The sequence below is a fragment of the Sphaeramia orbicularis genome, chromosome 8 (assembly GCF_902148855.1).
Source record: "Sphaeramia orbicularis chromosome 8, fSphaOr1.1, whole genome shotgun sequence".
NCBI lineage: Eukaryota > Metazoa > Chordata > Actinopteri > Kurtiformes > Apogonidae > Sphaeramia > Sphaeramia orbicularis.
In genome coordinates this window covers 33,027,437-33,095,970 of record NC_043964.1, presented here as the reverse complement: position 1 = coordinate 33,095,970, position 68,534 = coordinate 33,027,437, and the positions used below count along the sequence as shown (strand labels likewise).

The following is a 68,534-nucleotide window of genomic DNA, read 5'->3' as shown; positions in this document are numbered from 1 at the left end:
GTTTAACAAGACTTGTTTGTTAATTGGATAAAATCTTGTGTAATTATGGGAGGTTTCACAAAAAATGTTGAATAAATATTTTTGTGAATGTATAACATGTATAAGCACTGATAAACTGTCCAAATACAGTTTTAATCAGTGGATTGTACAACTTAGTCTCATTGAAAATTATTTATTTATATATTTATAGGGAATTGGATTGTTTTAATACATGTAAATATTTTTTATTAAACATTAAAAAGTAAAAAAATATGCAAAATTCATGTAAAGTTAGAGCAAAAACTGTATTTTAATTATGGAAAATTACTGTATTTTTATGAGATGGTTATTTTCCATTATTTTTTTGGGACCCCTGCTGCCGGAATATTACTGTTTTTTTTTTTGTTTTTTTTACAGTGTGTACACCAAACTTGTTTTTAGGCTGATGTTTTGTTTTAATTATGTTTGATGTTATTATTTTATGCTTTTTATTGTCAGGAAGGTGGCCTTGGGTGACTTGAAAGGTGCCACCAATTAAAATTTATTATTATTATTATTATTATTGTTATTATTATAAAGGTGATCAAGACAATATAGCAATTGCCATGTACACTAGAAATAACAAATAAATTCAATATGTACTGCTCAAAAAGGAGTGGGAGGAAGAACACTCATTAAATCCCACCCACATCTCTCATTTATACAACATAACACGTTACTTTTGCTTCCTTAATGATAAAGTTACATCTGCTTAGAGTCCTAAAAATGTAAATAAATAGTAAATAAATAAGGAAAGCTGATGTATATTCTACACATATTAACTCTCTAAATCACAGGTGTCAAACATGCGGCCCGGGGGCTAAATCTGACCCGCCAAAGGTTCTATTCCGGCCCGTGCGATGAAAGAGCAAAAATTAACCTGAACAGTCAAGGCTGTCAAAAATCATTTTAATTCAGGTTCCACATACAGACCAATGTGATCTACAGTAAAAATAACAACACAATAACCCATAAATAATAACAACAAATTTTCTTTGTGAAAAATTATGTGGAAAAAATTGAAGTGAAAAAAATAACATTACACTGTGGAAATATTAACATTTACAAAACTATTCTTTCACAATAAAATGCAAATAAATACATAAATAAAAACAAAGATGAACAACCTGAAATGTGGAGTTTTAACAATATTCTGCCTGTTACTAAATGTTTTGTGCATTTATGGATCCACTGTGATCTGTAGTTGTGTTAATAATAATAGAGATGGAATATTGTAGAAATTGTTCAAATTTTAGTTCCAAACTCCAAAATTTTAACAATATTCTGCCTGTTACCAAATGTTTATGTAACACTGTGTGTAAATGTACATGTATAAATAATAAGTCGAGGCATAATATTGTTAAAATTGCACTAATTTTTCAAAAGGAAAAGGTTTTTTCTCATTATTCACATCTTTTTTTGCAAAATGTAAATATTTTCATAATTGAATTGTTTTTTTTTTTTTTTTGTACTAAAACAAAAAGAAAAACTTGGATTTGTCATTTATAGGTTTTTAAGTCATTATTTTACTGGTGTGGCCTGCTTGAGATCAAATTGGGCGAAATATGGCCCCTGAACCAAAATGAGTATGACACCCCTGATCTAAATGATAGTCTGCATAACTTATCATATAATACAGGGTGGGGAAGCAAAATTTACAATGAACATTTAGTTGTTTTTTCTCAGCAGGCACTACGTCAATTGTTTTGAAATCAAACATATATTGATGTCATAATCATACCTAACACTATTATCCATACCTTTTCAGAAACTTTTGCCCATATGAGTAATCAGGAAAGCAAACGTCAAAGAGTGTGTGATTTGCTGAATGCACTCGTCACACCAAAGGAGATTTCAAAAATAGTTGGAGTGTCCATAAAGACTGTTTATAATGGAAAGAAGAGAATGACTATGAGCAAAACTATTACGAGAAAGTCTGGAAGTGGAGGAAGCAACAAAAAACGTACCAAAGCTTTTATTAAAGCTCTCAAATCCAAAATCCTAAAGGATCCAACCAAATCCATGAGAAAAATGGCAATTGAACTTGAGGTAGACACAAGACCGTTAGAAATGCAGTAAAATATGATTTGAAGTTAAAATCTTACACAAGAACACCAAAACACTTGTTGACAACAGCAACAAATCCAACTTTAGCAATTTTTGGAACTCATGTTTATGGCCGCCTTCTAGCCCAGATCTAAACCCTCTGGATTATGTTATTTGGGGCGTTTTAGAACATGCTACCAATAGAACATCACACAGCAATGTCGACTTTCTTAAAGATACTATTAAAGAAGAATGGGAGAAGTTGTCACCCGAATATTTGAGGAACACTTGCGCAAGTTTCAGGAAGCGTGTGAAGGCAGTTATTGAGAAAGAAGGAGGACACATAGAATAAAAACATTTTCTATTATGTCAATTTTCTTGTGGCAAATAAATTCTCATGACTTTCAATAAACTAATTGGTCATACACTGGCTTTCAATCCCTGTCTCAAAATATGTAAATTTGCTTCCCCACCCTGTATATTTCAACAATAATCACATACCAACAATGGTGATGGAAGTGACACATACAACATGGTAAACAACAACCAGCACATCCCAACATAAGTAAGGTAAGATAGAGCCATCAGTCTGTGTGTGGAGTCTCTACTATCACTGCATTACCTGTTATGTAAATCATATTTGAGTGGAATATTAGGAGCATAACTCAATGAAGAAGAAAGGAATAGTAGCAGCAGCAGCAGCAGCACAAATGGCAGATGCCTTAAGGGAAAATTCTATTTGCTATCAGAACATGAGTGACAGCTGACATAAGCTGTGACTGTGTGTTGGAGGTTCCATCATTAATCAGACTGCACGGCAACAGCGCTGATGAATTGCCTTCTCTACTGCATAATCTACATGTGCTTTCCCTCTCGACCTTCAGTTGAGATTGACTGTGTGCGAGGGGGTAAAAAGTAGAAAGGAGAAGACAATCTATCTCCATTATCCTTCTTCACCCTGGTTATTTAGCATCGCATCAGGATGACTCCCTCCATCTCTCCCCTTGTTTCCTGCTCTGCCACGTTTTTCATTTCCCCTGTCTTTCCAGCTCCCTGTGTTCCTGTTGTTTCTTCCTTCTGTTTTGCCACTAGCGGCAACTCTCACCCTAGGGAAATACTGCTCTCTTAATGACACATACAGATTGTGCGTTGCAGAGAATGGGATCTTAATGTTGCCTGAGTGAGCTCCTATTCTCAGGCTTCTTTCCACATTCCTGTTGTGCGAGTTTGAGTGCAGTAATAGACACAATACGTCTCAAGCAATACTGTATCTGCACATTTCTATACCTACTGTCTCACTAGGATGTAGTCTGGACTTGTTAAAAAAAAAAAAAAAGAAAGAAAAAAGTAGGTTCACACTGCCTCCTGCTGGTCCAACAGAAAAAAAGAAATACCAAGTTTCAAAGTTCTACTAAATTCTCAAATATGATTAATATGGCAACCAAATTCAATTCATCATTCCCTTCTGTACCATAAATCTAGCTCATTATCACACAATTCTTTCTCCCCCAAATGAGAACTGTGCTTGGCTTAAACCAGAGCCTTCCTCCATGGGTCATTGTTCCATATTTCAGCTCCTGTCCCAGAAGTTAACAGACCATCTACAGCCCACCTGGTTCTTTGGTGTTCTGGGAAAGCGTGAGAGGAAAACGGCGGGAGGCTCTGATGACGACAACTCGGAGTGAGACTGAGCAGCAGAGGTCACAGCTGGGATGGTTCACCTGCATATCAGAGCACGGTTGTGTGTAATTGGTGGATAATTTGCTTGTGGGGTACACAAATACCCAAAGGTAATTATTTCTCAAACACATATTTAACTGTAGCCAGACAAAGTAAAACCGCTATTTCCCTGCTGACAGAAATGTGTCAAAGGACAAAAAGCAGACATTGTTTTTGTGGAGATAAAAAGCGTTCATGAAGGCACTGAACAACCAGTAATGAGGATGATTTTTCTCATTTTATTATTTAGCAACGGGCTTTTTTTTTGTTTAAGCCATCTCTAATCTAATTTACAGTAGGAATTTCTTATCGACTTAAAAACTAAATTAAATCCCACTATTTGTTTTATTAAAATAATGCTCTTTTTAATTATTATTCTAAAACTGAGTGGGATTGACTCCCTTATTAAATGTGTCCAATTGGATTATTTTCAGTGAGATACATACATTACAGCTTTAGACACATCTTTAACCCTGTAACCTTTTTTGGCTCGTGACCCCATTTTAACATCATAAATTTCTGGTGACCCCAGACATTCAAAACAAAGACATTTTTCTCTTGGAGATGTCTTAGCGGGGCCAGGCGGGTGAAGAAATCTTTCCGTTCTCTGTTCGGTCCGGTTTTGACTGTGTTCAGGCAGGTTGAAGCTCAGTAACACATGCGGTCACATGATCGGGTCAATCAAGACATGCCCTCTCAGATATTATATCCTGCATTTTATTTGGAGTTGATTTTTATTGGGAAAAATGTGTGGTGTTTTAATTATAATGAATATATATTGAATCATTAAAAATATTTTTATTAGTGGTTCAGTTACATTCTTTTTAACAATTACTAGAAATTTCAGGTGACCCCATATGAATTCCAGGCAACTCCACATGGGGTCCCGACCCCAAGGTTGAAAAACACTGCTGTAAAGCATGAACCATTAAATCAGTGGTTTTCAACCTTTTTAGGCTCGTGACCCTATTTTAACATCACTAATTTCTGGCGACCCCAGACATTCAAAACAGAGACTTTTTTTAGTTTTGCTCAAATTTTGTTTTTGATCATGTAATAGTTTGCTATACTATGTTGCAAATAAACGTTAATTTTACACAACATTAAGGCTATATAATGTATATTTTTGTGGACGGAGGCAGTAAAGCCAGGTGTAGATTACTGCACAAAGTGAGAATTTTTTTTACAGTCGATCCAAAGGCTGCAAATTAATACTGAAAAAAATACTAACTCAAACTGTGAATTATGAAACATCTGCAGCATCTGAAACTGACCACAATGAACATTTGACAGATAAACAGTACCACAGTGCTTCACTTTCAGCTTCACAGTTTGTCATGTCTTTTATTTATTGTGATTGTCTCTCTCAACTCACCACATATTTTTTATAAGTAAATTTTTATTTCATTTTATCAATTACTAGAAATTTCAGGCAACCCCATTTGAATTCTGGGCGACCCCACATGGGGACCCGACCCCAAGGTTGAAAAACACTGCATTAAATCATAGACAGAAAATTCCAGTTCTTTGGAACTGGAGCCTTTACTGGTCCTTCTGACACACCCCCAAAAATGTTTAAATATCAATTTCCATGTATGAGTTTCAATTTTGTGTCATATTTGATACATCGGGTCTCAATGCTCAAATATTATTTTTGAACAAAACGAAAACATAATATAACACAAAACACGTCAAACAATCGGTAATTTTATTTTCAAAATTGGTAAAGTTTCTGCCTCCTTCCTCATTAATGACAATCTTGTAGTGTCACTGGTGAAAGAATTCCTCACCCTGGTGGATTATCTGTGTATTGCATGTATCTAATTGTATACATCAGGTGTTTCAAGAAAAAAAATATCACACTTATCATGTAGAGGGCTTCCAAACTCATGTACCAAATATGAGTATGTTTGGCGTATAGGGTTAACCCTTTATAGGGCACTTATAGAGAAATACTCTGAAATTCAAAATTCCAACCTTAGTGTATTAGAGGACATGGCAAGACTGGTATGACTTGTGTGAAATCTTTCTAAAGTTTTATTCTCATGTAGAAAATCGAAGGTCAATTAAGTTACCGTATTTGGTTCCTTGTCCATAAGTGGCACAAAAAAAAAAAAAAAAATCCAAGAAGTTCTTATAAAAAAAACACAAGAAAACACATGTAAGGTGAAAGGAACATGTATTTTATAACATTAGACTGACATAATTGCTGATCCAGACCCCTGTCCACATCCACATATCCCTTTGAACATCATTCCTTACATTAGTACCATTACTTCATGGTACCTAACAAAGCAGGTACACTCACTGTTCATGCAGAGGCGGACCTTACAGACCCTGTAGACCACATTGGACCTGAGGACTGTTGACTCACTGTCCTCACTGGAACTGTCTTGTAATGTGTGTGGAAATGACCCAAAAATAGTCACTTGCCCGATAAGGGGTTAGTCATAAATATTTATTTTTACCATAGTGTCCAAAAATCCTTTTTCCATAAAGAAAACATATGATTCATGCAGAAACCTTAGCTTACACGTCAGTGGTAATATCAGTTATCTGATAATGTTGAAAAAATAATGAATTAGGCAATCCATACAGAACTTTTAGTGTTACAATGCTATAACTAGGCTAAAAACAGCTGATTAGGAGTACGTAAAAACATAGATTTGAATAACACCCGGCACCAAAGGTTTAACCCATAAAGATCCAGTGCGACATTTATGGTTGCTCCAAAATAAATTCTCTAGATTTCACCTTTTTAAGTGATTTGTCACCATTTATTATAATACTATCCTGTGTTTTGCGTTGTTTTGGGTTTTTGTTTTTTCAGTGACAAATCACTTATTTTCTTATATTTAATTCACTGATCATGTAGATGTTCATTAACGTCTGATTAAAGTTGAGGGTTATTATATCAGAAACAGAAAACTGAAGAAAAGTGATTTTCTTATCCAAATATATCAATAACTGAACATAAACCCATTATCTGTCATCCACTGTCATTGATCCAACTCCATGGGTTTACTGCTGAATCAATGTAGAAGATGACGGCGTTGCCATGGCAAATACGGAGCCTCTGAACATCCAAATGGGTCATATCTGATGACCATGAAAAGACGACAAACTGAATTTTACACCAAGTATTTACATGTATTGATAGGATTTAGTGGATCATTACGGATTTAACATTTTAGATCAGATGGTTTTAGTCGATGGTGTGTGTGTGAGTCTTTATGGGTTAAAATGTGAGAAAATATCAGATTAGCTGCATTAAGAATGTTTTACTTTATAGTTTCACACAGTATGTCAGTAAATGCATGTTTCTTTGCTTCAAAAATCAAACGCATGGTGTCCAGCTGAGTGGACATTGATGTAACTCAGTGTTTTCCCAACCTTTTTTGGCTCGTGACCCCATTTTAACATCACAAATTTCTGGCGATCTCCAGACATTCAAAATGAAGAGATATTTTTTTAGCAACAATTAATTTGTTTCTGATCATGTAATAGTTTTCTATACTATGTTGCAAAGAAACGTTAATTTTAGACAACATTTAGTCTATATAATGTTTATTATTATGGATGGAGGCAGAAAAGCCAGGTGTAGATTACTGCACAAAAGTGAGAATTTTATTTTCCTTGGTCAGGATACGTACAGTCAGTCCAGCTTGGATTTACAAGGCTGACAATTAATACTGAACAACAAGAACTCAAACTATGAATTATGAAAGAGCTGCAGCATCTGAAACCGACCACCATGAACATTTGAAAGATAAACAGTACACAGTGCTTCAGTTTCAGCTTCACAGTTTGTCATGTCTTTATGTATTGGGATTGTCTCTCTCAACTCACCATATATTTCTCTTTAGTGTTTTATTTTTTATTTTTTTTTTTATCAATTACCAGAAATTTCAGGTGACCCCATTTGAATCCCAGGCGACCCCCACAGGGGGTCCCAACCCCAAGGTTGAAAAACACTGATGTAAACTCCATGAAAAATAGGTTCATAAAAAAAATTCAATCACAGTTTCTTTCATGCCTAAAGAGGAATAAAAAACACTCAGGAAAAAAAAAATCTTGATAAAGGTTGTCATAATTCATTCATAAAAGGGTTAATAACACCTCTCTGTTATTGCTTTCGACTACTGTTGTTTAATTGAAAAGCTGATTAGATATGGATCTGAAAGACTGTCCTGACCTCTCATAATGTCACATGGGCTAAATGTCAACAGCCTAACAGGTAGTTTGCATCTCTGTTTAATTTCAGACGGTGGCTGATGTATGTGTGGGTTGTAAACCCTGGTATTACACCGGCCCGGGTGCCTAGGAGCTATTACACTCAAATGATGAACTCTAACAAACTCCTGCTGCTTTCTCCACGGGGATCTGGTTTGGAAAGGTCAGTACCAGGCCTGGTATGTGGGCAGTGTTACAGACACATGCTGTATTGATGGAAATAAAGGGGGAACTATTCATTTGAGATTCTGTAAAAGCTGAATGCCACCTGAGTGACAATCCAAAATCAAAGCGTTTGGTGGTAAAATTATACAGGCTACAACCTAATAATCTAAACACAAAACTGTGGTCAACACATTTATAATGGGACATTGTTGAGCCAAGGCTGTGATGTGGTTATATTGGCTCGGATAATTTGTGAGACATTTGTAGAGCCAAGTGTGTACAAGAAGCTTAGCTGTTATACATTAATTAAATGTTCAATTACTAAGGCTTACAAAGCAGGTGGCAGTCATCCAGGTTGGCATTGTATTCATGTCCTGTGGCCTGCTGGGTAAGCAGAGGAGCACACTCATGAAGGATTTTCCCTGATAAAGATTATGAAGCTGATGGCATTTAAAAAAAAAAAAAATGTATGGATTAAAGGTTTGTGTGGGGTTAAAACTTTTAATTTGTTTTTGGTTAGTTTGAAGTGTTTAATAAAGACCCAGTTCAGGTTAGTTTAAATTTACATTGTAAATGACTCGCACTTCAATTATAGTAGAAGTCTAATGTTAATAACTCATCAATCATTACTGATGCATAATGGCCACATTTGGAACTACAACACGGGGGGCAATTCATTTTGGTTCAGGGGCCACATACTACCCAATATGATTTCAAGTGGGACTGGACCAGTAAAATAACATAACTTACCAACTTCAAACTTTTCTGTTAGAAAAAAAGTAAAATTATTGTTATGAAATATTTTATATGCACAACACTATTCTTTAAAAATGTGAATAACAGGAACCATGTACAACCTGAAATACCTTAACCCTTTTCATGCACAGTGGTCACTCCATGGGACAGTTATTCTACAGCTGTTCTCTCTTGTATATTCATGGGATTTTGTTGTTTTATTTGCATATCCACCAACACAGTGGATACTTCCGCTCCATCCCATAATACACTGCAATTCATACCGTTACTGTAACATTCCTGTTCTTGATAACCTGATCCGCAGAAACATGTTTGAGTGTAAATCAATTGTTAGTTATTAGACTGTAAATTAACAGTTTTTTTTTTTTTTTAAGTTGTTGTGTTTGTGTTTTTTTGCATACTATTTGAGTGAGTAATAACTACTATTATAGTATGTTAAAATGTGAGAAAACAGATTAGCAACATTAAAAAAACATATATTTCATAGTTTTTCACACAGTATGACAGTAAATGCATGTTTCTTTGCTTCAAAAATTAAACACATGGTGTCCAGCTGATGTGGACATTTTTGTAACTCCATGAAAAATAGGTTCATAAAAAAATAATAAATAAATAAACAAAAATTCAGTCACATTGTTTTTTTCATGCCTAAAGAGGAATAAAACACTCAGGAAAAAAAAAAAATCTTGATTAAGGTTCTCATAATTCGTGCATGAAAGGGTTAAGAAAAATGAGTGCAGTTTTACAGTATTTTGCCTAAGTTTATCATTTACTATGAAGGTAAATTTGTTCCTTTATTATTCATTCAAAAAAAAGATGCTTTAACTATATACTTTCAATCAAACAAACCTTTTCAAAGAAAAAAAAAGTGTTCAAATACAATCTTTTGGGTCTCATTTTTCCATTCACTTTTTTTCTTTGAAGTTTCTTTTTTTTTTTTTTTAAGCGAGTTATTTTTTTGATTAAAAAAAATGTTTTGATTGAATAAAGAAACAGATCTACTTTCATAATGTACATTCTAACTCACAAATCACAGTGGATGTACAGACACAAAACATTTAGTGATAGGCTGAATATTATTAAAATTGCACTTGTTTTCCTTAAGGAATTTCTGGTTGTTCATGTTTATTCATGTGACTGCATATGTAACCATTTTTATGTGCAGTTATCATTGTTTATAGGTCACTTTATTATCTTACTAGTCCAACCCATTTGAGATTGAATGTTGCTTAATGTGGCCCCTGAACTAAAATGACGGACACCTTTGATTCTCAGTACCTTCAGTGTAGTTTTTGCATGTCACTAACTCATCCCATGGGCCAGATTGAATCTTTTAGACCTTATGTTTGACACCCCTGAACTAGGATATAATTCAGCCTAAGTTGATCTTCATCTGCTGCATTTCTTTGATTCAACTTGTGATTGTGACAAAGAGCAGAAAAAGTTTTGAAAATAGTGTTTATCATAAAGATTTCATTCTGAGCAACGATATTTGTAACCATGACTGAACTGGAACTTAACCAGTGCATCCCCATGAGACATGTTTACTACTTTATGATCCATTCGTGTGATCTTAATACCTTTAATTGTCGGCTAAAATTTGCTTAGAGGTCTTATTTATGTCTTTGTGCAAAAGAAATCAATAGAAGTGAATCCCCAAAGGAACTTTTGTTGGTAAATGCAAATTATGCAATTTACAGGATTTCAGTTCTGTTGCCACATGCTGATGGTCATATGAACTATGTTTTCAGGTCAAAAATGTCCAATTTCATCACAATTAATGCTATATTTTCATGTCACAAATGCCCAAGTTATATTTTAACTGAATTTACCTGAAAAACAAATATTCTATTCTTTTAGATTCCCCAATTTTTCTTACAAGATTATATACTACATATCACGTTTTATTTATACAGGTTGCAATATGGAGTATGGTGCTGATCCATCCTGCTTAGTTACACCAATACATAAAGAATGTCACACGTCACTTTTTAAATCAACAGTTTTCTAATAAGCATTTTTATAAAGAAATAACAATTCTATATTGTTGTTTACCTCTTTAGTATGATGATAAACTATACAATAAATAATTCTGATCCTAGTTTTTGCACAGGGATCATTTCTGGAAACAGTGACATGGCTGCCGAGCATCAGTATGATGGGATTCGTAACAACCATGTCACATCCGTCCACTGCTACATTTTGTGTTTTGTGTCAGCTGTTATTGTTTTAGATCCACAATACTAACATTTATGAATAAGAGGAGAATTATCAATAGTAAGTATATAAGTTTATTACTAATAAAGTACTGGTACTGACCAGATCATCATGGGTAATGTCATGTCCGTCCACCAGCAAAAGTTTTCACATACACGTGCTATTCAAAATCCAATATTTCTGAAAATATAGCTTCCACTGTCAAATAATATCAGTAGTCTGTGCACAAATGTATTAGCATTATTTTAACACAGTTCTATGCATTTCTTAGAACTTTTTTTTTTGACAAAAATGGCCACTCATTTGACCCCCTAAGTAAATTTTAGCCGTTGTATATTTGTGATGTCAAAACTAAAATAATCTGTATGCCCCGCCATATAACCAAGCTTTACAAATACACGGATTTTCATTCAGTAATGAAAAAACAAATTCACAGGTTTTTCCACTTTTTTTTATTCATCAAGACAACATGAACATTAAAAGCAGCGCAAAATTAAACAAATCTTCAGTCTTGAAAATCTTTTGATCATCATTAATTATATTTTACAGTAAGGGGACAAGAGCAATCAATGTGAGCTCAAAAAGTGGAGGAGAAAGACACGCCCTATTATGGGACTAACAATGTACATATGCTCTCAAGTCTGGAAGTGAAGTGGAACCTGACAAATCAAAACAAACCACAAGCACTGTTTTATTTTATTTCCACTAAATGCCAAGAACAAGGATGATGCGTAGAGAGTCTCAAAAGAAGAAAACAAAATTAACTCCTCTAAGTTTGGTATTAAAGTGACGTCTGGCCGACAGCTAGACCAAGTAAAGAAATACATCAGATGAACCACAACTACCCTCATACCAGCCTGAAGATACGGCAAAAATGATAAAGGGACAGTGAAATCAATGCATTTATTTCCCCTCTCCTCATTTACACATGTATGTTCGTATTTTAAATAAGCCACTACACATTTGTGGTTCACCTTGTTTTTAAGAAGCGGAGATTCAGGTTCAGGGTAAGGATGGGTGAGCTCTTCCGATTCTTCCTCCACCAGATATCCCAGCTTCCCCTGTCGAGCAAAAATGGTCATAAAATGTAGTGTTAGCAAAGGCCCCGCAACATGTGTTTGTAGCAACGTGTGCTGCTACTGGACTGACATCATCATTGTCTGTTTCTAAGCTATTTATCAAGCATGTCCCTTAAGGAAGGTGAAGCTCATGACAGAGACACTGCTAATCAAGTATCTTAGGTTTGGTATTGGCTCAATGGGCCAGAATATCACAGTTTTAGACATGTTTTCAATTATATTTTTAGCTCCAACATTCATCTTAATTAAATAGTGACCAAAGCTTGTGGATTTTACTAATGTTGGCCCTAATGGTTAAATAAAAACATTGACAATCCTGTTTGATATCCCCTTTGCCAATGTGAAACCAGACTTGTTTTCAGAGCAGAGCAAAAGCCAATCATGGATTCAGACCCAGCCCCGAAACAAATGTAACACTGGAATATAAAGACCTAGAGGCGTACACAACGGGAAAACACAAGTGACTATTTCCTATTGGCATAGGTATATCTAGCAGGCTGTCGGTGCGTCTCGGCATGTTTAAAACTATCATGATTCTACTGAGTAAGTTTTCCCCAGACATTTACAGCTAACAAATACAGAAACAAAGAAAAACACAAAGAAAAATATACACAATCAAGCTTTCAAGTTCATGTTCTGGAGAAGTACAGATATGTTTTGTTCTGACAGCAACAGCATTCAGAAATGGATGTGGGTAGAGAAAGGAGTACCTGGGGTGAGTACCTGCACAGTTTGACAGTCAGAGAGTATCCATGATTTTTAATTTGCCCTTTTCTCATGTGGTCTCGCTCACAACACCAACGCTGTGTGAGGTATGGAAGTCAGCTGCAATTCATTCGATACACCCTACCCTCCAGTTAGTTAGTTACGTTAAGCCCCCCGGTGCCATAACACCCCCCAAAACACACACTGCATGGCATTATCAGGCACAGTAAGCTGGACAACAAATCCATGGCATTTGAGTCATGATTAACTGCAAAAAGAAATAGTCTTGTTTCTAACAAAGACCTGTGACGAAGGCTAAATGTCTGCGTGTTACATTTTAGAGCAAAAAAAAAATCCTTTAGACATATATACATGTAGACACACAGTGACTACATTTCTCCCAATATCTCAACAAATCAAAATTATTACATTTTCCTACTTCTTAGAAATGCAAAAAAATAAAATAAAATAAATAAAAACAAGTATATACAGGCAGGAAAAACTGATTGGATTGTTAATTTTTTTTTTCTGCCACTTTGTCCACAAAGACAAATATAAGTATCAAAAACCGATACAAAACGAGGGGTACCTCTGGGCATGTTTGCTCAGGACTACACTGGCCTTTCCCTCTTGGCTTTGTGTGAATGATTTCTACCTTCTTCTCATTCATCGGGCCTAGTCCTTCATCTTCAGTGCATACTTATGATGCACTATTCGAAAACAGGATAAAGATATATGCATACAGTACATAAGACAAAATCAAAGGCATTGAACTGAACGTAAACAGGGTGGGAAAGGTAGGGTGACAGGGTGGGTAGGGGAGATGGGAAAGGTGGGGAGTGTGGGAAAGGCGGTGGGTTGGGTTGAGAGCCAGGGGGGAGTGAGGAGGAGGGCGCACTTACCTGAGCCTGATCTGAGGTCCTATCAGATCAGTTTTAATTGGACTGAGTGTCACCTCAGAATGGAGGAGCTCTTGCTGGCCGTTAAGCAGAGGGGAGGGGGCAGAGGCAGCAGCCTCCGTCTCCATCGGTTCCGCTTCTGATGAAGCCTTGACGGCTGCTGCGTCACCATCAGAGTGTTTGTCTTTCTTGGAGCTGCTACTGCTCTTCTCCTCTGTTGACTTACGTCTGAAAAAACATTACATTCAGTCACACAGTTGTCCTCTGAGGATGTGTTTTTAGACCAGCCTAATTATTAAAGCACCAGTATTGAAAATTCCATTATTAACTTTCAGCATATTGTAATCCAAGTGGTTTGAAAGGAAACAAGACTTCAGCATGTAGCTCTTCACCTTTGTTTTCAGGCTGTTTGATGCAGGTTTTTGGCTGATCAGAGGTATTTTCACAAAGGTAGAGGGGTTAAATACATGACTGACAGACGTAATCAGTAATCACTGACAATATTCCACCAGCCACAACATGGACGTGATTCTAATACACTAATGTGTCTCAACACAGAAGCTTGGAAAAGTTATTTTTTTGTATTTTATTTTTAGTGCATTATCAAGTCACATCTACATTTATAGAGTATTTTGATTTAGACCAAAGAAGAGATGCAATAAAGGTGTGTATTTTAGTGAGCTTAGTCTAAGTAATTGTAAAAAAAGTAAATCCATGCCAAAAACCAAGTGGAAATACCTATTAACACTATTGCATGATCGACTACTACAACATGGCTTCCCTAAAACACCATCAAAAAGCATGTTGTGTTTGGTTACAACTAACAAAATATTGACTTATAGCTGTGTTTTAGATGTCGCAGGAAGATGAGTCCTCACCTTTGTCCTTTGATGACCGTTCCTTGTCCCGGTCTCTCTCCTTATCCCGGTCTCTCTCCCTGTCCCGGTCCCTGCTGCGGCTGCGGTGCCGGTGGGATTTGCGTTCTGAGCTGCGCGACCTCCTCCGGTCGCGACTGCGAGAGCGACGTTTCCGGTCAGAGCGCTCACGACTGCGCCTTCTGTCCCTGTCCCTGTCCCTGTCCCGGCTCCTACAAACAACAGGTGGAGAATAAATCATTAAGGAAACAAGGGCAATTTGCATTTTTACTCATCAATTCCCTATATTTATACGCTTGGTAACCATTTTGATTAATTTTAACCGGCTGACATGTACTGCTATTTTCGAGTCTACAACTATGGTCCAGAAAAAAGCATCTTCGTCAGTCAGTATTACTGGAGACCAAATATTTCAAATGTCACTTAAAGGAAAAATGTGAAATTGCAACAGAATTCAAATGAATATATACTGTCAATAACATGATACACATACCTAGTAATTGTAGTGTTTACGATACAAAGAAGGCAAACAGGGCTCAAAAAACAAACAGGTCATTCAACAAATGTGGCCACAAATTTGACTTAATGTAAAACAGGTGGAGTTGGTACACATAAAATTCACAGTTCAAGGTAATATTTCTATGTTGTTTGAATGTGGATTCAGTTTTTCTATCTTTCCGTCCCTTTCAAGACAGTGATCCATACCTGCTGCGTTGCGATCTCTCTCCCTGTCCTTGTCTCTGCTCCTGGATCTCCGACGATCCCGGGATCTGCTCCGTTTCCTGTCTGAGGTTCGGGCTGGAGTGGCGGCTGTTCGAGTGGCTCCGTCTCGCCCTCCGGTCTCTGTCCCTGTCGCGTTCTCTGTCTCTTTCTCTCTCTCGCTCCCGCTCTCTCTCCCGCTCCCTTCCTTTTCTCGTTCTTTCTCTCGCTCCTTCTCCTTTTCTTCCTCCTCTTTGCGCTTCTTTTCCCTTTCCTCCCTCTCACGCTCACGGTCTTCTCTGTCTCTCCTTAGGGCTGGGTTTTCACCTTGCGGGTCTTCTGAACGCCGCGTAGTTGCTCCTGTGGATAATTACAAAAAAGCCTTTATCTGAATGCATTTAATATGCACAGCTCAGGAACAAGGGCATAACTTTATTCTAGATGAATATGCATTCAACTGTCATTTCACAATATTAGCAACATGGTTTTCACTTTACCTTAAGCTCCTCTACAGTGGATTGATTTTGGCATAGCCCATGTGCTGTTTTCCCATTAAGTGGTCGTCCACTCGAGACTGTGCATCACCACAATGAGGAAGGCTCCACAGACCTCACAAACCTCCATCTGTTTTTCCTGGGCTGCAAAGCTCTCAATAGTCTGGATAAAGAGAAGATCCATTACTTGTAAATGATACTTGTGAGGACACTTTGAGCATTTTAAAACATAATGTCTGTTGGCAGCTCCCGTAACATCATTAACTCATAAAGATGAATGATAGCATACTTCTACTTAATGATTTATAGAATAGAATGACCAATAATTCATGTTTGTTCATAGATTACATGACATCAGTAGTGCTCGGCAGTAAGCAACATCTGTAGACTGATTAGACTGAAGGCAGTTCACTCACCGAGGGGGTGGAGCTGAGCAGCTCCCTCTCCTCCTTCAGCTGTTCCACCAGTTTCATCATGCCCTGGGCCTCTTCCACCCGACCCTCTGACCCCAGTTCCTCAATCTACATCAAGTAAAAACAGAGATTGAACTTTTTTTTTTTTTTAAATCACAATCAAATAAGTTTTCTGGTATGAATTGGGTGAAATGGCGTGTGATGGAGTGACTATTTTGAAGTGCCCTTGAGTCAGGGCCTTCCAAATGACTGTGGTATGTGAACTAATAACCTCCACCAAGGAGGTGGTGGAGGTTGGTGGAGGCTGGTGTTGGTTTGTCTGTCTGTCTGTCCAAGTGCAAGATAACTCAAGAAGTTATGGATGGATTCTGGGGGGGGGCACTGATCTGCCTTGGCAGAGGTCTGCGCTCTCCGAGTGCTTTTCTAGTTACCTCCGCCAAGGAGGTTTTGTTTTTGCCAGCGTTTGTTTGTCTGTCTGTCTATGTGTGTGCAAGATAACTCAAAAAGTTATGGACGGATTTGGATGAAAATTTCAGGAAATGTTGATACTTGGACTAGGAACAAATGATTACATTTTGGTGGTGATCGGGGTGGTGGGCACTGATCTGCCTTGGTGGAGGCCTGCGCTCTCCGAGTGCTTTTCTAGTTTACAAAGTATTCTAAAATACTTGGTACAAACCTGTACAACCAAGTCCTCAATCTTTTCTGTTAGGACCTGGATCTTCTCCTCATCTTTCCTGATGGACCAGGACCCTGGACAAGCAAACATAATCCATCTTAATTTGAATTATTTGTATAATTAGAATTCATTTAATATGTTTTCTGAATGAACTTAATAGTAACAGCAAAATGCAGTAAAGGTACTGTGAATAACCAGCAGCTATATATTTGAGAATGCAGAGACCAAATAAACCGTGATGACAGCAAATCACAATAATGTCCCAAAACCAAAGCACGCACCCCTGCATTCTGTTGAGCCTGAGACAGAGCAAGTCGTGCATGCCCTCTGCGAATCCGCCGTTCCACCTCTGCCAGAAGCGACTGCAGATAACGCAGAAAGTCTCGTTCATAGCCCTCTTTCATAAACCGAGAGCTTTTCTCATACCTGGAGAAAATGGAAATCAATTACTGATTGAGAATACAGAGGTGTATATTAATACTTGCTTAAACAAAGACTGCGACTTACAATTTTCTGAGATTTTCATCATGGATTTTTTCACATGGACCTGAAAAAGAGCACAATAATTACTCTCACACATGCTTCTTAGAAAAACATACACTACAGGTGTATACATAATGTAGGCTACATATGTATATTAATACACTGTTCACTTACCTAAGTCAGAACGGGTGTTTGTAAACAGCTCAGCCGGGCAGAACCCACACAAATAATATCTGCAGACCTAAGTGAAGAGAGAAAATATTCACAGCTTCAAATTATTATCGTTGAAATGTTCACTCTCTTATTTCAGCGTTTCATTAGACTAACACAAAGCTAAGGTTAAGTTACAGCTTACATTAACGTACAGCTAACATCTACATAGGAATGGCAACCATGGTAATGGCAATCACTTAAGACTTTTTTGGCCAAAACGGTGCATTAGTTACAGCAATTAGCTGTATTTAATAGGAAACAATAAATTATTTGGTATTACAACCCGTAGCTAACAGCAAGGTGCAGATATCAACCTACGTTACACCACACCGCTTCACGCCTCATTGTGACCCAAAGACAGAGCATTAGCCAAGTGCGGTGCTAAGCTAGGTTAGCAATACCATTGCATGGATAACACTTTTACTGCCAGTTTACGTTGATAAACCAGAAACCATCGTGTCTATGCATTTCCTTTACAATCGAACTACTGATAAATTTATCACCCCATGATATATAATTCCGAGAAAACACTATATTATACATGTACCTTAGCTATGTTAGCTTACCAACGAGCTAGGCTAAAAAAGCTAACTTACGGTCTCGTCGTCCCATCGTACGTTGGATCGCTTCTCATCAGGGCCAAGTTTCTATCTCGGCCCATTAACTCATCGAGTAGCTGGGCGGCAGACAGCATTTTGCCTAAACAGTAGCCTTAATGTTATGTACAACGATCTCCAATGAAGAGCCTGTTCACACCATCTATAGCGCGCAAAGTACTTCTAATCAAAATGGCAGACGGTGCATCAACAACGCCCGTTCACGATTCAACCGCAACTGCAACCACCAGCTCCAACGTGCCTTCGACATCTGAACCGGAAGTACAAATTTAATACTGACTGAGTTTCTGTTAAGGCGTATGATATTTAGCAGTAAACTGTGGTCTACAGTTGAGAATATTTTTGTCATTACTATGAGATGCCATCAGTTATTATGTGTAATTCATAGTGATTTTACATATTAATTATACACAGCCTTGTCATCTATCCACCACAGCTATACCATAATAATAATAATAATAATAATAATAATAATAATAATAATAATAATAATAATAATAATAATAATAATTTCAAAGATTAAAATCAATTGCAAGTGAAATTACTTTTTACTTGAATTTATGTGGCTGTATGTTCGCGTTCACCTGGTGCTCACAGACTTCATTTGTCAGTATGTGATTAAAGGTACTTGTTTCTTACTGATGATTATAGTATACATATAAAGTCTTTTATCTCCTTTGTATTAAATGCTATGGGTGTATTTGCTGAGCACCTATAGGATGTAAAACATCACGCGTTTAATTTATTATATTCTTATTATAATATATGTGTATGGGGATAGGGAATGTAAATTAGAAAATAAAACAGAAATTATTATAAAGTTAATACGGAAAAAAATGGGAGATAACTGTGTAACGCAGGGAGGAACTATCGTTAGTGTTCAGGGTTGTTACATGTAAAGATGCCCCCCGATGAGTCGGTGGTGTTTGTGGAGCCCACTGACGGAGCTCTGACTCCACTGATGGATTGAATGAGCGCTCAGTGTCGGCACTGCTACAACTTGAATTAACAGTAAGAAAGTGCTGAGGGCAGACTAAACCAGCACCGTGTCCGTAAACACCAAAGATACCGACCGTTCACACGAAGTTGAAATTAGCGGCAGCGATTTGTTGCCGTAAGCTAACACCTCGCCACGCTAGCTAACTAGTGGGTAAGATTAGCCGGGGAGCTAATGCTAGCTGGCAAGTCTATTTTTAGTGGACGTGTGTGCCATCAGTAGGAAAATCGTCAGCCGATTAGCATTGACAACTTAATCCGGGAGGGTTTTATATATCTCATGATCTCGCAACGTTAGTTGTCTGTTTCAAAATGTCCACCACTTCGTTGGATAAGGAATTACAGGAGAGACTGAGAGAGGCGTCTGCCATCGGGGACATCGACGAAGTGCGGACATTGGTGGAGAGTGGAGTAAATGTCAATTCACAAAACGAGATAAATGGATGGTAAGTGTTGGGAAGAATAAATAAGGGGATGGTGCAGTGATTTGCAGTTCATTCGTTAGGTTACAAATGTATTGAGGTTTATGGGAAAAGTTTGGTGCAGTTATTGCGACCAGGTGCTATGTTGGGGATTAGAATGTTTCAGTCTGATCCCATTATGTTCAGAGGCAGGTTGAGTCCAGATGGACAGGCCTGTGTGTTCGATTGGTTTTCCAAAAACAGCAAAGAAGAGTACAGACAGGAGAAGATGTGGTAGTTTTTTTTTTCTATGATCAAAGTGCCAATATTGTGGTCATCTCAAAATGACTAACACCAGTGACAGATCTATCACTACATGAATAAAACTACAAAAAAACATAATGAACTGTTTAAATCAGACTCTCTTGTTTATGCTTGTTATCTGTCATTTATAAATATGTGAATTATACTTGAATTTCCAATATATATTGTTCTATTATCAGTGCCACACATCCCCTCTTACGATCCTGGTAGTTATGTACATTATATACATATTAACTGTGTGTGATGAGTGTAGACAGTTTTAGGCAGATACAACCTTGTTATCATTTATGCATATTGTCGATTATTTGTCAAGTATTTTGTATCATTAATCTGTTTGTCTTCAATAATCCAACCAGGACATGCCTGCACTGGGCATGTAGAGGAACCATAAGCACATCGTGTCCTATTACTCAGTTGTGGAGCAGACAAAGAAATCCTCACAGCTAAGGATGAGTTGGCATCGCAACTCACGTCTAAACCAGAGATCAAACGACTGTTAGGAGGTAAATTGCACCTTTGACATTGTCATGTTGCCTTCACATCATTGTGTTAGTGTATATACTACTATGTAATATGCATGTTTTAATATCACGTGTTTGTTTTCACAAAAGTTGTCTGGGCTGTTGTTCAAGGTTGTGTAATTGTAAAGAAATGCTCTTCTTTGTATTTGTTTCCATAGTTGAGGTAGAGGAAGTGCCTGAAGTCAAGGAACCTGAGCTGCCAATCATCCCAAACTACCTGTCCAATCCACCCTTCTTTTACTCAAAGATGGACAAATCAGAGATTGCCCTGGCCCAGCACCTTGCACAGAACGGTTTCTGGAGAACATGCTGAGGACAACCACAGTGACTCAGCCCCTCTGTCCCCAACCCATGAGCCTCAGAAATGCAGAATCTAGTCTCTGATGGTCCTGCGTCCACCCCAAACCCCAGCTCCCACAGCCAGGCCAGACTGGGGAGTTTATTCCTGTGAGTGAGCAGAACGGCGTGTCAGCGAGCCCACCTTCATCCCATAATCATGCCGTGTTAACTGCACGGTGCCCATGGACCCTGTCAGTTGAGCCTCATCTCATAACCATGCTGAACTACCCACATGCTGTGGCACACAACGGTACCATGTGCTCACCTCCACTGGCCTCTCCCAGCCCCAGCCTGGCCAGCAACAGTGGGAGCCAGGTCCAGGCCCCGGTGCCCGGCGCTAACCCGACTGTGAGCAGACAGCATCTATCCCACAGCAGCTGAGCTACAGCCAGGCCAGTGGATCCCTGCCAGCCTTGCCAGCCCTTCTTCTTCACCAGTACCCTTCCCTGTCAATGTCCAAGGTGAGAAGGAAATCAATGTTAACCCCCCTGTTCCCAAAAAACAGACTATGTCACTTTTCATTGCTGATAAGCTTATCACAATACTTACATAATCATCATATCACAGTTGACTGACGCAACAGCATTTGTTTGCATAATTGTCTACGGTCAACTGGTGAAAACAGGTTGATTAAAAACTATTAGGAATGTCACATTTTTCAGTTTTCCACTGTTATTAGGATTGACTGGCTTTCTTTAAATAACATCATTTCATTGCACCTCTTCATCTCAAGATGTTTAACTTCTGTTGGTACCTGCCACTCACCATTAGTCGTTTCTTTGTAAGTAATAGGTTTTGTGCTGCTTTGAAAAAAATGCAGTGTTAAATGTTCTAGTTTGTAAAACCAGTAATTTTAAAATATACTATATTAGTGACTTTAAAATGTTTTTGTGCCATCTAATTGACTGCCTAACCTAAGGAGAATTCTATTTTAACTTATGGCTCTAAACTTGTCAAACTGGAAAGGGTTGTTGTATAAGCAGGAAGCAAGCTTTTCTACTATTCCTGAAATGTAAGCAAGTTCATAAGGTAGGGTAACTGTTTGTTCTGTATGTGTGTTACTGTGGTGAAACACATGGATCTTGGTCTGTGGAGTTACATATATTGTGAAAATTAAAATATATATATTTATTTTACGTGGTTTATAGAGGCTCTTACGCTGAAAAGCCAATGATCTGAATTTAAGGCCTCAAAAGTATGAAAATAAGATTTTGCTTGGTTTGACAATTCATTGGTGTCTTAAGTTAATGCTGCTTAGATAAAGTTGCGTGAAGTTTGGCCTCTTATAAATGTCTTTCTGGGCAAAATCTGTATCAGATGTTTAAACCATATTCCTTAATTCTGCTGTTGGTAAAACTTTGAGATGTGAAAAGGAAAAGATAAGGAGTAAAGACATCTCAAATGCTGCGAACCCATTGCTTACGATTTTTCAGTCTAAATGAAACATAGACATGAAATAGGTGTTAAATTGAATAACATTAAAAATATTATGTAAAAGTTTAAAATTTAAATCCTTTAAAGACACAGGAACCCTGAATTATCTATATCCTAATACTGGAAGGTCTCAGAGTGTGTGTGTGTGTGTCTGTATGTGTCTGTGTGTATCTGCACAGTTCTGAGAAATTAAGATGTTTTAACTGGCCAATTTGGTACCTACAGTTGAGGAACAGTCCCATCTTCACATTAACTATCTCAGCAAGTTGACTGGACCAGTATTTTCAGAGATAATAGTCATTTTGGAATACAATAGCCTTACAATCATGTTGCTCGGTTGACTGGAAGTGCAGTACCACATGACGGGAAATGAAGTTAAAAACAGGAACAACACGTTGACTAACTTCAGTCCCTAGATACCTGTATCAATATGACCCAAACACGATAGTACAATATATTATTGAACAAAATGTGTCATAAGCAGAACATTAGTGTTTAAAGTCTATAATATTGTTAGTAATGAGGTTTCACTCTGGTGTTGTTCTTCAGAGCTGGTACTGAAGGTGCGTATCCAGAACCCCAACGCACGGGAGAATGACTTTATTGAAGTAGAACTGGACCGACAGGAGCTCACCTATCGTTCACTTCTGAGGGTCTGCTGCCGTGAGTTGGACATCAGTGCAGAGCATGTAGAGAAGATCCGCAAGCTGCCAAACACTATGTTAAGAAAGGTACAGGAAAGAAGGCATTTGTCACATACACAGTCTTGTGTTGTCCTGTCATAGACACACAAAGCAACATTATGTCATTTAAGGCTTTTCGTAGAAACAATACCTACATATTATGTACCAAAGAAAAGCATTTGTCTTTTCATAATGTTTGCTATTGTTTATTTTGTGGCAAATCAGTGAATTCAACAGACAGTTATTGCGAAGTGTGGAGAGGGTCATTCTAAGCAGAGGATGGATTTATTATTATTATTATTATTATTATTATTATTATTATTATTATTATTATTATTATTATTATTATTATTATTTATTTTATTTTTTTTTTAACCATATTTAGTCCCTTTGGGGCTTATATTTATGGACCTGTTTGAACCCCAGGAAAGATAATTGCTTTCTTTGTAGTGATTAATTTGGATCCATTAAATATATATTTTGGTTTAAATTATTGCAGCAAGAAAGGACTTACTGAAAAGTTTTTTCTTTTCATCCATTCATATTCTGTATTTTTTTTTCATATTTTATATTTTGTTACATTATTAATTGACTAAAGTTTGTCACATTTACAGTATAGTTTATCATGTAATAACTGGGTTCCCACAAGGTCTTAAAAAGTCTTAAATCTGTAAAGTCTATAAATCTGTATTTAATACTTTAAAAAAGGTCTTTTAATGTATTAAATTTTATATGGTAGGTCCTAAGTTATGTTGAAATAAACTTGTTCGCTGGGTTGTGTTTAAATATGTCTGGGAAATGTCCAAGCTGCAAAGAAAGTAACATTAGTCTACTCAGTTCCACCCATTCCAACCCTACAATTTACATAGAAATTAGGAGCCGATTATCGCCAACTTTTCAGCCTCCATTGAGAAATGACTCTGAAGGGTGGGAATCAAGGCATTGGAGTAAATACAGAAATTTTCCTAAATTCACAAACAAAAATCAAAATTTTTTGTCAGTATGGCCGTGAAATAGGCTGTGAAATGTGCATTAAATTCTGTTCTAAGTAGTCTTAACCCTTTCATGCATAGTGGTCACTACAGTAGACAGCTATTCTACTTTAATATTCATGGGGTTTGTTGTTAAATTGCATATCAGCCAACACATTGGAAACTCATGCATCACCTCATACACTGACATTCATAAAATTACTGTAACTTTGCTGTTCTTCGTAAACCTGATCTGCACTAACATGTTTGAGTGTAAGTCAATTGTAAATTGTTATTAGACTGTAATTAACCATTTTCTTACACAAAAAAGTTTTTTTTGTAAATTATCTCCATGAAGTGAGTAATAACTAATGTTAGAGTATGATAAAATATGAGAAAACATCAGATTAGCTGCATTAAAATGTCTTTATTTCATAGTTTCATATCACTTTCTGATGATGCATCTTAAATACATGTTTCTTTGCTTCAAAAATTAAACACATAGTGTCCAGCTGAGTGGACATTTTTGTAACTCCATAAAAAAATTGGTGTATTAAAAAAAAAAAAAAAAAAATTCAATCACATTGTTTTTTTCATGCCTAAAGAGGAATAAAAACACTCAGGGGAAAAAAAAAAAAATCTTGAATAAGGTTCTCAGAATTCATGCATCAAAGGGTTAAAAAGGTCTTTAAAAGTCTTAAATTTAACTTGTAGAAACCTGTAGGAACCCTGAAGAAATATCTGGTGATGAAATGACCTATAAGAGATATCGCATTTTAATCATAAATATATTCAAACTTTTTACATTTTTTTTTTTTGGGGGGGGGGGCTCTGGTTCAGTCTGCCAACAGTGAATGTGACAGAATTCTTGACTCTTATTGTCGGTTTTTTTGTTATAGGACAAAGACGTGGCCCGGCTGCAGGACTTTCAGGAGCTGGAGGTGGTGTTGGAGAAAGCAGAGGGTCTGTCCCTTTTCTCGGGGACGGGAGGCCTAACAGACAGACCGTGCTACAACATGAAGGCTTCCCGTCTCACCTACTAGAGCTGCTACTGAGCCTGAGCTCTCCCTGCTTATGACGGGCTTGTAGCTCCCCTCAAGCAACCATAAATAGTTGCCTGCCCAGGTCCCTTGTTAAAGCTTTGGTTTGGCTTTGGTGTTTTGCCAGTTTCCTAACTGGGATTAGTTTTTTTCAAGTTCTGTAGCTATTGTCCTCCTCCTGTGTTCCTCTGGCCTTTCTGCCGCTTCAGTGTACCCAACCAGCTCCAAGCGATTACTGATGCATGGTGTCCTCGATTGTGTGCGAAAGTATTTGGGCCCCTCTTTCCTCTCTATCTCTTTCGCTCCTCCCACTGCACTTGTGCCAAGGCTCCAGTGGGACGACACAGGGGGACACTGGCTGGTCTTCCTTATGCACTGGACTTGAATGGGGTTTGCAATAGCCTTATACGGACACATCCCTATACTAGCTGTGGACTCCGGTCACAGACAAACACGGTCTAAGACAGAGAGCAGAGGACAACTCCAAGGATTTACACACTGATATGTTCCTAATGAGTCTACAGAACAGGACAAGTTGCAGCACAGTGGACGTGAGCACACAGCAACTTGGATTTCTAGCAGATTAACATTCAGAGTGTCATCAGATATTTTGCTGGCGTATACACTTTCATTCATGCTGAAGGCATAAACCTTAGTGTCTTTGCTGCAAAAGGCATCCATTACTGGCCTAATTCTTAAGGTGGAGGTTTAGTTCTATCAAGACTAATAATACTTTTATTTGCAGACGACACTCGCGCTTTAATCTATATCACACAAGAACACACGTTTGAGTCCGTAATACTGATTTCTCTGCATATTTAAGTCATTCTGTCACACTGTGGAAAATGAAGAACTAGGTTTGTTAGTGTCTTTTTCTGGAAAAAAAAAAAACAACAAAGATCCAACTGTGCAGCAAACTGAAGCACGACTCAATTATATTGTCACTTTTGCTTTGAAAGATGTGCTGTTGAGGTGACTCGGCATACATTTAAATTGTCAGATGTGAAATATGTCTTCTTCTTTTTTTTAATTATTATTATTAAATTGAAACAATACATTGTGCTTTAGAGTAACAAGACTTGAGTCCAGACCAGTTGTCTAGGATCCAAGTTCTGCGTCAGATTTCTTTCTTGTTTTTTTTTTTTTTTTTTTTTTTTTAGTTTTTCCTTCTGTTAAACTGTGATTAGGATTAAAACCAAAAACAAATCCAGCCAGCAAAGATACTAGCTGCAAAAACAAACAAATCTTTGCTTAGAAAAGAATGAGCCCATGTCTTCGGAGGGAGTGATTGATGTGTTGATGACTGAGTGCTTCCTTGATCCTCCAGTACTATTCTATATGGTATTTGTTGCACCGTATGCCACCTCCTTCTAAATTTATCAAAATATAGAGCAATCAGATTTATTTAAAAACTGCTAAAAAACATAGAACGTTATTTATATATAACGCTTATATGGCTGACGAGGCCAGTCTAATATCCTTTTATGTTGTATAGATTAATCAGAGGACTAAAACGATAACTAATAAGGTTCTTTTGTATTTATTAAAGTGGGTAACAACAGGTCAGGTTGTGCCATATGGTCATCTTGTACATGCTGCTTTCATCTACATTATATTCTTTAATTGTCATTGCTGGAGCTTCTTTAATTTCAGCAGTGAAGTAGGCCAACACTACACAACAATCAAAGTTTCCTACCTACTGGTAACTGTTTACTGTTCAAATGTATACCTGAAGCTCTTACTTGTATTTGTATGTTTTATGATATATTTTTTATTAATTTGTATACTTTTTTTTAACCAGCTAGGCCTGTTGTGTTCGTGTCAAAACAGTCTACTATATCACACAAGAAAGGAGCTCAGAGGTGGGATGATTAAAAAAAAAAAAAAAAAAGCACCAAGATACTGTTGGTGAAAGCAAGTGCAATGTAAGGGGGGGAAAGGATGTGATTTAAGAAAGTGTTGTGTGAGAAGAAACGTGTCAGAAAGATGACCAAGAGTGCTTATTTTATGTTCCCGACTAATGTTAAAGGCTTTATTAAGTAAAGTTGTGCCACATGTTTTATGGCAGGAGACCGGTGGTGAACGTGAAGCAGTGCGGGGGTTAAAAATAAATAAATAAACAAATAAATAAACGCACCCCCCTGGTTGTTGAGTGCCCTCGGAGGTTGAGAGACGCATGTTTGGAACTGGGTTTTATCGAATCCTCTTTGATTCTATGGAACGGGAAGTGGACTAACGTTGTATTTGTGGGGTTGCTTATTGTTCTAGAAAAAAAAAAAAAAATCAGAATACAGTTCAGATTAACCTATGCATTCAGAGTCTGATATTTTTATATACAGTACATTCTGTGTACCTGTCCAAATAATCCTAGGCACTGTTCATGTTGTGTTTTACGTTCTAGAGACCTGTATCTGTTCTTTGATAAAGCATGGTGAATTACTTGATCTCTTCCCTCTTTCTCTTATAAAAAAAAAACATGTGCATCTGATTAAGTGAAATAATTTCAGCTACAGGTTTAACCCATAAAGACCTAAAGCCACCAACGACCAGAAGCATCTACTGATATAAGATGTTTAATAATAACTGGTGATCTACTAATCTTATCAATATATGTAAATAATTGAGGTAAAATACAGTTTTTCATCTTTTCATGGTCATCAGATATGACCCATTCGGACGTTCAGATGCTCCGTAGTGAACATGGAAACACCGTCTGCAACATTGATTTACCTGTAACACATGTAGTTTCAATGACAGTGCTTGTTTTACATTCAGTTATTAATACTTGGGCTGAAAAAGTCCCTTTTTCGGCAGTTTTCTCTGTTCTGATTGAATAATACTGAGTTCACTCTGAGTTTTTTAATGACCATATATTTTACTGTGAATTAAATATAGGATCATACCTGGTTTACACTGAAAAAATGCAAAATACAGAGGATAATACAGGGTGTCCCAAAAAAACTGACATATGAGATGTCCATATGGTCAGGAGAAATGATACTTAATAGGATTTATTTGGATGTAAAATGTTTTAATCTACAAATTTCAAACAAAAAATTCCAGGGAATGGTAATTTTATAATGTTCCAATATTATTACAAATGTTCAGTGTCATCATCAAATTTGTAGTCGAGTCCTTTTTTCTGACACAAACAGACTTCCTTTTGAAACTTCTTATGCCACGTCCAAATCTGCTTTCCTGTCGGCGCTTGTTTATGAAATTTTCTAACAAATTCACGTTGCGCATTCACATTTGACTGAGTTTGGCGTACTTCAGTACACAGAACGCCTTTCTGTTTGTCTATTCTTGAAAGCAGAACAATAAAAATGCAAAAAAAAAAATGTAAACAAATTATTAGGTGATCAAATGATATCAAATTTTTAGGACACCCTGTATAATAAATGGTAATAAATCAGTTAATAAAGGTTATATAGAGAGAAAATTTTATTTAAGGAACTGCCACAAAAGTAGCACTGGGTCTTTATGGGTTAAGTCAGATTCACACTATTTAATTTACATTTTAACTGATGGCTGTTACTCCTCATGTGTATGAGTTGCATCTTCATGTATTAGTCATTGGAATAGCCAAAACATGCTTTATTAAGCAACAACCACTAGGGGGAGCAGAAGAGCAGGTATTGGCATCAGTGGAGCCACATCCACAGTAGTGGGCAGGTTTAATTGAGTTCATAAAAATAATGCATAATTTAATAATAGTTCAAATAAAAGTCCCTTTATGTCTTAACCCTGAAATACACCACAGTCATGTCCTGCCTGTGATCTGTGGTCAATAGAGTATCAAACATATGACCTCTAATTATGATGTTTTAATCTTTTGAAGGTTTTAATTTGTATGACTATGATTTTATTCATGTATGAATTACTCTGTTGTTAAAATCTAGAGCTATATAAATATTGAAATATAAAAATGAAGCACCAGATTTAAGAATCAATCTCTGACTTGACTACATTCTCAAATATTAGATGTCACATGGCTAAAATCTTCTCTTTTGGATCATGTCATTTAGAAAGATCATGTAAAAAAAAAAAAATATATATATATATATATATTATTATTGTATTTGGCTGATTGAACAAATTGCACACTTGAAATGTAAACCTGTTTTCACTGATTTGTTCTGATTTATTACAAATTGTTAATGAACCATGGCATTACCACATATAAAGTGCTTTATTTGTAGTAATAAAGAATAATTAAGAGAAAAAAAACACTGTTGGAAATGCTCCATATTTCCAAATCTCAGTATTGTTGTACCGTCCAGCTGTGGTTTTGTCTATGTCTTGTCCCCTCACCTTTGACCGCAATTGCACAGCAAGGCATGTTTGGGAGCCTCAGATACTTTGTTATGTTCCCTTTCTGATATAAAGAACATAAACAACACATCACAAGTTAGTGTATGTGTGAAATGCTTAACCTATGAGATGAATACAACAGTGTTCATGTGGTGAGCAGATGTTCTGACACCATGATGAGCGGAACACAAATATTGCATAATCTGAACAGAAGGGCGCTAAGGGAAGTTTAGCACTTTCATATCTAAATATAGGGATATAAGAATATCAGGATACGTAGGCCACATTTATATGGACACCCGTGAAGCGTTGTAAGCATGCCTGCATGTCTGTCCATCAACGTGGTGTTTCTGTGTCTAGACTATGGCTGAGGAATCAGCTTAGGGCCCTGCTGGGGCTGGACGGGACTCTCTCCTTTGTTCTGGAGTGAGACTCTCATAATAAGCTTAGTATGAACAGTCATAACACCGTCATTGTTTTGAACCAGCCTCCACCAGCTTCCCGGGGCAAGAGAAGCTGTGGACCTGCATGATCAACATCCCCTAAGAGCATTTTGGAAATGGAGGCAGAAGGCGACGTTACTCACAGGTACGTGCCTTGGTCGATGTGCTTGGACTAAGGCCCTCGGTGCAATTTGTGCCCCTCTCTGACAGGCGTAACACACAAAGCCAATATACAGAGCTACTTATTTACAACAGAAATGCATGACACTGTAAAGCCACAGCGAGATTAATGGGGAAAGTAAGATGTACAGTCGCTAATATGTCGAAATCCCAACACACTAGGGTTCCCATGATTGATTTGCGCCTGGTTTATTGCCACACTGTACATATGAATTTGTCAATAAATATAGTTAGAGTTGGAAATGTAGTAATTTTATTCGTCCATTTAACAGAACATGATATGCACAGGGTGGGGAAGCAAAATTTACAATGACCATTTAGTTGTTTTTTCTCAGCAGGCACTACGTCAATTGTTTTGAAACCAAACATATATTGATGTCATAATCATACCTAACACTATTATCCATACCTTTTAGAAACTTTTACCCATATGAGTAATCAGGAAAGCAAACGTCAAAGAGTGTGTGATTTGCTGAATGCACTCGTCACACCAAAGGAGATTTCAAAAATAGTTGGAGTGTCCATAAAGACTGTTTATAATGGAAAGAAGAGAATGACTATGAGCAAAACTAGTACGAGAAAGTCTGGAAGATACTATTAAAGAAGAATGGGAGAAGTTGTCACCCCAATATTTGAGGAACACTTTCGCAAGTTTCAGGAAGCATGTGAAGGCAGTTATTGAGAAAGAAGGAGGACACATAGAATAAAAACATTTTCTATTATGTAAATTTTCTTGTGGCAAATAAATTCTCATGACTTTCAATAAACTAATTGGTCATACACTGTCTTTCAATCCTTGCCTCAAAATATTGTAAATTTTGCTTCCCCACCCTGTACATACATACAGTACATACAGTTTGGATTTCTATATTAAACATGGGTGAAAAGGCATAGGCTGAAGCACCAGCTTATTTATGCCTACCCTATTTACAAAAAGGAAAGTGGCAAAAACAAAACAAGACAACAATATAGTAAGACTCGGCTTGCGTTAATACCAGTATAATGTCATGATTTTTTTCTTTTTTTTTTTTTTTTACTTTATTGCCATCTTTTTTCCACAACAGGCAATTAACATCATTAACCTGTTTAACCCTGACCATATTTTCAGGGGAAAACACCTAAAAAGACATACCCAAAGTAAATGAAGAATTACTTCACAATAATACAGTTCATATGGATGTTCTTGGTGTCTATGGACATTTAGAGACCTCACAGAATCTATTCCCGTTGTCTAAAATATTGTATCTATTACTATGCCTGAGTAAACTGCAACAAACTAAAAGAGAAATTGGAATTTTTTTATCCTCGCCTGTTTTTTTTCAGCTGGATTGACGATGATATGCATAAATTAATTGTTCGTGTCGGAGATTTTTAATAGCGTATATTTCACCCCACAAAGATTAAAAATCATGTTTGAACATTAAAGTTTGCACTAAAATACACTTTTGACGTACTTTTATTAACATTAGGGTCTAAACTTTGAGCAAAACATGAAAAAAAACATTCATTGTCTTGATTTATTATATTTTTATAGTAAATGAATATTAATATAATTTTTTCGGCCTGCGGGCGGGCTGATAGGGCTAAAGGGGTTAATGAAAAAAGAAAAAAATATATATAAAGAACTAGAAAAGCACTCAGAGAGCACAGACCTCCACCAAGGCAGATCAGTCACCCCACCCCCCCCACCCCCGATCACCACCAGTATTTAATCATTTGTTCCTTGTGCCAGTATCAACATTTCCTGAAACTTTTATGAAAATCTGTCCATAACTTTTTGAGTTGTCTTGCTAACAGACAAACCCAGATGAAAACATAACCTCCGCTGTTACACTTGGCGGAGGTAAAAAACATAACAGACAGATAATGTCATGAAATCTAAAGCATTAATAATATCTGTCATATTTGTTTCATTTTTACCTCAGCTCTTCGGACTTATGGCACCTACAGTAGGCTATATCATGCCAAATGATTAAAAAAGACGCAGATTTAGACGTCGGTGGACACTCATCCATTTACTATGTCAAGCTTTTTAGTCGGATCAAAGTTCGGAATGAAATAAAGTTACAGCTAGGATTCAACAGCATCAATACAGCAACACAATAATAAATGCACAAGACTCACTCCCACTCACAAAAATAAACAGAACCCATAACAGATCAAAATGTGCAATGCATGTACAAAATATACACACTTTTAACTCAAAAAAATGCTAAAACAAGTGGTGCCAGGCACAACAAACCCCACCCCTCGCATGTATTGTGCTTATTTTGGCGTCGATCCAGCTGGTGTCATCATGTCTATGCGTGTGCTGGTGTCAACATATCAATTGCCTCTATATATGTACCAAGTTTGAAGTAAATTGAAACAAAATTTACGTTTTCATACACATTTGAAATCTCATCCATTATAAGTAAATGGCAAAATAGGGATGTAACGATTACCGGTATCATGATAAATCACGGTAAAATTGCAGACGGTTAGTATTAAAGTTTAAATTCTAATTATCATGATAACCGTGTTTGATTACCGCACTTTTAGAGGAAAAAAAACCCTATGTAAAGATATGCTTTTATGTCAGATATTTGAGTATAGTTTTAATTTATTACAATTTTAATTTTATATTCCTAATATTTGGAACCAATATTCACTTTTAAAGTCTTTGAAAAGGTTCGTTAAGCATCTTTGTGTTATTTATGCAATAAAGTATGCACATTTTTCAAATTGGATTTTATATATTTTTTTGTTTTCTGGCCTTTTATGTTGATATAGTAGGTTAAAGTGGAAAAAAAAAAATAGGCAGATTATATAGATGAAGTTGTGCTGAAAAAAACATGAATATAGTAAACAGTTCTTTATATAGTATATAAAGGCAAAATGAAAAGTACTGAAAAATGGCCAAAAAAGGCTCAGACCCCTAAGGATTAATACTTGAATGTTTCTTCCAACAGAAAGTACATTGTGCCAATTATTTTATTTATTTATTTTTTTAAAATACGACTTGGTTAAATCATTTCAGTCTGTATATTAGTACTTTTTGAACATTTTGAGCACTATTTCAATAATACCGTGATAATAATGATAACCGTGATAATTTTTGTCACAATAATCGTGATATGAAATTTTCATATCGTTACATCCCTACTGGCAATCTGTAAACTCAATTTGGTATGAATTCAACCGACAGTTCTGATGCTACACTGTTAAAAAACAAACAAACAAACCAAACCTGAGGGGGTAGTATTATGGTCTGGGGTTGGTTCAGTTGGTCAGGTCTAGGTTCAATAACATTACGTGTCCATAAAATGAGATCCGCTGAATATACTGAATGACCAGGAGTGAATATCCGTGGATTATTTCTGCCCAGATGAAAATCCCTGGATTCATCAGCCTAAAATTGTGAAAGAGTGGTTCAGGAAGCATGAAACCTCATTTTCACACATGGAGTACAGATGTGATTCCCAGGGAGAAACTTTGGGAGGTAATGGAGAGGACATTATGCAGCAGTCCGACTCGTCCATCATCAATACAAGATCTTACCAAACATGAATGTGAGTATAGATGGAAAAATGTGACATTGTATTAGCATTGTGTGGCATCAATGATGCCACAGTGATTACATCTTGTAATCAAAACTACAGGTGGCCCAGGCAAGAAATACTTTGTTTTTTTTCTGTACTTTAAGTCATAATATCACAATAATGAGCATAGTTGGAAAGTAACAAGTGATAAATCATCTGTACTGTCTGACCTTTTGTAATTTCCCCTCATTTGTAAATATGTATATAGTCTGCATAGTTTTTATTTTTTATTACTTTTATCATTTTTTATTTTGCATTGTTTGCTTTTGCACTATGTTGTTTTTTGCACTATCCTTATGCATGCACACTTTTTTTTGGCAGTGGCTACTGCCACAGTACTATGGCATGAAATATCAGTTTGTCTATCGCCACAGAGCCAATCAGATGTTAGCATTTGTACTAGAGCCAATCATGGATACTGTTATATGAACTCATTATCCTCTTGTTGCCACAGTACTGTGGTGATGTATGGCGTATACTTCAGTGCATTCTTTTGTGCATTTTGCGACCACAGTACTGTGGCAATTGATGGAAGAAACTACAAATTAGTGATAGTCTATAGTATAGAATAGGAATTATTGTTGTAAATGCTCTATATGTTGTTGTTTTATGGTGTTCTTAGCTCTGTGCAGTCAGTGAGGCTGGAGAAGGTGGGCGGAGCTACATGTCAGATGCAGCAGTGTGCCATATGACTTCTCAGTTCTGTGTCAGTTCAGTGTATTGAGTGCTGTGGTCCGAATTCTGCACTCTGAACGTTGTCCCAGTGGCTGATTTACAGCAATGTCGGATTTTACCTACTGGCACCATTTGAAAATCTGCAGAAAAAAAAAAAAATTCTACTTTGACAAGGAATTAATCCTTAGTTTTTCATATTGTAGTCCAAAGTATTACCAACCTAGCTAAATCCCAGCTGATATAAGATCTGACCTATTTGCTCTCTGATTGTCTCGGTACTTTTCGGGACGTGAAAATTACCTGTCTACACATTACATAACGAGGGTGTTGATTGGCTCTGTGGTAAAAGACAAACCGATATTTTGTGCGTCAGTACTGTCAATAGCTACTTTGGTTTTTTGTTTTTTTGTTTTTTTTTTGGGGGGGGGTTGCACTTTATTCTGTTGCTGCCTTGACTGTTGAATTTTCCCATTATGGGATCAATAAGTCTAATCTAATCTAATCTAATCTAAATAGCTCCATGTCATTAGCATGTGTTATGAAAGTGGCCTTAAACCTCTGTTCAGACCTGGCATTATCATCTATGATGATCTAAATCTAAAAAGTCATACATAAAACAGTTAATTTCAATCTGCCAACATTTATCTCAGATATAGAAGTTATTATTGGACTAACAGCGAAGCAATATTTTGACAGTTTTTTAATGTGTTGTCATGCATTCCATTAGGACATGGCGGATGGTTTGAGTTACTGAGGATAATATGATTATGATGCAGGATACTGGACCACTTTAACTTTCCAAAAATAAACAGCCTGATCTCAAAGCTTAAACCGCAAATATCCGTACATATAACATTTCCCAAATAAATATTAATACAGATGTCACATGAGCAGCCCATTTGTTTTGAACTGCCACAGAAAGATGGTGAAGGTCAAATTCAAGGTCTGTTTGCAGACAATACATGTTCTGAAGGCAGATAGACTGCGCCCTGCACGGGGTCCGCCTTGTGGGTTAATTCAATATGTGACATGCCCCATAGCCCCAGTGTCGGCTATGCTGGGAATGTAGGGTCCTGAGGGGTGAAGGTTAAGGGTGGAGGTCCAGATCTGGCTAGGAGTTGTATGGAAACTCAAAACACTGCTTTTGCATCAGTCTGTAATATTCAATAAAAGTAGTTTGATAGAGTATAAGCAATACATCAGGACTGTTTAATTTCACCACGCTCATACTATCCCCTTGTTTTTAGAGGTGTGTGAGTCTTACCTGTGTGTGAACATGTGGGTGTATTTCACTGGAGAGACAGCAGACCAGACTAAGACTGCAGGGTTTGGTCTGGAGAGCACTGGGCCTCTTTGGGCTCAGCAGGGATTCAGCTTGTGAAGTACAGACTCTGTAGCAGTACTCACACCAGACTACTAATACTGATATAGATATTTTAAAGCTATAACAATACACAAGCAAAAATCTGATTCCACATTGATAGGTTTTGTCAAATCCTTTTTTCACCAGAACCCTAGCCTATTTTCTACAACATCTTCCTGGAATAGGCTTTTTTAGGAACAAACACATTTTTCGCAGTATGATACCTGCTGTCTGTACCTCTTGTGACTTTGTTTATATATGCACATATTGCAACAGCATTAGCCCAAAAAATCTTGCACAGAAACCATTTTGAAGGGCACTAAAAGCTTAACTGTCAGTGTTATCACTAAGTACTTACAATAAAAATGGACCAAAAAATTATGTGTGAGTAAGATTTTTTTTTTTAGGTAACTAGAACATTACTTAGCCTAAATTTAGTCAAAACAAACATAACATAAAAAAAACAACAGATAACACCAATCCAAACTGGACAGACGGTGAACCCAGAGTAGTTGAAATATTATGTTTCTGAGCTGTGATAGGGAAATAGATTCCTCAACGTGCAGCTGAGATAAGATGTGGCTGGTATGGCACCACCATCTGACTCACTGGTATAACTGTTTAATATTATAATAACCATCTGGTTTAACCCATAAAGACCCAGTGTTACTTTTGTGGCAGTTCCAAAATGAATTTTTCTCTCTATTTAACCTTTCTTAATTGATTTGTCATAATTTATTCTAACACTCTCCTCTGTAATTTGCATTTTTCAGTGTAAATAATGTATTTTTCTATAATTAATTAAGATACTCATGAAAACTCAGAGAAAATTCAAAGGTTATTATATCAAAACAGAGAAAACTGAAGAAAAAGTGACTTAAAGTAAAATATATCACTACTCTATTCGCTGTCATTGATCCTACTCCATGGGTTTTACTGGTGAATCAGTGTTGTAGAAGATGACCGCGTTTCCATGGTAACAACGGAGCCTCTGAATGTCCAAATGGGTCATATCTGATGATCGTGAAAAGATGACAAACTGTATTTTACACTAATTGTGTTCATGTATTGATAGGATTGATGGATCAACAGGTATTGAACAGTTTATATCAGTAGATGTTTTTAGTCATCGGTGGGTGTTTGGATCTTTATGGGTTAAGGAAACCTTTTGGAAATATGAAGAAGAGGAGGAAAGTAAAGAAAAAGCAACAGGAGTATAGGATAGAGGGTTTTTAATTGATTGATATGTAGAATAATCTATGTGTGGCACAATTAGTTAAAAAAAAAAACAATTTCTCAATGAACTGAACCACCTTAAAGAAAAGCAAAGTAAAGTAAAGAAAAAGCAACAGGAGTATAGGATAGAGGGTTTTTAATTGACTGATATGTAGAATAATCTATGTACGGCACAATTAGTTAAAAAAAATAACAGTGTCTCCATGAACTGAACCACCTTTACGCACTCTCCATCATTTTAAATGAACCCAGCTCCTGTCCTTCTCTTGCATTATATTAATGTATTCAGAACATCTGAGACTCAATAACAGGAAGTAGAGGAGCTGTAGTGAGTTTGGTGCCATCTTCTGGAGACTCACATTTTGTTCACACACTGATAGAGTTAGTACAGAAATAAACTAGTGCATTATAATGTAGTATGACCACAGTGCGCAATGTTGTCACATACTGCGGTTTGATGACATTCAATACTGTGCAAGGGGAAAATCAGAATAAATAGTCTTTACATTTATGGTAAATATATGAGAACACACTTCTAAAATGTCACTCAACTGTATAATAAGTTGAATCTGTTTTTATTTTACTGACAGGTCGTCTCCTTTCCTCTGATTTTGAAAGCTAAGGGTTAAGGCGTCTGCGCTTTTTACGCACAGGTGTCTCCGCCAGTCCTCTGTGAACCAGCGCCTTCAAACTTGGGAAACTTTTTTTTTTTTTTTTCTCTTTAATTAAGTTGATCATAACTGTAACTCAGCTGTGATTTGCTGTGCGACTAGACAGGCAACTGTAATTCATGTAGTGAGATCTTAAGTGGGTTTGCTCGCCTCAACCCTAATCTCTGGCTCTTATTAAACGTGGACCAAATAACCTGGAGAGCTGTGCGCATCGGCACCAGTTCCACACGCTGCTATTTTAGCTGTTTTTATGCTGCTTTTCCTTTCACTGTTAGAAGTGCGAGAAACTTTAAAAAGGAAATATATTTTTTCCATTTCCAGACGCGTTAGAAAGTTATTCCTGTCGGCTTTTTTTTTTTTTTTTTCTTTTCCAAGATTGTGTCCTTTGTTTTGCGCGTTGGATATGTGGTGGATGCTGTTTCCCCGATGGATTTGGTTTGTTCTGGGACATTTTTACACTTTTCTCCTTTTTATGGACAGCTGTCGTGTAAAAGCTATGCCTATGTCATCAGTTGCAAAAGTGGTGTATTCACACGCAGGTATGTGTCCGAACGAACTGAACCCCAACCTGTGGGTGGATGCTATGAGCACCTGCATGCGAGAGTGTGAATCTGACCAGGTGAGTCCTGATGGAGCTGCAGCCCAAACCTGTACACTGACATGCACTGACGACTTTAATGTGGAAGACAAAATGTGAGAATATACCTAGTATATATATTATATAGACTATTATAGTTTTATATTTTTAAAATATATATACGTATTTCATTAACTGGATGGCAAAAATGTAACTGAATAATTTTATGAAGTTTCAGAAAAGTGTGGAGTGCATTCTTAATCGACTAACAGATGCCAAAGATTTACACTTTTTTTTTTTTACACAGACAGATAGACTTGATCTAACTTAAAAAATAAAATAAAATAAAAAATAGTACGGTAAATTAACCCTTTCATGCATGAATTATTAGAACATTAATCAAGATTTTTTTTCCTGAGTGTTTTTATTCCTCTTTAGACATGAAAAAAACAAAGTGATTGAAAATTTTCTTATGAACCTATTTTTTATGGAGTTGCAAAAATGTCCACTCAGCTGGACACCATGTGTTTCATTTTTGAAGCAAAGAATCATGTATTTAGTGATATATTGTGTGAAAACTATTAAATAAAAACATTTTTAATGCTGCAAATATGATGTTCTGTCACATTTTAACATGCTCTAATATTCAGTCATTACTCACTTCATGGAGATAATATGGAGAAAAAAAAAATTGTTAAAAAAAAACAAACAAACTGTTAATAACAGTCTAATACAGTGTTTTTCAACCTTGGGGTCAGGACCCCATGTGGGGTCGCCTGGAATTCAAATGGGGTCACATGAAATTTCTAGTAATTGATAAAAAAAATAGTAATAAAAAATATGTTGAAATGATTCAATATATATGTCATTATAATTAAAACACCACACACCTTTCCTTATTGAAATTTAAATTTAAAAATAAAGCGTAAATGTTGTTTAAAGTTAATGTTTGTTTGCAACATAGTATAGCAAACTATTACATGATCAAAAACAAATTAATTTTAGCAAAAAAAAGTCTCAGTTTTGAATGTCTGGGGTCGCCAGAAATTTGTAATGTTAAAATGGGGTCACGAGCCAAAAAAGGTTGGGAACCACTGGTCTAATAACAATAACAAGCAATTGATTTACACTCAAACATGTTAGTGCAGATCAGGTTTATCTAGAACAGCAAAGTTACAGTAATGGTATGAATGTCAGTGTTTGGGATGATGCATGAACGTCCCCTGTGTTGGCTGATATGGAACTAAAACAACAAAATGCATGAATATATAAGAGAACAGCTGTAGAATACCTGTCCACTGTAGTGACCACTATGCATGAAAGGGTTAATGTGTTTATACTTTTATTTCAAGTCTATGTAAGTTTTTGACGGTGACCAAACACTGACCCGACTGATCCAAACTCAATTTATGCAGCAATCCACATAATTAAAAAAAAGTATTTTACTAAGAAGGATTTCCATCAAGCATTCAATTATCTCCTATTTTGTGCAGTTAACATTTATCCAAATAAAAGCAGTGAATGTGATGCAGACATTTTGCTTGTTTCCAACCTTGTAGGACTGTGAGACATTTGAGAAGTGCTGTCCTAACGTGTGTGGAAACAAGAGCTGTGTGGCAGCACGGTACATAGACATCAAGGGTAACAGGGGCCCCATTGGAATGCCAAAGGGCGCCACCTGCGACAAGTTCATGTGCTCCCAGCAAGGGTCTGAGTGTGACATCTGGGACGGCCAGCCTGTGTGTAAGTGCCGAGACCGGTGTGAGAGGGAGCCTCACTTCACATGTGCATCAGACGGCATGACCTATTATAACAAGTGCTACATGGATGCAGAGGCCTGTTCCAAGGGTATCTCTATCTCTGAGGTCACCTGCAGGTAACATGTTAAGTATTTTAGATCTCCACTATTTTGATTTTGGAGTGATGAGGTAATGTTTTATTTGGTCTTTGAAATTAAGACACATCACTTTTATCTCTTATTCTAAAATGTTTTAATATGTTATCTCTGATATGTGAATGCACTGATATAATGGCTTGAAAAAAGGTTCTGTGTGTAAAATTTAGGACAGGGGTGGGCAACCTGTGGCTCTGGGGCCACATATGGCTCTGTAGCATCTCTCTATGGCTCCTCTGGTCAAAAAACATAAGGAAAATTTTGAAATGAACTGAATGAGTCATTACTTTTTAACATTGTTATAGGTCTAAATCTATTCTAACTTTGTCCGTCTGCAAAAATGCGCAGGTTTTAAGAAGAATAAAATCATTTTGACAACATAAAAACCAAAATGGATTTTTTTTTTTGCCAAATTCAAACCAAGATGCTCGATTTGTATTTGTAGTTTGTAAGAAAGCCACTATATATGAAAGTTGAGCTTTTTCTCCATTACACAATGCTATTATGTTTTGGAAATAGTGTCCATCATTAAAAATAATAGCACAAATCTTGAATGTTTTCTTTCTTGTCGCTGTATAATTTCATAAATACAACAGATATTGCTTTATTGCAGTGTTTTTCAACCTTGGGGTCAGGACCGTACATGGGGTTGCCTGGAATTCAAATGCGGTCGCCTAAAATTTCGAGTAATTGCTAAAAAAAAAAAAAAAGTTACTGAGAAATAATATATGGTGCGTTGACAGAGACAATCCCAATCCATAAAAGACATGACAAACTGTGAAGCTGAAACTGAAGCACTGTGGTACTGTTTATCTTTCAAATGTTCATTGTGGTCAGTTTCAGATGCTGCAGCTCTTTCATAATTCATAGTTTGAGTCCTTGTTTGTTCAGTATTAATTGTCAGCCTTGTAAATAGAAGCTGGACTGACTGTACATATCCTGACCAAGGAAAATAAAATTCTTACTTTGTGCAGTAATCTACACCTGGCTTTTCTGCCTCTGTCCATAAAAATATACATTATATAGACTAAATGTTGTCAAAAATAAACGTTTATTTGCAGCATAGTACAGCAAACTATTACATGGTCAAAACAAATTAATTTTAGCAAAAAAAAAAAAAAAAAAGTCTCCGTTTTGAATGTCTGAGGTCACTCAAAATTTGGGATGTTAAAATGGGGTCACGAGCCAAAAAAGGTTGGGAACCACTGCTTTATTATAATGAAAATACAATGTTAAATAGCAAACTAATCACAAATAGGCCACAGCAGAGCAGCCACCTCATGGTAAAATGTACATGGGTTTAAATACTTTTTTCATGGCTCCAGTCAGATTTCTTTCTTTTTTCCAAGACAAAAATGGCTCTTTATGTTGTGAAGGTTGCCAACCCCTGATTTAGGGGATCTAATTGGAAAAATAATATGATCGAGATCTTTTTTTTTTTTTTTTTGTTACCCAGTATATAAAATCCTGCAAACTGATTTATTTTCATTCTTTGAATTGGTAATTTTTCTACAAGAGCCAAGAATGGACTCCCTGTTCCTGTCTTTTATAGTATTTTATGTTTTGGCTGTTAGGGATAAAATTATCATCACTTACTATGTTTAGTTTAGCTTATTTGTCTCAAACTTTGAAGTAAAAAAAAACAAAACAAAAAAAAATAACAATTAAAACAAGAGATCACTTACATATGCACCCATCAACGGTCATTAATCACAGAAAAGTAATGAAATACAATACATTTAACATAAAAGTACATACAGTTGTGGAAAATTTATTAGACCAGCCCTTGTTTTCTTCAATTTCTTGTTCATTTTAATGCCTGGTACAACTAAAGGTATATTTGTTTGGACAAATATAATGATAACAACAAAAATAGCTCATAAGAGTTTAATTTCAGAGCTGATATTTAGCCGTTTTCTATGTTTTCTTGATAATAACAAAAATCACTTCAGTTCGTACATCAATATCTATGGCATTGTACTGACAAAAACAGTGCTTTTATTCATTCCATGTTTTCTTTTCTGTCTGTTTTAGTCACATGATACACACAGGAGTTAGTACTTGATTGCATAACCACTGTTTTTGATGACTTTTGATGGTCTAATAATTTTTTCTGCGACTGTATATATCAACTCATAAAATACAGTTTGAGAGGGGACAAAAAGAAGCCAAAGTTTTTCTAGTCCTGCCCCTTCCTTTTTGAAGTGTGAACTTGAATTGTTATCCCTTAGAACAGGGGTGTCAAACTCATTTTCTTCCGGGAGCCACATTCAGCCCAATTTTATCTGAAGTGAGCCGGACCAGTACAATAATAGCGTGATAGCCAATAAATAATGACAACTCCAAATTGTTTGAGTGCAAAAAAATAACATTCAGTTACGCCAGTATTTACATTTACAAACTATCCAAACATAAAGGATGTGACTAACCTGGGAAAATGGAATTTGTTAAGAAATATAAGCACAATTTTATCAATATTATGCCTCGACTTATCACTTATACATATGCACAAAACATTTAGTAACAGGCAGAAAACTGTTAAAATTTTGTTTAATTTTCTTTAAATATTTCTGGTTGTTCATATTTGTTCAAGTTATTCACATTTTATTGTTAAAGGATAGTTTGTAAATGTAAAAATTTTCATAATTTAATGTTTTTTGCACTAAATCAGATAGAAAAAAAACTGGTGTTGGCATTATTTATAGGTTATTATGATATTATTTCTGAGTTTGATGCCCTAACTTGCACTTGGCAAATCCATCCTGAGGGCCGGATTGGAACCTTTGGCGGGCCGGTTTTGGCCCCTGGGCCACATGTTTGACACCTGTGCCTTATAAGAATAAAATGGACAATCCAAATATTGAGTATATCATGGTGTTTTGGGGTTATTCTGTTGGCTGCGATCGATTTCACCGATACAAAAAAAATACAGATCAAGTTTATTTATCCTCAGGGAGAAGTCATGCCACTAAATATCACACATTGAACCTTTAAGTAAAATCCCCTGACATATGCTGGCTCTGATTTATTTCTTTTTTTATCCACCCTACTTACAGGTATCACCTGACCTGGCCAAACACCAGTCCAATCCCAGCAGAGACCACCCTACATCCCACCACTGCCCTCCAGACCACCCTTCCCGCTGACATCCAGCTCCCTGCCATACACAATGGCCCCACTCAGCAGGCAGTTTTTGTGGGTGAGACAGCCAGCTTCCTGTGCGAGGTATCTGGGAAGCCACATCCGGAAATCACCTGGGAGAAGCAGCTGAAGGGCAAAGACAACGTCATAATGAAACCGAATAACGTCAGAGGCAATATCGTAGTCACTAACATCGGCCAGTTGGTCATTTACAACGCGCAGCTCCAGGACGCCGGTATTTACACCTGCACAGCCAGAAATGTTGGGGGAAGTGTATCATCACATTTCCCCTTGGTGGTGATCAGGAAAGAGGCGAAAGGTAAGAATTCAGTGGGGAACAGCACCAACCTGCCATTCCCAGCCGAAGAGTGTCTTAAGAGTCCGGACACCGACGACTGTGGAGAAGACACCATGAGCTGGTACTACGAGTCAAAGAGGAACAACTGCTTCACCTTCACCTACAGTCAGTGCAATAAGAACCGGAATCACTTTGACAGCTATGAAGCTTGCATGTTGTCATGTGGAGGAGATCTGTCAGCTCCATGCAGCCTACCGAGCGCACAGGGGCCGTGTAAAGCCTACGAGCCTCGCTGGGCTTACAGCAGCAGCCTCAAAAAGTGTCACTCCTTCGTGTATGGAGGCTGCGGCGGCAACGAGAATAACTTCGAGTCCAAAGAGGCCTGTGAAGAAATGTGTCCTTTTCCAAAGAACCATAACTGCAAGATGTGTAAACCTCGAGGTAAGATGGTCGCCAGCTTCTGCAAAAGCGACTTCGTGATCCTGGGGCATGTGACGGAGCTTACAGAGGAGCAAGAGTCAGGCCACGCTTTGGTGACAGTGGAGGAGATCTTGAAGGATGAGAAGATGGGTCTGAGGTTCTTCGGTAAAGAACCTCTGGAGGTGACTCTTCTGAACATGGACTGGAACTGCCCTTGTCCCAACATCACTGTCGCTGACGGACAACTGATCATCATGGGAGATGTTCACAACGGGATGGCCATCCTGCAGCCGGACAGCTTTGTAGGTTCCTCCAGCGCTCGTAGAATCAGGAAGCTCCGTGAGGTTATCCACAAGAAAACCTGTGATTTTCTTAAAGATTTCTCTGCCGCCCAGTAGAGATTATATTCTAATCATCCTGACTTCTAAGCTTCAGTGACCTCACAAGTCTCACTGTTCTGTTGCCTGTTTAACATTCATTTCACTTTCTTGTTCCTTACTTTTGGAACAAATTTTAATCACATAGCTCATTAGTGATCACTTTTATCTCGTTTTTTTTATTTTTTCTTTCTTTTTCTTGATCAGTCAGTTCCTCACAGATTCGCATTGTTCTTTTCTTCTTCTTAACACAAGCTTTCTCTCTCTCACTCTCTCTCTCTCTCTGTTTTTTTTTTTTTACTTTTGAAGTGAAGCTTAGATTCTTATACCTGGAGTCCACTGTCTGAAAAGTATCTACCATGTATAAAGTATTTAATCTTTGTAGCTGTTTATTAATATAACATTATACATTTTACCCACAAATATTATGTCTCCATTTAGCCTTATGTTATGTTATGATGTTGTGTGATATCCCAGACTCTCTGTTAACATCTGTTTTGAGCATATGAGAACACAATAGTACAATGTGAAGCCTCAGTTTATAAACCAGAATCAAATAAGGTATTTTTTTGTGTTTACTTTTTGATAAGTATTACAGTTATAATACACATTTGGTATGTGGACTTCTGTACTTCATATTTATTGTTCTCGATCCATTTCTTATAGGGCTGTGGCCAAAGGATGAACATGGGCATATGAGTATCTATGTGTATCTATGGATTTAATTACCTAGAAGAAAGACATCCCTATGCTCTGTATGATGCATTAGTGTTCATTTTTTATGGAAAATTATGAATAAAGAAAATATTCCATATGCTTTTGCTTTGTGAAGTCGTTGCTTCGGGCAAATCACCTGACATGTTCTGGGTTCATCAAAAGGCTCTTTCAAATAGTGCATGTGCTGTGTATTCGATGTCCCTCCATCCGTGTCCTCCTCCTTCCACTTCTATTTCACACACACAGAGCCTAGTCTGGCATTACAATCTGAAGCAGGTCACATTCCAGCCCAGCTGTGGTGGCCCGCAGAGCTGTGTGTTGTGTTGTGTCTGGGTCTGGGGCCCTCGCATAGCACACACCCCACCGGCCATCCATTGGCCTTGTGCGGCCCCTTTCATGTGCAAGAGGCCGGGGTGAAGGGGAAGAGGAGGAGGAGAGGGATGTTGGTTGATTCTCTCTCTTTCTGTCTCACTCAGTTAGCCACATCTGCGTTCAAGAACAGAAACAGAGGAAAAGGAGAACAGAACCTTTGTTAAGTCAAGCTTAATGGTTGAATTGGCTTCGTGAGAGCAGTCACTCTATAGGATAATGCAGGCTTTTCATCCTGAAGCTTTGGCCAAATCCTGCTGTGAAAGTGGTTAAGACATTTGAGAAATAGGACAGAGTAAAGATGCTTTAGAAAGAGGTATGCCCAAGAGAGGAGATACGATGTCAGGTGAGAGGATGGACAAACACTAGAGCAGTAGGACCAGCTGGATACAGGAAACCAAACATAAGGATCCAACTAGCCACCCAATAGTTTTCCCCCATCCCCCTCTGTCCTCCGATCCCCTTCTCCAACTCTTTTTCTCAGCCCTCTTCTTCACCCGTCTACCCGCTGACACCAACACAAACCCAGCCTCGGGTGACGACCTCTGACCTCCTCCCACCTCCTAATGAAAAGGAGGCCACCAAGGAAAAGGTCACTTTCATTAAGAGTTGTTGACAAGTGTTAAGTGACTGGCTGAGCTCCAGACTACCTTCACACAGCCCCCTTGATGCTCTGCACATCACAGCTGGCTGCTGATTTCAGTATCAAGTTCACTTATAGACCACCAACCAGGCAGCCTGCCAGACAGACCATAATAATAAGCCAGACAGACGCAGGTACAAAAGGGGAAAGGGGGGGCACAATGCCCTCAGTGACATAGTGTCATGGAAGAACTTACTTTTATTCTCAGAAACAGTCCACATTCTTTGAAATAATAGATCATATTTGGGATTAATTGTACATTGATTTTAACATCTTACTGCTGTCACATTTTTGTGATACATTTTGTTAAACAGACTTGTATGAAAAGTTAGATTAAACCTGAGTGTTTTGGGTGATACCCCTAAGTAATCAAATAAGAACTTTTGTATCCGTCCTCAGTAAGGAATTATCCAACCATAGATAACATACTGTTACTGAAACATGCCATCAGCCTCTGACATATATCAGCTTTAATAAAGCAAGTTTGTATTAACAAAGAAAGACACATTATATTAAAAAGGAATAATTATGATATGACATAATAACAGTAGGAATACAGAAAAAAAAAAAACAGTATGTTCCAAGGGAACAGAGGGAACATGACCCACATCACATGCAGGTGTTTAATCTTGGTGAATTGAAGTGTAAATGCACCGAGGAAACAACTATAAACACACACTGACACACACACATGCACATGTATGGACATGTGATGTAGTCTTGTTGCCTCCGCAGGCAAAAGACTAAAGCTGTGTGCTATTATGAATATATGTATCTAGTACAAATTCCACTTTAACATATTTTAATCTAATGATAACACATTTTTATTTTACATCAATAATAGTTCTATGGGGTTCCTGAAAGTATATTTATTTCACCTAATTTTGATGCCAGTACCTTACACTACCGTGATCATCATGGCATCAGAATTATGTGAAATGGAATCAGGCCACTTAAAGCATATTTGTATGAACTGGACTATATTTTTACTGCATTTTTCTTGTAGGTTCTGTGCCATGGTCCTCAAAAATGACTGCATTTTGCGCAATCATTCCATCTATCCACTAGAGGGAAGCACAATACAGAACAAAGATAGTGACGTCTCTTAACTGGACTTAACAGAACTGTAACTGTTGCTCAGGTCTTTCATTTATTTCATGTACTGTATACACACACTGTATTTGTAGCTTTTATTCAGCTCATTGTTAATAACAGCTAAACCTGTGCTATTTAAGCTTACACAACTGTTTGCAAAAGTTTCCGTTTCATGCAAAAGGCATGTTTATATTTGATTAGTGTAGCAAGGCCAACGCACAAACGAATTTAAAAAAAATATACATGCAAACATACATAGAGATTTCATGTTGTTTCAGTTCATGAAATTATCCTATAGTTGGAAAACGAGCCTGATAAATGGTTTATGTGAATGTGAATGTTAGGGAACAGCATATCCCATCTTCAAAATACATTATACTGTAATTGGGAGTACAAAGACAGATTGTCAATTTCATGCATGTGCACACAGATCCATACTCTAGATATGGTGGATAACAGCAGTGCTTGGTATGGAGAATCAGTAGGCGTAAGAATTTTCACAGTTACACAGCAAACATTTCATGCTTGAACAGACAAATGACACATGACAGGTTTTTACATGTGGCTTTACAAATGAACATATATACAATTTGCAGCATTTACATGAAGGCAGCCCTTACATAGTGCCTGTACTTTAGTGGAAACCTCTACAAATGACTGGTTAACAATATAGCAGTGCAGGGTGACCGGAAAAAAGACATTGAGGAGACAGGTTGGAGGAGGCAGGTGGGACTTAACACCAGGGGGAAAAATGCAGGAAAGATAAGGAAACAGATAGGAGTGCCGCAGGGGGGGGGTGAGAAGAGGGAGAGGAATCAAGAAAGGTCAAGAGACTGGAGAAAGGAGAAGAGGACAGAGAAAGGACAGAGAGGAGCGGAGGATGTGAGGGTATGAAGATTATGAAGGGGGGTGGGATGAGTGAACGATGAAGGCGGAAAGGTCATCGTAGCATAAGGCGGGTGTAAATTGTCCAGAACATAAAACTGCTGCTGTGGACTCTTGGGGATTCTTTTACCCCCCCTTATCATCCTGCTTTCTAAAAATAAATGTTGCTCAGTGTAGGGGGAAACTAGGACACTGTTACTCTCACATTTCTCTGTTGTATATATACTGTAACATCAAGTATAGATAGATAGATACAGGGTGGGGAAGCAAAATTTACAATGAACATTTAGTTGTTTTTTCTCAGCAGGCACTACGTCAATTGTTTTGAAACCAAACATATATTGATGTCATAATCATACCTAACACTATTATCCATACCTTTTCAGAAACTTTTGCCCATATGAGTAATCAGGAAAGCAAACGTCAAAGAGTGTGTGATTTGCTGAATGCACTCGTCACACCAAAGGAGATTTCAAAAATAGTTGGAGTGTCCATAAAGACTGTTTATAATGGAAAGAAGAGAATGACTATGAGCAAAACTATAACGGAAGATACTATTAAAGAAGAATGGGAGAAGTTGTCACCTGAATATTTGAGGAACACTTGCGCAAGTTTCAGGAAGCGTGTGAAGGCAAGAAGGAGGACACGTAGAATAAAAACATTTTCTATTATGTAAATTTTCTTGTGGCAAATAAATTCTCATGACTTTCAATAAACTAACTGGTCATACACTGTCTTTCAATCCCTGCCTCAAAATATTGTAAATTTTGCTTCCCCACCCTGTATATCAATACTGAAGGTACAGATCTACACCTGAGCTTGGTCACACTATCAGGTTTGGATTCCTACATGTTCATAAACAGTCATAAATAAAAACTTGATGCACACAAACCCTCCTTGTATGGGCAAGTTTGGTAAACGTGAGCATAAATTCACTAGTAGTTTGTCTTTGTTGTTTTTTTTTGTGTATTCATACATGGTTTTCGGTAGCCTCTATGTGCAAAAACACTCTAGAAATCTCCCAGAAACTGAGAAAACATATGTATAGTTTTAAAAATAATAATAATAAAATTGACTTTTGCTGCAATTACACTCAAAGCAACTTCATAAATGAGAATGAGAGACACAGAAATAGAAGATTCAAGCAGAAGAGAGAGTGCGTAGGAAAGAGAGAGAGAGAGAGAGAGAGAGAGAGACTACTTGTGTGTCGGGAGTGACGGAAAGAGGGAGGGACGGAGGGAGGGAGGGGTGGAGAAAATAGTGCTTGGGACAAAATGTTCTAATCCCAAACCGGCATCAGAGAGAGTTACTCAGAGATTTCACATTGTTTCAGTTTTGTCCCAGTATGACCCAGTGTAATGGCAGCAGAGACAGAATGAGCTCAACTAAAACCAGGATCAAATAAAACCAGGATTTTACAGTGAAATACCTGTCTTAGTATAGACTGGTCTGGAGTAGCTTTAAGTTGATGTGGAAAACAGACAGAGGATGACTTTTTGGGAAGGAGCTCCTGGTGATGTGTTACGTAGTGTAGCAGATACAAAAGCCCACACAGTAGTACACGCACACAACACGCTATTACACATCTTGTAAATATCTTCTCGTAGTAGGGGAGCCCATAGTCCAGCTATAATTAGGCCCAGTGGGATTGTTCTTTACATGCTCATAAGTAGTAAATACTAGACCTTTTCAACTGAGCAGCAGAGGAATGCCTATTTGAAGTTAATGCGTCCCAGAAACTCTGTTTGACCGTCAATCAATATGAATTTATCCCATTTGTCAATTTATATCCAACTTGGTGATACATTCATAACATAATTTCCCCTTTGATTCTATAAAGAATACTCTCAAGATTGTAAAATGTTAAAGTAAATGTGTTGTTTATTTCTTATGAATGTAAAATTCTATGTTTATGTGAGTTCTATTTCATGTGCACTTACCTGATGTTACAAATATTGTTCAAAATAGGGCGGTTTTATTGCTATTAGCAATAAAAAGGCATGTTTTACTTCACATTCAGTTTTGTGCTGCTGTCTTTCGGGCTGTAAGGGAGCTTCGATACCCAAAACAGTAGGTTCACAGATAGTTATTATCTACAATGACACCAGTTGATTATTTTTGCCTACTGTATTTTCTAAGCAGCCTGTGATGTTGGTGTTGACAGTAATGTTGGAGCTGTGTGTAGCAGAGGGAATATGGAGAACAGCAGGGGGCTTAGTACACTTCCCTGGGGGACACCGGTGCTTAATGCCTGTATGGAGGTCGCAGCATTGCCTTTTCACATTGCCTGTGGTCTACCTGCCAGGATGTTCTGAAACCAGCTGCACAGGGAAAGAGAAGAACTGATCCACTGCTCCGAAATGAGTCTGGATTTGGTTTAAAATATTTCAGTTTGGATTTTAAAAGCTGCTGTGAAATGTGGCTGGCTGTTACATATTTAAGTTTAGTTTCCTGAGCACTATATTGTATAGTAATTGCTTAGATTATTTATTTTTCAGCCATACCATAATAGCATCAGTATGCTGTTTTAGTATTTATTTAAACATTATTATCATTTTATGACAAAAGAAGAAAAAAAAACTGGACATAACTTAACAGATTTGGTGCAAAATACCATTCAAGGTTATGTTTACCTTGTACTTGCTATACTCTTAATGGATAAATATAACTGAATTACTGTCTATAATTTGCATTATCTGCCTCTGTAAACACAGCTGATGTAGACTATGATGTATATTGTTATTTTATCAAGCCCTCAGGTTCACCTCAAAAGCATTAGCATGAGGTAGCTGAACATATTATAGTCCAGTGGTATTATTTTACCGTCCACACAAACACGGTAATATATTGTGTAGTGATCTGACTCCAACCTGAAGTCAGCCTGTTTTTGTTCATGTACAACATTTACCAGGCCTTTCCTCATTGACACACACCACATGGCTATACAGTGGCTGTAAATAGCACTCTGCATACAGCCACAATGACTTTGCGATGGCACCAGGGGGGCCAATGACTGCAGGTCTCCGCTGAAAATGCTGTAAAGCCCTGCAGACACTGGAGGGAGTACTAGACTACTGTCTTTCAGAAAGTGGAAGATAGATAAAGTTAGTTTGGACAGAATGTTTGACTTCTCACAGACCAGTTTCATACTGCTCTATTAACATTAACTCTACCACTGAATGATTTAATTCATATTCAAGCAAATCTAAGACCACTTACTTATTGTGATAATAATGAAATATGAAAACATCTCTTACTTATGTTTTTGTTTTTTGTTTTTTTTCTTTATTTAGGATCCCCATTAGCTTTACCATAGATACAGCTATTCTTCCTGGGATCCTTACAAAAATCTTTACAACTTGTCAATGCAAATAACACACAATATAATCATACAAAACAATTTTCACATACTACATAACATACAAAAAAAAAAAAAAAAAAAAAAAAAAAAACAGACAAAAATACAGACACAACAGCTCCTTTAGGTCAGCAGTGGTATAATATATTCAGTACATATATTCAGTTAACCCAGGTATCAAACATGGTCAATAGATGTTTCTTAACTGATTTCTTAAATTTCATTTTATAGTTTTCTTGTGTGATGTGTTCCGATAGTTTGTTCCATTCTTGCATAGCTCTGTATATTACCATTTTTTTCATTGCATTTGTTCTTGATTTGGGTAGTGTAAAATTACCTCTGGTTGTCTGCCTGGTTGCATAGCTACGTCTATCTGAACTAAAACAAACATTTCTGAAGTTAAAAGAAACCTAACAACACACCTAGCATTCTTTTTTGCAATGTACAGCCACTATAAACCCTTAAATCATACGGTATATACATATAAAACTTAAAAAAAAAGTGGACAAGCATAATACAGGATATGTAAAATAAGAAAAATCATGTCTTAAAAGGTATATAGTTTTTTTTAGCAACTTTATTTATCATTTTTCCTTAACAACATTGACATCACTAAGGCATTTCTTGCACAATTTGTGAACCCCCCCATCCATGTGGCATCCCCACAAATACATCCATATAAACACACGGGTATCAAATGGGCAAACAGAACACTAAAAGAAAGAAAAAAAAAAGAAGAAGAAGAAATATGCACAAGTAGAAAAAAAAAAGCTATATACTTTTTAATTCAATCGCTCCATTTCTTATTATCCATTAAAATATTCCATCATGAAAGAAATATAACAAATGGAGAGACACATATCCTGCATATATCCTTGTTTGTTAGAGTCTAGGCATTCGCAGCATATGACTAACGTTGGCCATTACATAATTAGTCACTCTTGAGGCCCTAGATTAGCACTCGGGGGCCATAGGGAAGTGGAGAAATATTTACGTCAGATAGTTTCCTTGGTAAGTCATGGTCTACTGAAGAGTACTATAGATAGAGTACTGTAGAGCTGTATCCTATTTACACCCTGTTTAGAATCGGTTACTTATCTAAAGAGATACAAATCTTTAAAATGTGACTGAAGCGTTGCTGATCATCATGTGACCTTATCCGTGTCATCTCATCTCAGAAGCAGGATTTTTTTTTTTTTGTGCAATAGAGAATGTTGAGCTATGTGAAAACTACATTTTTACACTTTAATGTGTATCTTATCAAGTATCTCTGCAGTTTATAGAGTTCGATGTCAGGTGTTAAAGAGAAGGATTACATAAGTGTTGAAGGCTAGGGAGGATAGGAGGACAGGAGTTGTATTCTAACTATTTTCGGATTGCAGGCAGGTTCCTTTCTCGTGTGCCCCTCCACAATCAGAAACTATGAATATTAATCGCTGCTTTTATCGCTTGTTATGGAAAGGCTCCCTTTCTGTTTGAATGGTAGGAAGGCCCTTTTTTTTTTTTTTTTTTTTTTTTTTTTTTTTGCTTGGCTTTATTACCATATGAGTTGAAAACATGTCTCGTGGAAAGAGAGCAGTGGAGTTGTTTGAACATAAAAGCAGCTATGTTGAAGGGAAGCTGGCCTGCATGAGTGAATATTTTGTCCTTTCAGGCTTGTTTAGAGAGGGGATGATTAGTTATCAACAGGTAAAAAAGAAGATAAATTACATCTTCCACAGACAGGTCTTTATGAGGCTGTTGTGTGTGTAGGTGTGTGTGTGTGTGTTTACCCTATATGTGAGTTGGCAGTGAGGCAAATGCCTCTAAGCTGGTTGAAGCTGAAATCCTCACGTGCAGCTCATGTCTAAGCAACACTTGTGTATTTGTGCATGTGTGTGTATGTGTGTGTGTTGGTGTGTGGCAGATCCTGTGACGTCATGTTTTGGTTCTGAGCAGCTTAGGCGGCATGTCAGTGTGTATTAAACTTCCACATCACATGACAATTGACCTTTGACCACTGCTACAATCCAGCATCAGTGAGAAACAGACCAGGCAGTGACAGATAAGTGGGAATAAAATGCAGACAAAAGTAACACAGTATGTTCAAATGGTCAGATATTATATTCTCAACAGCGACAGAGAGGAGAAGAAAGACAAATTTAGATCAGATATCAAGACATAGGTAGCCAGAAGCTGATAAGTCTTAATAACGTCCCAAAGTGGCCATTAATGGGCAGCTGACCAGAGGGGATCACATCTAAAGTTTGCCGGAGGATGTCTCTACCCTGATCTGTTGCCATGACAACCGGAGCTCCTGTTGAAGTGGGCTCAAGTTTGCCGATTAATTCAAGGAAAAGATGAAAAATCTCGAAGCAGTTATGAACCATGACAGATGATAAATTCGGGTGCCCTTTCATTTCTTTTCCAGTCTTTTTTAACCTGTCAAACTGTCCTCTCTATAACACGGCTCCATAAAAGCCATCTATATCTGCAAAACGTAATGCTTTTTAATCAGGTCGTCCATTTTCTGCTCTTTCTAATACATATAAAATACATTCATCACATTGCTACTGCATTCGGGGCTATATGTATATATGCACAGGGTGGGGAAGCAAAATTTACAATGAACATTTAGTTGTTTTTTTCTCAGCAGGCACTACGTCAATTATTTTGAAACCAAACATATATCGATGTCAGAATCATACCTAACACTATTATCCATACCTTTTTTAGAAACTTTTGCCCATAGGAGTAATCAGGAAAGCAAACGTCAAAGAGTGTGTGATTTGCTGAATGCACTCGTCACACCAAAGGAGATTTCAAAAATAGTTGGAGTGTCCATAAAGACTGTTTATAATGGAAAGAAGAGAATGACTATGAGCAAAACTATTACGAGAAAGTCTGGAAGTGGAGGAAGCAACAAAAAACGTACCAAAGCTTTTATTAAAGCTCTCAAATCCAAAATCCTAAAGGATCCAACCACATCCATGAGAAAAATGGCAACTGAACTTGAGGTAGACGACAAGACCGTTAGAAATGCAGTAAAATATGATTTGAAGTTAAAATCTTACACAAGAACACCAAAACACTTGTTGACAACAGCAACAAATCCAACTTTAGCAATTTTTGGGACTCATGTTTATGGCCGCCTTCTAGCCCAGATCTAAACCCTCTGTATTCTGCTATTTGGGGCGTTTTAGAAAATGCTACCAATAGAACATCACACAGCAATGTCGACTTTCTTAAAGATACTATTAAAGAAGAATGGGAGAAGTTGTCACCCGATTATTTGAGGAACACTTGCACAAGTTTCAGGAAGCGTGTGAAGGCAGTTATTGAGACAGAAGGAGGACACATAGAATAAAAACATTTTCTATTATGTCAATTTTCTTGTGGCAAATAAATTCTCATGACTTTCAATAAACTAATTGGTCATACACTGTCTTTCAATCCCTGCCTCAAAATATTGTAAATTTTTCTTCCCCACCCTGTACATATGACTCAGCCTGAAAAACATACAATACAATATGGTGCAGCACAAATTCCAATGACACTGTGACACATTTCTGATAATTTCGTTACCAGTTGTCTTCTGCAATCTCATCCAACCATGAATTCACTTTATAGTTAGACTGTGGCTCATTATCTAATACAAAATCACATTACACATAATGCTTTTAAAATGGATTGTGTAAATGTGTGTATATGTGTATCTTGTGATATGTACAGCTGCCAGGTAATGTGATAATATTTGTCCTTGGTGGCAGCTGGGACATTATCCCATGTGGCATTTTGTTGGTTGTAATATCTTTCCTAATGACTGTTCAGTGCCTAAATTGTCCTCCTGAACAGCCATTAGTTGTCATCTCCACAGCTACCGTCGTCTTTAACTTACAAAAACAATGATTCTCACTCACAACGGGCCTTTATTATTTGAGGGTGGGGTTGCAGTTGGATGGGAGAGAGAGTAAGAAGAGGTATGTGTACTTTGGAGGCGTTAAAACTTAACTATACTGTATATCTTCCTTAGGTGTGTTGTGTGTTTGTGTGCAACGCTTATGAGGTGTGCAGCAGCAGATGGCTTCTGAAGTTGTCTGCCAGAGTTTGCAGACATGCAGCGTTTATGATTATCCCCCCTTGAAGGCTCATCTGCTCAAGATACAGCCTCAGGATGGAACAGAAGCTGATAGTATCTACACAAAGGAGAAGGGAATTTTTAATGGAGAATATATGGCACAGGAGCTGCTTTGAATCAACTTTATTAGCACTGTCTGGCAGAACAGAAGAGGCAGATGTAGTACAGGTTTAAAAAGGTCAAGGGAAGATTTTTTACCGTGTGCTCCAGATCTCATCCTGTTGGCATGGTGTCAGAGCCTGAGGCAAAGAGACTCAACTTAATACTGTCTGCCCCAAACTTTGTGTTGATTCCCAAAATGGGTGGCAACAATACTATCATATTCTATTTTAAAGATAAAGAAGAAGATATATGTTTTTTCTTGATACACTGGTTTGTTCAACTCACGTGGCTCTTCTTCTCTCACAAGCCCGGACCTGGTAATGTGATCATGTTTTCTTAACTTTAGTGGGTTGTGTCCTCTGTGATTCCCTCACACCCAATCACATGTGTGTTAGCAAAATGAAAAAGCTACACAAACATTCAGGTATTGAGCCAAGTTCAGAGGATTTGTTTCCTGTACAAACAGAAAGACTTTCAGACACAGTGTTATGACAGCAGGAAAGGACATTGTGTTTTGTGTGTATATGTTAACATTTTAATTGTTTTTTAATGTGTCTCTTAGTGTTAGTTAGTATTAATAGACTGTATGATGTAGATGGAGGAAAATGTAGAAATATGTGGCAGTAGTTTTCAAACTGGCCATTGTTGTGTTGGCTTTTTGGAGCCAGAAGTGACCATACTGCTTCAGAGTTGACGTCATGGTCCATGTCACCATAGTTGCGCACCCAATCTGGTGGCAGAAAAACACTGTATATCAACGGAGGTAAACTGAGAGATCTGGGAGATAGAGAGAAAAAAGGAGGAATAATGTCTTGTGCTGTAGGTAGTTAGAATAGAAATGCTAAAAAAATGCCAACCTTCACTTTTACTGAATACCAATACCGAAGCCATTAAACGGATGGACTGGACTGATGAAATGATCCGGAATTCTGGGCTCGGCAGTGCTGATTTCATATCAGTATGTACATTAACCTGTTAAACCCTGACCATATTTTCAGGGGAAAAACGCCTAAAAAGACATACCTAAAGTAAATGAAGAATTACTTCACAATAATACGGTTCATATGGATGTTCTTGGTGTCTATGGACATTTAGAGACCTCACAGAATCTATTCCCATTGTTTAAAATATTGTATCTATTACTATGACTGAGTAAACTGTAACAAACTAAAAGAGAAATTGGAATTTTTTATTCTCGCCTGTTTTTTTTTGGCTGGATTGACGATGATATGCATAAATTAATTGTTCGCGTCGGAGATTTTTAATAGCGTATATTTCACCCCACAAAGATTAAAAATCCTGTTTGAACATTAAGTTTGCACTAAAATACACTTTTGATATACTTTTATTAACATTAGGGTCTAAACTTTGAGCAAAAGTTGAAAAAAACATTCATTGTCCTGATTTATTATATTTTTATAGTAGATGAATATTAATAGAATTTTTTCGGGCTGTTAGGGGTAACAACACTTACCCAGCCATGCAGGTGCAGTTGGCCGTCAGTATAGAGTTGGCTGACTTGTCGATGATCGCCCACGTCTTGTAAAACTGCATTTTATGTAGTTGTTGGAATAAAACATTCCAGGAAAAAAAAATCTTGATTATGGTTCTAATAATTCATGCATGAAAGGGTTAAACTTAAACCCCTTTAGCCCTATCAGCCTGCCCGTGGGCTGAAAAAAATAATATTAATATTCATCTACTATAAAAATATAATAAATCAGGACAATGGATGTTTTTTTCAACTTTTGCTCAAAGTTTAGACCCTAATGTTAATAAAAGTACATCAAAAGTGTATTTTAGTGCAAACTTTTATGTTCAAACATGATTTTTAATCTTTGTGGGGTGAAATATACGCTATTAAAAATCTTCAACACAAACAATTAATTTATGCATATCATCGTCAATCCAGCTGAAAAAAAACAGGCAAGGATAAAAAATTCTAATTTCTCTTTTAGTTTGTTACAGTTTACTGAGGCATAGTAATAGATACAATATTTTAGACAATGGGAATAGATTCTGTGAGGTCTCTAAATGTTCATAGACACCAAGAACATCCATATGAACCTTATTATTATAAGTATTATAAGTAATTCTTCATTTACTTTGGGTATGTCTTTTTAGGCATTTTTCCCCTGAAAATATGGCCAGGGTTAAACAGGTTAAGGGTCAAACAGGATGTTCACTACTAAAAAGTGACATGACTTGAGTATGTGATTTTTCTCCCATGAATTGATTGAGCTACCACAGCATTCCTACCCTTAATATGTCTGGTCCAACAAAGTTATAGGCATTGAGGGATTTGAATGTGTTGAGCTTTTCTTTTGTGTAAATGTTGGGTTTTTCAACAAGATATAAAAAGATGTCCGACCACTGTAGCTTCGACCATTTGGTTGGCTCTGTGACGCACTGAGCCGACAATGAGTATGGATCAGGAAACCTTATCCCGCTGCTAACGGTCGACTTATTTTTGTAAGACACCTTGTCTCGTTGACAGACCATTAAAATAATTGGAAAAGGTCTCTGTATCTTCCATTACTCCATTTCTCTCCTGATTTTCACGCTCCTTCCATGTACTGTTGATACCACAACTGTCACTTTCTGCCACCAGTTAGGCCCCGCCCACAAAATATGTTATCACTATTTACTAACATCGAAATGGTCTATTTGGACAAAAGGGAACTACAGGAACCTCAGGGGTCAGAGGTGAGCTAATGCTAAACGTTAGTTTACTGACCCTGTAAAATAGCAAACAAATTAATCTGATGGTATTCTTAATCTAACATATTAACCATAGGCCTATCTATAGTGGAGTTATCTGTCAGGACAGAAATGTGTGTTATTAAAAAAAGAAGCTCTGAAAATCCTACTCAGCAAGTGAGCAACCTGTCACATAGACCTGTCAATCATACTCTGACACACCAGACATTTACTATTTCCACGGCTCCGAATGAAATCAATGAGAGCAGAATAACTCCAAAAAAAAAATCAATGTAATAATTTTAGATAGAAGATCAGAAAAGTTGTAAAGATGAGACCCCAGGTGCTGTCAGTTGTGAGATACTTCCATTGTAGCTTCATTTTGGAGTTGAGTTCCTTGCTCCTTGTTGGCAACTAATGTATTGCTCGCAGTGTTAAATTGATTGCTACTGTCTTGCTAGCTGTGATTGACATTATGACATCCTTTATGCAGATTAGGCTGCAAAGTACATTTATTTAACATGTAGAACAGGGGTGTCAAACTCTTTTTAGTTCAGGGGCCACATTCAGCCCAATTTGATCTCCAGTGGGCCGGACCAGTAAAATAACAGCAGTGAAAAAAGTAAAATTACATTATGATAATGGTTACATCTACATGTTTCCTTAAAAATCTGAATAACATGAACAACCTGAAATGTCTTAAGAAAAGCAAGTGCAATTTTACTAATATTTCTGCCTCAGTTTATCAGTTTATCATTTACACATGTACATTACAACTTACATTACAACTACAAATACACAAAACATTTCATAACATGCAGAATATTGGTAAAATTGCATGCACTTCTCTTAAGACATTTCAGGTTATTCACATTTTTTGTGAGATAGTTTGTTAATATAAACATTTTCATGTAATTTTACTTTTTTTTTTTTTTTTACACTAAAACAAAGATAAAATCTGCAGTTTTCATTATTTATAGGTTATTATGATAATATTTTACTGGTCTGACCCAATTGAGATTAATTGTTTTGTATGTGGAACCTGAATTGAAATGATTTTTACAGCATTGATTGTTAATATCTTCAGTGTAATTCATCTTACAGGCTGGATTGGACCCTTTGGTGGGCTGGATTTGGCCCCCGGGCCTTATGTTTGACACCTGTGATGTAGGATGAAGGATTCTGTTAAAATGTAGAGGCCATGACACTTCATGCTGCATTTTTGTAAGTTTGGGTCCTGAAACTACTTTTTTTTTTTTTTTTTTTTGTGGAAACACTGTCATAATATATCCATAGGAAATACATTTCCAAACAAAAGCCAACATTCACATGTGGAAGTATATATTACAACCCAAGCCTATTCTTTCTTGTAGTCATTGTGTAATTCTTTCTCTTAAATAGATTCAGTTTCCAGTGATTTGCGTGAGAAGCCCACAGTCACAGAAAGTCTGAATACTTGTCGTTTGTTGTTTCTAAAAATGAGTGAAAAGGGTGCATTGTATTCATATAATAGTTGTTACGTAAGTGAGAAAACACATATGAATAGATGCTTGAGGACATGTAAACAACACAGTGCAACTGCCTGCATTTGGCATCCTCCTCTTTTTTCTCATGTTACACACACATCATAAACACACACTTTTACAAACACTCTCACGCAGCCTGTCCTTCAGTTCCTGTCTCCCCAGCACACAACACAACACAACCAACCAGGGTTTATTGTAATACTTACCTCACCCTCATGCTACACTATTTGCATGTACACAGCTGTTGTAAGTTTGACATATGGGCTGTTTATAGCTTAGCTCTATCAATAAGTGATGACTGGTCCCCTGGAGTGAACCATCCAGACCAGGTTATATCATAGCATGTTTGCGTCTATGGACCAGCTGTGAGCTCAGCCCTGACCAGGCTCTCTGCTGACTTCCTGCTCTGCATTAACATGACATTTCCTGTCCTGCAGCATGGTTAAAGCAGACAGTAAGCAGTGTTGCCTGATGGAAAACACTGATGTATGATTCCAGAGGCTGGAAATGATCATATTTTCATCATACATAAGTCATAAATAAGAGGTTTGTTCTGTGTATTTTCATTTCATTTTCATTTTATTTATTTAGACAGGGACAATGCACAACATACATTAAACTTAAACAGGAGAGATGTAGTGTGCCAGGTTGAAGCACTAGTTCTAATTTCCACCAGTAGTCCCTGGGCAGGCTGATGTTATCGTTAAAAAAAAAACAGACATTAATACAAACTGAAACATACAATAAGGAGTAAAAAATGCATTTCTATAACTCCATCTATGTAAATACAGTACTAGCATGTAAATTACTGCGTTCAATATAAAGTAGATTATATTTCTGATATATAGACAGAACATCAGTTGAGGACAACTGTACTTGTGAGTTAACTTCATTATCACAATAAGCACGAATGGATGGAAAGTGATGTGTTTAAGGACAGTCCTGGTCATATGGGAAAATGAAAATAAAACCACATAGAGTACAGCCTATGACCACAAATACTTAGTGTGAACAAATCCAGTAAATTCAAATTATTGTACATTACTGTAATTACTGTACATCTGGCATCACTGTGCAGCAGGCACACACCTGTATATAGAGATGTTTAGACACCAACACACAAAAAACCTTCAGCATTAAACAAACATGAGCATACATACAGTGAAAACAAGACAGAAATAAATATTCAACCCAGGGGCAATACAACCGTGGAAGCCATGTCGCATTATGTGGAGTTCAAAGAAAAACAATATTCCAACTGACAGCTAGGTAGATATCTTTTGGAAGCTGTTGTTTTGCTTGTTGGCAACATTAACAGCTGCTGGCGCATTAGGTGGAAATCTTTCCTGCTAATCAATACAAGTTGTTTGAGCCTCTCCCTCTCTTTCCATCCTGCTCTCTAGGTCTCTCTCTCTCTCGCTCAGATCCATTGTAATGCAGCACAGAGCTCTCCACACATGGTCCTGACAAAGGCTGCTTGTACTCTAGTAGACCTTGGGCTGGGAGCCTTTGTAGTGAAAGTCTGTGACCTCACTCACTCCTTTTTACTACATGGACGCGTACACACAAATGCATATCCTCCTCAGGGGAAAACACATAGAGGTGGAAGCTGTGGAAGAAAAAAAAACATCCTCTGACATGTAATATTGTTCTATTTACCAACATAAGCTCATGCCCCTCGGCACATATAGGAACATACCATACACTGGTTTATAGACACACCAAGCCTCATGCACACAGGCTCACTGTGCCCCAGTGCAGCTTTTCACAATGCTAATGGCCTTGGTGCTATGAAAGCACGGAGCAATAAACACAATGCCGGCCCACACGGCATGTGAGGGAGTAGGCTGTGAGCTGTATGCTGAATGGATCAGTGTGTATGTGTGTGTATTTGCGAAGGAGCCTGGCTTTGTCACATGCCCTGAGCTTCCAGAAAAGGCAGTGTTTCAATATGGTTTTGTAAGGACCTGGCCACTGGGGCTCAGAGAGGACAGGCTGTTCAGTTAGGCTCACATCTCATTTTTTGTCTATTCAAGCAAGGTTTTGACTACATAGAACAAACTAATAATGGAACAATAAAAATACTGCAGTAATCTTTGTTTCTGAGGAGGAAACTATGAACTTGGACCCAGACCAAAACTATGAAAGTGTTCCCATCAGGTTTGGGTCTGTTTCCCTTGGCCATACTGTGACATGCAAAGCAGCTGTGCTGGCAATTGTGTGTAGTAACCAGAGAGAGGAACAGAACAGGACTTCAGCAATAATGCCACAGTCTGTCTGTGTGTGTGTGAGAGAGAAAGAGAGGCAGAGCCTGCTGAGCCAGGCCTCTCATTATGTGGGATGTAATCTGAGCTTTCGGGGCCCGGGCAGGCCCTCTGACTGCACTGAATGGGGGTCGAGCACCGGCCCCCGCTGTCTTTCCTGTGCTTTCACTCTGCTTAGCTCGGCAACTCTGATTATAAACTGAGAGGGTGGGGTGGGCTTTTGGGGTGGGTGTGTGGTGGAGGTTTGGGTGGGTCAGGGGTGGTAAAGTTTAGGGGCAGTATGGGTATGATGGTAAACTCTAGTTTGGCCTTGTTTAGCTGGGAGTGCATGGAGTGATTCTGAGTGGCATGTGATACTGAAAATATCTAAAAACAAAACAAACACTAACAATGACAACGGAAAGGCTTTCCACTTCTATATTCCTCTTGTTCTGTTATTCACTGGACGACACATTAGCTATAGTTTATCTAACAACAGGTATGAATATGCTAATTTCACTCGTCTATGAGTAAAATGCCTACAGAATAAAATTAGTAAAATTTTACCAAGTTTGACTCACTAAAAAAGCAAAGTTGAGACAAAATGCTGGTTGACTGTAGTTTCCAAGATACAGTCTTGAGTCAATATGTGAAATTCTGAGAATTAATGAGAGAATGTGTGTTACGCTAAAGGTATTTTTGTCTCGGAGCTACAGATCTATTTCAAAACGTTGTGTGCACATTAGAATACATTCACTTTTCAGGTTCTTTAGTGGAAGATTTATAAATCTATTGTATAAATGAACATTATAAATGTGTAATACAATATCACATTTATGTTCCAATTCATCTTATTAAAGTATGTGAGATTTGGCACATTTAGTTTCTGAGGAAAATCATTTCTGGAAAAAAAAAAAGACACTGTAGATCAGTGTATTCATAGAGGCATGTATAAAGAAGCTGTTTGAGTTTGGTCTGAAACAACTACTTCTGAAAGAGTAGTTTAAAAACCACAAAATAATGACTGACATTAAATAAAATTATAGGAAATTGAGCAGAATATTCTGTTAACAATTTAAACTTAAATAAATCCAACTGAAACCGAACCAAAACTCTATGCTCTCAGGTGTTTTCAGCACATTTCCAGATGATCATGTGGCACCGAAAACTGTGTTGTCATTTAGCATCAGGTTTCATGTCCAGCCTTACTCTGCATGATCTAATTAAACAGGACAGACATTAATAATAGTTCATCTTCAGTTCGAGTGTTTCTCCTGATACAGGTATTTTAAACCTTTAACATGGCTCCGAAAGTCAAATACGATATAAAGGCTAAAATGTGAAGGACACATTAAGGTTAATAATACTAATAAGACTTAAATGGCCTTTACTGATATCATCTACGCATTTATTAAAAGCCAATTAGTGTAACTTTTCTTGGTGCTGTAACAATAGAACACTCTGATGTGTGTGTGTGTGTGTGTGTGTGTGCGTGTGTGTGTATTAAGGTTTGATGTAATGCTTTTACCACAGTGGAAGCGCACAGATAACCTTGGGTCACCTCGAACTAAATGACCGCTTCTGCTCCATAGAGATGATTAATGTCCACCTTCAACATCACACACACAGAAGTACATGCTTCAAGTCACGTGGCATGTATAAGTGTGTGTGCGTGTAGGGCGACAACCTTGTCCCTTGGAGCTAATGAGGCCTAGTGACCAGTGTCCCATGGCTCGATCTGTACTTGATAGTAGGGCATTAGCTAAATACAGCATGAACACTAGTCATTCCTCTATTTTTTTTTTTTTTTTTTTTCTATTTCTATAGGACTACCACTCTCTGCAGCTGTGAGCCACTTTTACATAGTGATAATAAATAATTCAAGAAAGATCAGAGTTGTTGAAAAGCTCCATCTTTTTGAGCAAATATAAAAAAAAATACTTTACTTCACAAACATCTTTAATAGCAGGAATACTCATAAGGTGACCCTGTTTCTCTGGCAGAAGTGGGTCTCTGATATAAAATGAGTCCACGTGGTTTGTTGTGTGCTCACATGTATGCGTACACTCCTGTGTGATTTGCCATGTGTTTGTGTGTCTTTTTTGTAAAATAAAGGGGGTGGTGTTTTACCCCAGGGGAGCTCTCTGCCTACCTTTATGTGCCTCTGTGTTTACTTTCTACCAGTTGTAATTGGAGGAGTGACTCAGTCTGCTGCTCTCTGGGGAGCAAATTATTAATTTGTAGCCACTTCTGCCAGACTGCAGCTTCAGAAAGAAAAACAGATACACAGAGAGAGGAACAGCAAAGAGAAGTTTTTGAGTATATTGTATATTTATATAAATTCTTTGACTTGTTTTTAATGGTAGCGGGTCTAAAATAGGAATTTATATGCAGTTTAATAAGAATATTTTTCCTTCTAGCTCTTCTCTGCCACTCTTTGTATTCTACTTCTGTATCTGAGTGTGTGTATATGTGTGTGTGTGTGTGTGTGTGTGTGCATGTGTGTGTGTGTTGGAATGTGGAAAGTGGTAGTTGGCAACCCACACTGCTAGTGAGTCAGTCGAATCACTTATCCTTGGCATAGCATGTCATTTGAAGAGAGAGAGACAAGTAAACAGCAAGAAAGCGAAGAGAATCACCACGGAGGGCACCGATTGAATGGTGGCCGATTAAGGGGGGGGCGGGCAAAAAATGTGTGCCCAAAATTTGGAGGGTGGTATAAAGATTGATGTGGTAGCAGGTGCTTTGTTATTGCGTCACAGGCTGCAGGAAGGTTTGCTGTCAGAGGTTAAACAACAAACTGGAGATTGCGTTCAAGTGCAGCTGTTCAGTTATCTGTTTTCCCCCCCAACAAACCAGATTAACACATTAGCTTTGCCATACACACATGTACAGAAAGAGAACTGTGTATTCTGTCCTGCTAACATTATGATACTTTTCCCACACATGTTACAAATTGAATCCAGTGGGCATCGTCGAGTCTGTATTTCATATTCCAGGACTCTGCTGGAATTCTTTGCATGATTTTACAGAGGAAATCAGTCATTCTGAAGCATGAACATTTTAGATCTGGTCTCTTTAAATCCCCAGACTCACCCTGTCTTGACTTAGCCAGCTGTAGAAATACCATCCAGCACACAGCGCATGTGAACACTGTGCTGCTCGTCTGCCTTTTCTCAAGCATATGTGAGCAAACGGTAGCTGAAGAATTCCACTAGGTTTTTTTTTATTTTGTTGTTTAAAATAGAAACTTGTCTGATCGGTCCGAGGAAAAGACAATATGAAATGCAAAAAACTGTGTTGAGAGTAAGCCTGTGCCGTTTCTTTAAATATAATTAGCCTCATAGCATAATTTCCTATGTCATAATAAGATAAGATATGCCTTTATTGGTGATAATTGTGATATCAGTGTAACTTAACTCTTCTAACACTGCACATTCATTTTATGCAGATATCACAATATCAATCAGCAATGATGCTATGAGGCTAACGAACAACCATGCTATATTAACACATCCAACATCATTTTCTAAGCAGAATGAGAGACCACTACAGTGACCACTGGTAATATGAAAGACTGACCACCGACCGGCCGTAAGCTATTGTCGTCATGCGGCATCCGTCGATGTCGGTGTCATCTGTCGTCCGTTACAAAAACTTCAATCATCTTCTTCTCCAAAACTACAATTCCGACTGACTTCAAACTTGGTATACAGCTTCTTTATGATGATGTCAACAGAAGTTAGTGAAAGCATTTGGATCCGGATCTGATTTTGGATTTGGTGCAACTTTGAAAAATGTCCCCATTATAAGAGATAGGAAGTGGTTCGATGCAATAACTCAGTAAATATAAATGATATCAACTTAAAATTTCTACAGTCCAGCCCTGATGGGGAGATGACCAAAACATAATGGCCTCATGCTGATCAGGATCTTCTTCTGGATCTGGAACTGACACAAAATTTAACATGGGCTCTTATGGGGAAAACATTTCAATCGTCTTCTTCTCCCAAACTCCAGTTCTGATTGACTTCAAACTTGGTATACAGCTTCTGTATGATGATGTCAACACAAGGTATTGAAATTATTTCTATCCGGATCTGATTCTGGATTTGGTGCAACTTTGAAAAATTTTCCCATTATAACAGATAGGAAGTGAATTGGTCCAATAAATCAGTATCGATGATATCAAGTTGGAATTTGAATTTTTTACAGATCTAATTGGAATATGACCAAAACATGGGCTATTTCTGTAATATAATAAATACACATAATTGGGTGATAATAAATGACATCTGGATACATTTCCCAAAGCTTTTAATTTGGCCGGTAAGCTACAGGGCCATTGGTCCTATTTTTAGATTAGGTTTTAAGCTACTCCATAGTAGACTCTATGAAAGAGGGTTCACTCACTGTATAGATATTAACAGCTATTTTTAGGTTATCATACACTACTGAAAACATTATAATATGTATTATATATATCCTAGTCAATTGCAACACAGTTTTAAGTATATGCATGGACAAGAAGATGAAAGTCTCCTTTGTTGTGTAAAACTGTGGCCCTTAACACAGTAAATCTAGCTCATTATACACATTTGATATGTTTTTGTCATAGAAAACACAAAAGGGAAAGAAATTGAGAGGTAGCTCCACATGTGCATAGTCAATGAATCCCATAATAAGAATAAGAATAAAAATGATAGTGAATTGCATTTATAAAGCACTTTTCATTCAATGGAATCTCAAAGTGTAATACAAATAATGTGCTTTTAACTAAATGTGCAATAACCTGTTCTACCTCCCAGTACCTTAATCAAATGTGCAATAACTTGTTTTTACCTCCCAGTACTTTTATTTATTTATTTATTTATTTTCTGATACAGTGCCCTATTTTACAAGTGTGTATATGTGTATGTCTGTGCAATAACTGTTTTTATATGTTTTAGCTGTGTTTTGTTTCTGTTTTTGTTCACGTCTTTTTTTGGATTCCGTGACTCAGGGAAACGCACAAGAAATCCAATGTTCCTACACTGCGATATATCTGTGCAAAAAGCAAATAAAGTCTATTCTATTCTAAGTGTTACAGAGAAAATAAAGAAAAATACTACATTAAAAAAATCAATTAATACATAAAAAGAATAAAATACTAATTGTAAAACAAAACATCATACATGGGCCATAAAACAAAAAAAAAGATACAACTGACTAAATTGATTATTGATGCACACTGTGTATGTTTTTTTTTTTTACACAGATGATAAGATCAACCTCAACAACCTCGCAGGCCTTGCAAATCCCAGGGCCTGGGTGACATATGTGACACATGTGACACGGTTAGATAATGCATGACAACTGACTCACTCAATAACAAGCCCCAGTCATGTACGGGGACCCATGCCATGTGCATTTTTCCATTTCCTGCAGGCTTGTGTTTGCATAAGGTTGATTATATCCAACAGCCTACATCAAGCCTACGAGGAGAAGCTGTCCCTTCACTTCTGTCGCTTTAGATTTCTCTCAGGCCTCGACTCAAACCCTCTTGACCACTGAGAAGTGACAGAAATAAGGAATGTGGGTTAAGAGATAAAAAGAGAAGGAGACACTGTGTTTGAGAAAGTGTTGTTTATAAGTGTAAGTTGGTGTTTTTGTGGGTTTCGTAAGCATTCCTGCGTGTTTGTGTACCTTTGTGTGCCTGTATTAGAAAATGAGAAGACGGCCAAACCCTGTCCTGTATCTTTTTATACTCCAGGCCAGTGTTTCACCCTCTTTGACAATAAGATAGCTAGTGATTTGTGTGTTACTATCTTTAGTGGAACACAGGCTCTGCTGACCTATCAGTCGTTGGAAAAAGGAGACCTGAACTGGAGACACGAGCCATGGGAAAGTGGGTGTGGTGGGTCTCCAATGTGTGTCTTCAGGGTGTGTGGATGGTCTCAGATGAGCCTGACCTGCTTTTTAGGAGAATGTTGTGCAATATTTCTTGAAATCTGCTCCAAGCACAGAGGCTGCATTCCCAAAGATCAGCAGTAACCCCAGCATAGGCTTTAAAGATGAATTTGGAAAGATGAGATGAGGTGACACCTCGTATTACATACCTGAACAAATAAAGTATGAGCAGGTGTCGTTTTAAATGATCCAAAACATCCCAGAAATCCTCTTGGCATGTTTTCCCATGAAACAATTGGATACTTTTAACACCCTTTAGGGGAAGCGTCTTACGTCATGAGCTACCTACTGACATACAAACATTTACGTGTATATGCATCATAAGCCTTACACCAAGAACACACTGAGCCATGAGAGGACAAAACACTGAGTAAAACAGTGAAAGCTTATTCTCAGCCAGCTCAAATCTAGTCTCCTGTAAAAAGCTGTCCCTGTCAGGCGCATATCCCCTCACATTAGGCACAGCGTTGTTGACTCATGTCCTTATTCTTAGCTCACTGCATCAGATGTCCTGGTATAGTTTGGCTAGTGCACATCTATTTCAGTTCTTCTCTATGGACAAACATACTGTTAGGAGGTGAAGTAAAAGACTGAGATGTCACATGCTTCTAACCGCTTTAACCATGTTGTGGTTTTCAAAG

General features: G+C 37.3%; 2 protein-coding genes, 1 long non-coding RNA gene and 1 pseudogene across 3 annotated transcripts; 2 read left to right on the top strand and 2 right to left on the bottom strand.

The window, feature by feature from the left end:
• Nucleotides 1–11,583: 11,583 nt before the first annotated feature.
• LOC115424434 (uncharacterized) lies at nucleotides 11,584–13,909 on the bottom strand. Its single transcript, XR_003936080.1, has 2 exons — nucleotides 13,841–13,909; nucleotides 11,584–12,215 (listed from the first exon to the last, which is right to left on the bottom strand). It is a non-coding gene; the product is annotated as an uncharacterized LOC115424434 (long non-coding RNA).
• Nucleotides 13,910–14,671: 762 nt separating this feature from the next.
• On the bottom strand, nucleotides 14,672–18,552 carry LOC115424433 (luc7-like protein 3). The gene is given in 15 exon segments (XM_030141705.1): nucleotides 14,672–14,927; nucleotides 15,450–15,508; nucleotides 15,510–15,617; nucleotides 15,620–15,719; nucleotides 15,904–15,931; nucleotides 15,934–15,999; nucleotides 16,002–16,068; nucleotides 16,322–16,426; nucleotides 16,998–17,050; nucleotides 17,053–17,071; nucleotides 17,279–17,423; nucleotides 17,505–17,544; nucleotides 17,655–17,721; nucleotides 18,290–18,333; nucleotides 18,336–18,552. Coding segments are annotated over 15 exon segments (1,194 nt in total). The 5' UTR covers nucleotides 18,388–18,552; the 3' UTR covers nucleotides 14,672–14,686.
• Nucleotides 18,553–19,364: 812 nt separating this feature from the next.
• Nucleotides 19,365–27,463, top strand: LOC115424223 (ankyrin repeat domain-containing protein 40-like; annotated as a pseudogene).
• A 10,077-nt stretch (nucleotides 27,464–37,540) lies between these two features.
• Nucleotides 37,541–44,312, top strand: LOC115424222 (WAP, Kazal, immunoglobulin, Kunitz and NTR domain-containing protein 2-like). The gene is made up of 3 exons (XM_030141343.1): nucleotides 37,541–38,101; nucleotides 39,619–39,935; nucleotides 43,010–44,312. The coding sequence occupies exons 1-3, from the start codon at nucleotides 37,733–37,735 to the stop codon at nucleotides 44,208–44,210; spliced, it is 1,887 nt and encodes a 628-aa protein (XP_029997203.1). The 5' UTR covers nucleotides 37,541–37,732; the 3' UTR covers nucleotides 44,211–44,312.
• Nucleotides 44,313–68,534: the final 24,222 nt, after the last annotated feature.

Coding starts and splice junctions, on each gene's coding strand:
- LOC115424222 (XM_030141343.1), top strand. CDS start 37,733: ATGCTGCTTTTCCTTTCACTGTTAGAAGTGCGAGAAACTTTAAAAAGG. Junction 38,102..39,618: donor GAGAGTGTGAATCTGACCAG/GTGAGTCCTGAT, acceptor CCAACCTTGTAG/GACTGTGAGACATTTGAGAA. Junction 39,936..43,009: donor ATCTCTGAGGTCACCTGCAG/GTAACATGTTAA, acceptor CCCTACTTACAG/GTATCACCTGACCTGGCCAA.